This window comes from Momordica charantia (assembly GCF_013281855.1).
Source record: "Momordica charantia cultivar OHB3-1 chromosome 4 unlocalized genomic scaffold, Mcharantia_2.0 BLBB01000004.1, whole genome shotgun sequence".
Classification (NCBI taxonomy): Eukaryota; Viridiplantae; Streptophyta; class Magnoliopsida; order Cucurbitales; family Cucurbitaceae; genus Momordica; species Momordica charantia.
This window is the reverse complement of record NW_028275162.1, coordinates 11,545,659-11,617,747: the sequence shown is the minus strand read 5'-3', so window position 1 is coordinate 11,617,747 and position 72,089 is coordinate 11,545,659. Positions and strand designations below refer to the sequence as shown.

General features: G+C 37.5%; 1 non-coding gene and 2 pseudogenes across 1 annotated transcript; 2 read left to right on the top strand and 1 right to left on the bottom strand.

Annotated features, from left to right (window-relative positions):
- The first annotated feature begins 12,055 nt into the window (after positions 1-12,055).
- Positions 12,056-19,168, top strand: LOC111023705 (uncharacterized; annotated as a pseudogene).
- A 22,013-nt stretch (positions 19,169-41,181) lies between these two features.
- Positions 41,182-45,822, top strand: LOC111023706 (cation/H(+) antiporter 15-like; annotated as a pseudogene).
- Positions 45,823-62,137: 16,315 nt separating this feature from the next.
- LOC148211805 (small nucleolar RNA R71) lies at positions 62,138-62,244 on the bottom strand. Its single transcript, XR_015790644.1, has one exon. It is a non-coding gene; the product is annotated as a small nucleolar RNA R71 (small nucleolar RNA).
- Positions 62,245-72,089: the final 9,845 nt, after the last annotated feature.

The following is a 72,089-nucleotide window of genomic DNA, read 5'->3' as shown; positions in this document are numbered from 1 at the left end:
CTGTGAGACGATTTAGCAGAAAATGAAGGGCAATATCTAGAAGAAAATGGTAAGACACAAAACGTGATTCTAATCACAAATGTCAAACCTAACCAATTTGAAGGTACTTATTTATTTGTAAAGCAATTCAATGTTGTGAACACAAATATATAAACTAAACACTACAACTTAAAATTACAGGTGAGGTTAGCATATCATCTTCAAATATTAGTGTAGTTGCCATAAATCCATTGTTTAATGAAACTGAGACATTGAAGTGCAGGCAAGTATTTTAAAAATTATAATTTTGTTCTTTTTTAGTAGAGTTATAATTCTAATTATTTATGTGTATTAAAATCAATTATTATATTTATTTTAATATTTTAAAACAATAAACTTTAGGATGCATACTCTTACGGAAGACAAAAAATTGAGGGATCTTTTATATCCATCAAAGAAATTTATGGAAGAAAAAGAAGTAAGCATGGATGATGTTATCAAAGGAAAAATATGTGATCAATATTGTTCTTTTATTGGAAGAATAGTAAAGATCCATAATAAAGATTCTCTATGGTTTGAAAAATGCAATTCATGCAATGAGAGATTATATCCCGTAAACTACAACCCAACGGCTCATTGTATGCAATGTGAAAATGAGAATTCGACTTTTACAAGAAAATTCGTATTGCGAATGCTTGTATTTGATGGTGAAGAAGAGGGCTACATAACTATTTTGATGCTGCTGATTAGTTGGATGCACAACATAATATTTCAATGATTTGAAGGTATTTGTTTAAGCTGAAACTTATTATTTCTTTTAGTAAAAAGCCAATAACTAATTTTAATCTCTATTTTGCAGGATGCCAAAAAAGAAAAAAAAGTAAGTATTATCAAAATTTGGTAGTTGCGGAAGATAAAAAATACTACTTTTTGGTTAAGATGGACAAAGCTGGAGAGAAGTGATCGTGCACGCAAACAAATCATTGTTCAAGAAATTTGCACTGTTGGTTCAATGGCTTGCAAAAAACATGAACAAGATAAAGAGAAGAAAAAGACAAATGAAACCCAAGAGAAGAACAAGAGTGCAAAAGTAACGGAAAAAAATTAGATGTTGATTATTTGAGAAAACTATTTTACATATTACAATGTCGTTGTTGATTGACAAAAAATATTGTACATAAGGAAGTTTTGACTTTGTAAGAAAACTTAATAAACTTTCTTTCTTTTTTTTTAATTATTTTTATTTTGTCATTTTTAACTATACAATTATTTGATATAATTAAAGGACAATATTTTATACCATATATCACATCTTCATTAGTTTATCCTCTAATGAAAACTCAAGTTTCAAAAATTAATAATAGTTTGTTGAAAATATAAAATAAAAAACAAATATGCACTACGAAATAAATGAAATTAAAAAATAAATTTGTTATTAAAAAAGATACTTTATGTAAACACAGCTACAAATTACTAATATATAACTTTTTTTAGAAAAGAAAAATGTACAACATTTTTTAAAGATTAAATTGTAGTTGTTACAGTACTTTAACATTCCACCAAAAAAAAATTATTATTTTTAAATAAAAATAACGTGCAACGCACGTGGTAAGTACAAGTAAATAAAAAAGCATGATCCTAACAAGACGCCATGCAATTGAGAAAACGTGAAAGTAGCATAGGTTTGTTTTTTGAAGGTGGAAATAGTTTAGTGGATGATATATATTTGGAATAAGATTAAAATAAAACATTGTTAAAAAAAAAGTTTACTAATCTTCTCCGGATCACGGTTGTTTATTTAATTATATTGTTTTGGCTTTTGAGCATTCTTGATTTGGATATGTTTTCATTTGTAGCCTTAGTGTCATCCTCTATTCAATATAATTGACTTTCTCTTAAAAATAACAAAAGTATCGATGTGACAAGCTACTAGCTAGGTTAATATTCTAAAAAGAAAAAAAGAAATGATTAAAGTTTAAATTCTATTGTGTAACAAAAATAATATTTTAAAACAAAAATAACACTATATTTGAACCAAAAATAATATTGTATTCGATAAATTTAGTTTTTTCAAACTAACAATCTTTACATCGATATTTATACATATTAGTTTTTGACCTACAACATATTTCAATTTTTTTTATCATATTTTTTAATTTTTTTTCATATTGTGTATGTATCAAATATTATGATCATTTTTCAACAAAACAATAAAAACTTTGATATAATAAAAAATTATGTATGTAAAACCATAAATTTTGGTCCAATCATAATTCACGTTGAGTAATTCAAAAAACTATATTTTATTAAATTTGGAGTCAATTATAAATTATCCATAAATTAAAATTAAAAGAAAAAAAAGGTAAATAATTGTCTTTCATTGATCATTTATTTTGAATTTAATTGGTCAAATTGGATCATACAAAATTTGGTCCATAATCAATTTTGTTCACAAATCCATTAAATAATATTTTGGCCCAAAACCCAAATAATCATAGAGATAATATATTCGGAGGGCTGTTTTAGAAACTTATTTATCTAAATTTTTATAATTTTACACTTTTAGATTTCTGTCTTAGTTTAATTCCGAATTTACCTCTACTTATACATTTTCATTTATTATAGTTTTTTGCTTTTTTGAAATATAAAATAGTTATTTCCATAAATTAATATCACAATCTTTTAAATAACGTGGGTCTCATATTAATTGTCAATTCAAATCCCTTAATTCACTCCTCCAAATCCTTCAAAAAGATTGATTTTCTTTATTTACCAATATTATGAATTAAAAAATATCCAAATCTCATGATTCTCATTTCTTCCGATTTCTGCTACATAAAACTAGAGATATAAATGATACATAAAACAATAGAACCAGAGATATAATTGTTCACACGAAATTTCCGGAGAAATTATCTTTCGTGGAGTTGAACTTTTATATTGTTTGTATGGATTGTATAGTGGATTCAATCTCTAATCTTTATCCTCTGATTCGTTCTCTCAAACTTAATGTGAAGATTGAGATGCTTGTTCTTGAATTTGGATCGAAGTTATATGTTCTTCGAAAGTTTTCAAGTCTTCAAGCATTCAAAGTCTTCAAGTTGGTCTTCGAATCTTCAAGTCTTCAAGAGAGTCTTCAATTTGGTGTGAATTCTGAAATTCTGAACCTCCAAAATGAATGAGGTCTCATCTATTTATAGAGGTTTCATAGGTTTTGGTGGGCCATTGGACTTGGGTAATTTTGGGCCAAGCCCAATGGATTTATTTAAATTTAAATATTAATCCACTTTATTTCATGGTAAATTGGGTTTTGGGCCAAGATTGTGAACCAAATCGATTCCAAGCCCAATACTCATATGACCCAATTACATATTTTAATTGTCAAATTATCTTTAATTTTAATTTAGGGTTAATATATAATTAATCCCTAAATAAAATAGATAATGACGTGGCCATTTATGATTGGCCCAAATTTTTTGGTTCTACAATAATTTACGAGTATATAGTTCTGATTTCTCTGGTTCTATTTCCAAAGGATATATATTATATCTCCAGTTTTATGTATTGTTCTATTTCTTCTGATTTCTTCCAATTTCTCTACATTATTCTATTTCCGTATGATATATATTATATCTCTAGTTAAATGATATATAAAAGAATAGAACCAGAGGTATAATATACGAGTATATAGTTCTGATTTCCCTGGTTCTCTAGTTCTATTTCCCGTAGGATATATATTTTATCTCTAGTTTTAATAACCAGAGAGATAAGAACTATATACTCGTATATGCGAACTAATTTAAACAATAGAACTAGAGAGCAAGAGATGAACCTCGATTCTGTCCAAAATTGAAACCTAAATATAGCATAAACTACGGTATAATGGGAACCAACGGACTGAAATGCTCATGCGATAGAGACTGGAGATGAAATTAGATGTTACCGTATAATGGAGCTGCCGGAGACAAAGGGAGACAGCGACGATGTTACCGTATAATGGTAACCAACGGAATGAGATGCGACGGAGGCCGGCGGTGAACTGTTTTGCAAACAAAGAAATCGGAGCCGCCGGAGACAGCGACGATGTGGGAGAAATGATCGGATGCTTCAGAGATTGAATCTAGAGATTGAATCTACTCCACAAATATACCAACAACATAAAATTTCAACTCCACGAAATATAAATCTAGTCTGTACAATTATATTTGAATAAAATCAATACAGTACCAATCAAATTAACAAATTTAAACATGAGTAGACATTTGAAAAGAAGTAATATTACAAAATTAGATAGCAATAGCAAAACTACTATATGTTAAACTTACAAGCTTGAAGTCGAAAACATTATAAAAAAAGAAAAAAAAAAAGATAAGCTATGTTGTTTGATAAAATAAATCCTCTTTATAGCTAAAGGATGGAGGAGTTCAAAAAAACTTGTGATATTTCTGACCGTTTTTAAGTTTCATGAAGTATATATCTTTAATTTTTATAAATGAAAGTAAAACTATTCGCATCAAACATTTTTTAATTTTCTTTATTTATCACTAATTATAGGAGCAATTAATTTTCATTTCCCAATTAATTTTTCAACCATTCTACAAAAAGTTAAAAATAAAAAATAAAAGATTAATTTAATTTTGAGGTAGACATGTGAGTAGTGAAAATGTCTTAAAGACTTGAATTTAATTTGAATTTTTCACGTGTCAATTCTATAAATATTATTTAAAATTTAAGTAATTTAGGACGTATTTGATAATCATTTCGTTTTTTATTTTTTGTTTTTAGTTTTTTAAAAATAAGGGTGTTTGATAACCAATTCAATTTATGTTTTCAAAATCTAATTTTTTCTTCTAATACTCAACTCTCTTTTTCTTTCTCATATTTATTTTTAACAAAATTCTTTCTCACTCTAAAATTTTTTCATCATAAATTTCTCTCTACAAAATTTATTTTTCTCTCACTAAAATTTTTATATTTTAAATATTTATTATTATTTCTCGTTCTCCAAAATTTTCATCTTGATGTATTTTTTCTAACAGACCAACTCTCATTTATCTCTCTAAAAAGTTACTATTTTCTCCAATTTATCTCTCTAAAAAGTTACTATTTTCTCCAACTTTTTCTCTCTCTGCAATTTCTTTTTTTAAAACTTTCCTTTTTTTCTTAATCTATTTTTCCTCTGAAAATTATATCTTATTTTCTCGTTTAATTATGTTTCACTATAACTTTTATTTATCTTTTTATTTATTTATTTTCTCTAAAAAATATATTTCGAATATTTTTCTTTAAACTTTTTCTCACTATAATTTTTCTTTTTCTTTCTAATCTCGTTTTGTCTTTAAATTTTATTTCACTAATTTTCTTTTTCTCTCCAAAATTTATCTTTAACAGTTTATTTTCATCCGTCTAAACTTATATTTCGTGTCTCTATATTAGGGATGACAAAAATTCCACAGGGTCGGGTCCCTACTCGAAGAATAGGAAATTCATGTCCCAAACCCGTCTCAATTATATTTTTTAATAATTAATATATTTTTTTATTAACATATGTACTAAATTATGTATAAAATATTAAATATCTTTTAAAACTAATTATTTATAATAGTAAATAATAATTCTAGAAATAATTCATATATATTTATTACACTTTTTATAAAATTCTAAAAATAATTAAAATTAACTACGAAACTGGTAATTTTTGCGGTGCATATCTCCGTCCCAAAATAACGATTCTTTAACATGGTTCTGGATCCCCAACCCAAAAAATGAGGTGGAGATGGTGAACTAAAAATTTTGACGAGCACAAGAATGAGGGAACACATCTTCAATCCTGCCCCCACATTATTATCATCTCTATTTTAGATACAATATTCTCTCTAATATTTATTCCCGATGTTCTAACTTTTTAAAAACAGAAAACAAAAATTCATTATCAAACATATTTGGTTTTATGTTTTTTAAAAACAAAAAAACAAAAACAAAAACAAAAATCAGTTATCAAACATATATATTTTTTAAAAACCAAAAACAAGAAAACCAAAAACCAAAAACAGAAATGGTTATCAAACGGACCCTAACTACTCGAATTCAAAAACTTTCAAATACTACCTCGTAAAATTAAGTTAAGACTTTTCCAAATACTACCTTCTTTGTTGGATCTTATAAGCTTGAAGATATTATAAATAATTTTGATTGATTAACTTTAGAGACATTTTTACAATTATTCTAAAAGTTATATTACATTAAGGTTTATTTAGATTGAAGGTCTCAATTTTGATAAATTATTGTTGTAGTCTAACTGATGTTGTATAGGTGCTCTGGAGGGTAATTTCACAGACACGTCATCTTTAAATTTGAGCAAAAAAAAGAACGTGCAAAGAGCATACTTAAAGATAATACCAGTTCGGACCAAGACTGAACTGGGCGTCTATTGTGTAGAGTTCATCTCAATTTTCCATCCACGTGGTGTTTAAACCATTTCCCCCACTAAGTGTGCGGTTTCCCATTTTCACATAAGATAAACCGCATAATTAAAATGTGAGGTTCCCTTTCATTCCAACGGTTATTTTTTCATCTATTATACATATCAATTGAACGAAAGTAAATGCTATGTGAAAACTGATTGATTATTTACTTGTCAATTATCATCTAAAATAAAGACTAACAAGATCGTCAGAGTTGTCGCAACGTCATCCCGACGTGGAGCGCCCGACGTCATCCTCTGAAGGGTCTCTTTCGAGATAAGGATTTCGAGTCACCACCAATCATCTACAAGGTGTGATTGGTCACCTAAAAATAAAGACAAGGTCTACGAAAACAGATTGTCGGTTCGGGAGTTGACTGAGCGTAGGGAAGGTGTTAGCACGCTACGACTCCCGTTTGAAAACGGTACCACATATTATTATAAATTATCCTATTATTTTATTTGGTCAAAGGAAAAAAATATTTTTGTGTTTTAATTGAAATGTCTCATGTTATATTAATTCACACCTTGTTATAAGATTTGAATTAATAGGTATGAGTGGCACGAAAGACATTATAAAAATTTTAACACCTTGAGAATATTGGAGAATTCCAATCCTGAGACATGAGAGTTTGCACTCACACTTCTTACCACCATACCAACACTCAAAGTGTAAACAATACATTCTTTTAACAAACAAATCTTTTAAATTATTTTTTAAAAACTAAAAAAAAACTCACAAAATTTTTATTTGAAACAAAAAAATAAAAATAAAACATTTTTGAAATTCGTTTTTTAAAAAAAAAACCATAAACTGATTTAAAACTTATTTAACAAATCTTTTATTTTAAAAACAAACATTACTTATTTGTAATTTGAGATCCATTTTAACTTAATTTTTTTTTTAGAAATCCAGTTTAACTTAAAATAAAACTCATTTTTTTAAAAAAAATGTCTTTATTTTAAAACAAAATCTTATTTCCTTTTTTTTTAAAACATTACTTCTAAGATTTAAACCCAAAACAAAATTTTTATTGAGAAATAAACTTTAAAAAGTGAAGCTTTAAAAAAGCTTTTATTTTAAAATTCAACATTTTTAACACTTTGAAATTTAAAACAAGATTTATTTTCAAAATTCGTTTACTCTTTTTCCTTTAAAGAAATTTCTTTAGAAATCCTTTATTAAAGAAAATTTTTATTTTTATTTAAATCTCAAACAATATTTAAAACTTAAAATAAAACCTTTGTTTTTCAAACATCTTTTATTTACCTACATTTTAAAAACTTTCACTTATTTTAAACCAAGAAGATAAATTAAAATCTTTTCATTTCTTTAAAAGGAGGAGGGAAAAAAAAACTTTCATTTTCTTTCCTAACTCACCAAATCAGTAAAAGTAACTGGAGGCATGGGTTGCCGGAGGAATCTCCGATCACGTCGCCAGAGGTCGCCCGAGGAACCGTCATTAACGTCGTTGGAGGTCGTCGGTGTCTGCTGTAGACACCGTATTTGGTCCGGCTCGCTTTCGTTTTTTAAAAAATTTTATTACTGATTTATTTATTATATTTTTTTTATGTTTATTGATTTAGTTTAAAATAACATAATTTACTTTATTATAAAATTTAATGTAAAGTTTTAATTAAATCAAATTAAGCTTTAAAATTAGATTTTATTTGAAAATAATTGGTTTTTTTAAATTGATTTTAAGATTAAAAAAAACAGTTTTTTTTCTCCCCTTCGATTTTTTCGTTCATGTATCCCCTCCCCTTCTTCTCCTCCCTCTTTTCTCTCTTCTCTTACCCCTTTTTGTTTTTTTCTATCGTTATTTTTAGGTGTATTTAAGGAGAGCTGCAGTGGGGAGGAGGAGGCCGACACAACACTAAGAAAAATTCACTTCCTTCTTTCTCTCTACCATCACCTTCTCTTCTTCTTCACCCAGGCTGGCGACCCCGACGATACACAGACTGCACACGTCCCCTGGTGATCACAAGTTCAAACAACCTGCACCACAGTAGTGCGGTGCAAAGCTCTATAATCCCGACGGACAACAATAATATAACGAACAACTTCTACAATCGACGCACAGATCACCGACCACCTGTCTCCGACCTCGAGTGCTCCTTCACGGTTTCAGACCCGCGGGCACACCAAGAATTTACTCACCGCAATACGTGGTATAGAAAAAAGTTGTTTTAGAAATGATTTGTTTTTTTATTTGTTTTAAATAAGTTTGTTTTAAATTTGATATATATATATATATATATATATATATATGTATATATATATATTTTTAAATAAATTTGTTTAAATATGATTTGATTATTTTTAAAATAAATTTATTTTAAATATGATTTGATTATTTTTAAAATAAGTTTGTTTTAAATATGATTTGATTTTTTTTCTTTAAAAAACAAGTTTGTTTTAAATATGATTTTTTTTTCTTTAAAACAAGTTTGTTTTAAATGTTTTTTTTTTTAGTTTTAAGGAAGTTTGTTAGAGGAATTTCAAATCTAAAACAAAATAATTTTTTTTATTTTATCATTATTATTATTATTTTTTCTGTTTTAGTTTTATTTTATTATTTTTTTTAAAACAATTCTTTTTAAATAAAGATTTGTATGATAAGAATTAAAACTAAGTTGTATCATGTGGTGTTGGCATAGTGGTAGGTTACTTAGGAGTAATTCACATGTCTCAGGTTCATGTCTTTGCTTGCCTAAATTAATTGGATATTTCCAATATTCTCGAGGTGATAATTTGTTTTTCTAATGGTCTTTGCGCCACTCAAGGGATGACGTTGACCGCGATGACGTTGCAATAGCTTGGCGACTCCACTAGGGACCCTTAGAGAGTCAAGCTATTATTTTTGTCATTTACTATCTTATTATATACTTTTTTCCCTTTCTTGTTCGCTTTGTTTTTGTTTTTTTGTATTATTAATTTGGTTTGACATCATATGCATCTCGCACAAATACACAAGCCTCCTACCCGGGCTTTACCTTTAAGATTAGATCGGAGATTGAGTAGTGTGACCTTCGTGGAATTTCGGTTCCCGTGCAGGCGCTTGAAAACTCAAGTTGACCATACCGCGCAAGCGTATGGAAGATTTGGGGGCCGCTTCCTTCTAGGTTGTGTAGGCATTAACTTTACACTCATTTTAGCATCAGATTTATGGTATTTATTTATTTGTTTGTTTAGTTTGTTTCCGTTGGTGTTAATAAAGTGATTTGTTTAAAAGAGTCTCATGCATTTTCTCACTTAATAATCGTTAGTTTTTTTACAACAATAAAAAAAAGAGTTTCGCAACTTTCCCTTTAAATTTATTTTCTACCAATTTTACCAAAATTGACCCTAAGTCTTAAATCATTAACATTGACAGTAAATTAAAGCATGAGTTCCAGTAAGGCTCATACCCAAGAGTGGAGAGAGCAAGACCAAGAAATTGTCCGTCAATGGTCAGAGAACATGCAACATACTCATGGTAACACATTATCACATAATGTAATCATGCCATTTCAAAATGTAACGTTTCCAGAAAATCAGTTGGATATCTTGAAACGTTTATGGGAAGGCTTAAGACCAGATAGAAAGACCCAGTTCATAAAAAAATATGGCCACATAGCACAGCTTCTGTACGTGCGAGTAAACTTCTCAGTGTTGAGAGCATTAGTTCGACATTGGGATCCGACCTATAAATGCTTTACTTTTAGCTCAATGGATATAACCCCAACTATCGAGGAATACCACACCCTCTTACAAATACCACTGCAAGAGAAAATTGAGGTTTATTCCTATGATGGTGGGTTTACGTTGAAAAGGGCAGTATCGCTGCTTGTAAGGAAGATAATTGCTAGTGAGATTGAAAAACATGTGAAAAGGAAGGGAGAAAACACATGCTTGCTGATAGAATATATTTTGATCTTCAGCAAAGATTCGTTAACGAAGAAAGGGAGCTATCGCTATTAGCTCTGTGCTTATTCAACTTGGTTTTATTCCCTAAAGTTAGTGGGTACGTCTAAGAGTGGGTGGTCAAGCTATTTGTCAAGGTAGAAATGTGGGTTAATCTCGTAATACCCATCCTGGCAGAAACCTTTCGAGCACTAAATTTTTGCAGATCGAGAGGAGTAGGGAAATTTATAGGCGGTGCTCAGCTACTATACATTTGGATCCTCAGCCATATAAATTGTCCACCAGAGTTCAAGTGTCCTCAGGTCAAATTTTCAAGATCGTGGAGTAGATTACAAAATCCCATCCTTAAATTCAACCAAGGGGATTGGGGTCAAATCCACCCAGGAAAAGAAGAGTGAAGTATTTTCTTTGCAGGACTAAGGCCAGAAAACGTGAAATGGAGGGCCCGATGCATGTCAACCAAACCTATGATGTATAGGTGTGGTAAATTTCACAGTCTACCATTATTGGGTCCATGGGGATGTGTATCTTATGCCCCATTAATGGTACTGCGCCAGATATGGGTACGTCAGTTTATCCCAGCCACACATGACTTAAGAAACTCTAAATTTGCCTATGATGTTAGATTTTGCAAAAACAAAATTCAAAAGGTCGTAAAGGCGTGGAAGACGATTGTCAGAATCCAAAGTGGCAATTACCACGATAATATATTTGAAGGATACGAACAGTGGCATTCGAGTAGAGGAAAAACTGTGGTTCTCTTACCAACCGACAAGGGCAAAGGGAAGCTAGAGGTTCCCACTAGGAGAATTCTTTCTGAAATGAGCCCAAATCAATCCACTCAGCGGAAGGTTCGCAGGATAGAATACGAGCAGCGAGAAGGGAACCCCACATCAGCTAAAGAAAGACTACAACTAGGGTTTAATCAAAATCTACCTCGAAACATTGAGCTGGAATTACAGCTGGCAAGAAGGGAGGTCACAAGCAGCCTTGAGGGCGCGAGACAATTAAATATCACAACAAATGCCTTCTCTACAAACAAAAATTATGTCCGTTCGTGAAAAAGCCATCGTGCTGGAGGAGAAAGAAGTACAATTAGCTCAGTACGCTCAAGAAAATCAAAGATTAAAGGAAACTGTTCAGGCGCTTTCAAGCAGTCTCGACAAAACCCAAAATGCTGCTGATGGGTTAATGCATGATTATGCCCATATCAAGGAACAATACAACCAAGTGGAGTATGAATTAGACCATGTGAGGTGCGATAACACATTGTTGTGTCATAATTCAGAACATGTATTCACCCAAGTCAGACAGGCAGCCTGTATGGCAGATGGTTTAGCTGAAGAGGCACGAGCTCTCACGTCTGCCATTGCCCCTACACAGCCGAATGGCAAAAGCACACTCAAGTTCTTGGGCAAACTTCGACGAGATCTAGAGCATTGGGGACAGTTTTATTGACACTCTGCTTTAATGTACTTTCAATTCATGATTTAAGCATTGGGGTTCAAATTTGGCATAATTGTTGTTTTCTTGTAATCTTCATTTATTTATTTATCCAATTTAAGTCACAAATTTATTTATTTATGGTTTTCTTTCTCTTTCTTTTTGTCTTCTATTTTTCTAAAAAACAAAAGGGATTGTTCAAGATAGCTCGCTCACTGGCACCACATCGCACTTACCGTACTAGACACAGGGCAAGATTAATGATGGAAGATCAAAAAGCCGAGCAGGAGAAAACAAGGAAAGATATTGAGGAGTTGCGAGAAAAGTTAGATGCCATCCTCCTCGCATTGGAAAAAGGCAAAGCGGCTGCAGATCTTGCTACATCTAGCAACCCCATCCGTGAGCCGCAAGAAACCCCGCCTTATCCACCTGGGTATGGTCCATCTCATAGGCTAGTGGCAGAGGGTTTCATGCCACAATATACAACGTACAACCCTCTGTATGACGTCCCGGTTGGTCAGTATCCTCATCCCTTTGTTAAGGGAGCTCAGCAAATCCCAACCAACATCATTTTTTGAGAGCTCGAGCAAATGATGTCACCCCCTACAATCGTTAACCTAGGTGGTCTCCTAGCCAAGACAGACTTAATCGGACAAAATGCCCCTAGTAACGAGACGTTCGAAGTTTTGGAGGAAAGATTAAAAGCAATAGAGGGGACAGACGTTTTTGGCAACATCGATGCCTCACAATTGTGTTTGGTGTCTGGATTAGTCATCCCTCCAAAATTCAAGGTGCCAGAGTTTGAGAAGTACGATGGTACTTCTTGTCCTAAGAATCATCTTATAATGTACTGTAGGAAGATGGCAGCGTACGTCCAAAATGACAAATTGTTGATACACTGCTTTCAAGATAGTTTATCTGGTCCGACCTATCGTTGGTACATGTAGTTAGATAACTCTTATGTTGGCTCGTGGAAGAATCTGGCCGACTCCTTCCTAAAACAATATACGCATAACATAGACATGGCTCCAAATCGCTTAGATTTATAGAGGATGGAGAAGAAGACTACAAAAAGCTTTAAAGAGTATGCTCAAAGGTGGAGGGACACAGCAGCTCAAGTCCAACCTCCTTTAACAGATATAGAGCTATCTGCCATGTTCATCAATACCCTAAGACATCCTTTCTATGATCGGATGATAGGAAGCGCTTCCATAAATTTCTCCGATGAGCCATTAGCCGTAAAGAAGGCAAGTCATTCCAAGAAGAAGGAAGGTGAGCTGCAAATGGTGGGAGCAGAACGACACTCTTGGAAACAACAACCGTACGGTCGGACACCGCGAGACACTCCGTAATATTACCCAATGTCATACGGGTATAATCAACCATTTGTGAATAATGCAACTTCACATTACTCCCCTTATGCCTCTCAAAATTTTGGACCCCCAGCCAGTCAAAATTTCCAACCTAGGGGTCAGCAGCATAATACATTCTATACTCAAGGGCAACAGACTAGTAGAGGGGCACGTAAACAGACCCAGTTTGACCCAATCCCCATGACTTATACTGAGCTTTTGCCTCAGTTATTTCAAAATAATCAGCTGGCACCTGTACCTATAGATCTGATCCAGCCTCCATCCCAAGATGTTATGATGCAAATGCTCGTTATGACTATCACGCAAGAGCTATAGGACATTCAACAGAGAACTGCACTACATTGAAATATAGAGTTCAAGCTTTGATCAAGGCAGGTTGGTTGAACTTTAAAAAAGAAAATGGGCCTGATGTAAGTAAGAATCTGCTGCCGAATCATCAGAATGTCCAAATAAATGCAATCGAATGCCAAGGGATAGAGTCGAAGAGTAAGGTTGCCGATATTACAACCCCTATGGAGGAACTATTTGAAATTCTCTTGGGCAGTGGATATGTATCAGTGGAGTACCTATGCCCAAACCTCAAGTATAAATGGTATGATGAAAGTATGACGTGCCCGTTCCACGCTGGGGCAAAAGGTCACTCCCTAGAGCAATGCAATCGTTTTCAAAAGAAAGTTCAAGAGTTGTTAGACTCAAAAGTCCTTACTGTTACAAAATCTTACCTAAAGAAAGGGATAAATGTCGTGGAGGATACCTCGGTTGCTGAGGGCTCAAGTGATTCTCTTAAGCCAAAACCTCTCACCATCTTTTACCGTGAAAAGCCAGATGCACCCAGCTGCAATCGGAAACCAATCACTATCACGGTTCCAGCTCTTCGAGTATAAAAGTTCGAAAGCAGTGCCTTGGAGATATGAGTGCAAGGTAACTGTAGGGCAAGAGGTATCATCTCCTTCACTCCCAGTTGACAATATCACTGGAGTAGGAGGTTTGACACGAACTGGGAGATGTTATACACCGGATAGCTTGCTAAAGCGTGTGAATGAACCCGCTAGTGAAAATAATAAAGAGAAAGCAAGTGAGAAGAAGAAGGAGAAGGTAAAGGAAGATAAGAAAGGGAAGACCATTCTCAATGATGATATTTATGATGAACTGGTGGAGGCAATTGTTGTAAAGGATGCAAGTCCTAAACAACCCGTGTCCGAGGAAGAGACTCAAGAGTTTCTAAAGCTAGTGAAGCAAAGTGAATACAAAGTTATTGAACAATTAGGTCGGACACCCGCAAAGATCTCTATATTATCTTTACTGTTATCCTCTGAAGCGCATCGGAATACACTGTTGGAGGCCTTGAAGCAAGCTTTCGTTTCACAAGACATCACAGTGGATAATTTAAGACGTTGTGGGGAATATAACGACATCTAGCTCCATCACTTTTACAGATGAGGAGATACCACCAGAGGGTACAGGACATACCAAAGCTCTCCACATCTCAGTTAAGTGTAAAAATTTCCTAATAGCAAAAGTCCTTGTGGACAATGGAGCTTCTTTAAACATAATGCCAAGATCCACGCTAGAAAAGTTACCGGTTGATATGTCTCATATGAGACCTAGTACTGTGATAGTAAGAGCTTTCGATGGAGCTCGCAGCGCTGTTGTTGGGGATATTGAGATCCCGATCAAGATAGGTCCTTGCACCTTTGACATAACATTTCAGGTTATGGACATTACATCAGCTTATAGTTTTTTGTTGGGGCAACCCTGGATACATTCGGCAGGGGCAGTTCCGTCTACTCTACATCAGAAAATTAAATTTGCAGTTAACCATAAGTTGGTGATCATATCGGGACAAGAAGACATTCTAGTCTCAAGGCTTGCTTCGATGCCATACGTTGAAGCAGCAGAAGAAGCTTTTGAGTCTTCATTTCAATCATTCGAGATTGCAAATGCTACAACTTTACATGGGAAGTTTCGAAGACCTAACCACGACTTTTAGAGGCCGCCTTTAAAGGAGACAACATGAGTTTAGACAAGCTGCTGAGGATGGCTAAAAACACAAGGAGGTTCGGGCTAGGGTATAAGCTAGATAGAGGTGACATCACTAGAGTGCAGAATCGTGAAAAAGCAAAACGTCTAGCAAATTTGAGAATAGGGAGCATGATAACCTAAAGATGATTGTTCCACCTCTCAGCCACTCCTTTAGAAGTGCCGGAATAATCCATCAGGAGTACGATGAGAGTTCTACAGTGGCAGCAGTGACAGAAGAAAGAGAGCAAGTCGGACCTTTTATCTTCCCGTGCCCAGACGGTTTCGAGCTGACCAATTGGAGCGTGTTAGAGCTACCGTCTTTTATAAATAATAAGTCAACGTAATTGTTTTTTTCCCTCATTTTCTTAATTAATAAATTAATTTTCTATTCCCCTATGTATTCTATCCAAACATATCATTTGTCTATAATTCTTCCACATCAATAAAGATTAATTCACTTTGTTTCTTTTCTTTGTTATTTCTCTAGGCCATTTTATTCATTTGTTTCCTTTTCCTTTCTTTTCTCCCTTATTATATCTTAAGCAGTAATACTGAGATTGAATGTGATAATGATTCGAAATACAAGTTCGATACACCTATATACAACGTCGAGTCTGGTGGGGAAATGGATGATGAGCCCTCTGCTGAGTTATTAAGAATGTTAGAAGAAGAAGAAAAGATGATGGGACCCCATGAAGAATTAACTGAGACAATTAACTTGGGATCACAAGCCGAAGCAAAAGAGGTTAAAATAGGCACTAATATGTCTTCAGAGAGTCGCTAAAAGTTGATAGAGTTACTTCATGAATATGCTGATGTTTTTGCTTGGTCCTATCAAGATATGCCTGGTTTAGATACAGACATCGTAGTGCACAAATTGCCGATCAACCCAGAGTTCAAGCCGGTGAGACAGAAGTTACTGAAGATGAGGCCGGATATGTTGATCAAGATAAAAGATGAAGTAAGGAAACAAACTGATGTAGGATTCCTTACAGTATCTAATTACCCTAAGTGGGTGGCAAACATTGTCCCTGTACCAAAGAAAAATGGACAAGTAAGAATGTGTGTGGATTATAGAGACTTGAATCGTGCAAGTCCAAAAGACAATTTTCCGCTTCCTCAACCTTCTCCTTTATGAATGGGTTCTCAAGCTACAATCAGATCAAGATGGCACCTGAGGATCGTGAAAAAACCACATTCATTACGCTATGGGGAACTTTCTGCTACAAAGTTATGCCATTTGGGCTAAAAAATGCTGGGACAACCTACCAACGTGCAATGGTTACTCTATTCCATGACTTGATGCATAAAGAAATTGAAGTTTACGTGGATGATATGATTGCCAAGTCAAAAGAGGGCGAGGAGCACACAACTATTTTAAAGAAGCTGTTTGATCGATTGAGGAAGTTCAAATTGAAACTTAATCCCAACAAATGCATATTTGGGGTAACCACTGGAAAACTCCTGGGTTTTGTAGCCAAGAAGGCATTAAAGTTGACCCGGATAAAGTCAAAGCAATCTTAGAGATGCCACCTCCACGAACGCAGAAAGAAGTCAGAGGATTTTTAGGGCGACTCAACTACATCGCAAGGTTCATATCTCACTTAACAGCAACTTGCGAACCCATCTTTAAATTGCTCCGCAAGAACAACGATGGGGTATGGAGTGAAGATTGTCAAGCAGCATTTGATAAGATTAAGCAGTATTTGCAAGACCCTCCAGTTCTTGTGCCACCAACTCCAGGACGACCCCTTATTTTATATCTCACAGTAACTGAAGACTCAATGGGATGTGTACTGGGGCAGTATGATGATTCAGGCAGGAAAGAACGTGCAATCTATTATTTAAGTAAGAAGTTCACCGATTGCGAGACTAGATACTCTCAAGTAGAAAAAACTTGTTGTGATCTAGCTTGGGCTGCTCGACGTCTAAGACAATACATGTTGTATTATACCACATGGCGCATTTCAAAGATGGACCCCATAAAGTACATTTTTGAAAAGTCGTCTCTCTCGGGTTGAATTGCAAGGTGGCAGGTTCTCTTGTCCGAATATGATATTGTTTATGTTACTCAAAAGGCCATTAAGGGGAGTGCTTTGGCCGACTACCTAGCTCAACAACCCATAAATGACTACGTACCGGTGAAGTTTGATTTTCCAGATGAATATATCTCCACCATAACCACAAGTGAGGAAGGTTTAGACCTACAAACTTGGACCATGATGTTTGATGGTGCCTTTAACGAGTTACGTCAAGGGATAGGGGCTATTTTGATATCACCCAAAGGGGAACTATACCCTCTTACCGCTAGATTATGTTTTGACTTCACACATAATATGATCGAGTATGAAGCATGCTTGATGGGCGTCCAAGCTGCTATTGATATGAAGGTTAAGAAACTTAAAGTTTTTGGGGATTCTATGCTAGTAATTCATCAACTAAGAGGAGAATGGGAAACAAGAGACGTTAAGTTGTTGCCTTATAAACAACTCATAACAGAATTGTCACAAGAATTTGATGAAATCTCATTTGATTATTTGCCAAGCGAAAATAATCAAGTAGCAGATGCATTGGCCACATTAGCGGTGATGTTCAATTTAGAACTCAACGAGGATGTCCGTCCGATTAAAGTTGAGAGGAGAGATGTCCCAGCTTCTTGTATGAGCATTGAGGAAGAACCCGACGGTAACCCCTGGTTTCATGACATCAAACAATATATAAAGAGTAAAGAATATCCACCAAATGCTTCAGAAAATGATAAGCGCACCCTTCGCAAGTTGGTAATGAAGTTTTTCTTAAATGGAGAGATACTGTACAAGAGGAACCATGACATGGTTTTCCTAAGGTGCATCGAAGGAAGAGAGGCCAATAGGATTATGGAGGAAATTCATGAAGGAGTTTGTGGCACTCATGCAAATGGGCACATGATGGCTAGACAAATTTTAAGAGCTGGCTATTACTAGCTTAATATAGAGACAGATTGTATTAAATATGCAAGAAAATGTCACAAATGTCAAATTTACTCGGACAAGACTCGTGCTCCTGCTTCTCATTTGCATACTTTGACAGCTCCTTGGCCTTTCTCTATGTGGGGCATGGATGTGATAGGACCTATCGAACCTAAAGCATCAAATGGGCATCGATTCATTTTGGTAGCCATAGATTATTTTACTAAGTGGGTAGAAGTAGCTTCTTACAGAGATGTGACGAAAGGAGTTGTAGTCAAATTCATCAAGAAAGAAATTATTTGTCGTTACGGTCTTCCTGAAAGCATAATTTCCGATAATGCAAAGAATTTGAACAACAATTGATGAGTGAGCTCTGTGAGCAGTTTAAGATCAAGCATCTCAACTCAACCTCTTATCGACCTAAGATGAATGGTGCAGTGGAAGCCGCCAACAAAAAAATAAAAAGAATAATTGAAAAGATGATTGTAACTTATAGAGACTGGCATGAAATGCTTCAATTTGCCTTACATGGTTACCGCACCTCAGTCCGTACTTCAACTGGGGCAACGCCATTTTCTTTAGTTTATGGTATGGAAGCTGTTTGTTCTCCCTGTTGAAGTATAAATTCCATCATTGAGAGTTATCATGGAACTTAAGTTACAAGAGGCTGAGTGGGTCCAAAGGCGTTATGAGCAGCTAAACTTTGTAGAAGAAAAGACGTTGACGGCATTATGCAGAGGACAACTTTATCAAAGAAGAATGATGAAAGCTTATGACAAGAAGGTGCGCCCAAGAAGGTTTAGAGAGGGAGATTTAGTTCTAAAAAGAATTCTCCTATTACAAAAAGAGGCAAATGGACCCCGAATTATGAAGGACCATTTGTGGTGAAAAATGCTTTCTCCGGAGGAGCACTAGTTCTGGCCAACATGGATGGTAGTGAATTTTTAAATCCAGTCAACTCAGATCATGTTCAAAAATATTATGCATAGTTTCTGATGTATTTCGAAAAATTTCACTTTGATCTCAGTATTATGCTTGAAAGGCAGTTTTGTGTATCTATTCTCTATTATAGCCTACATATTTGAACCACATCTTTGAGACGTGTGTCCCTTGTCATTTATAAAGTCTGGTCTCCATTCGTCTCTTTCTATATACGAAGGACGATAGCTTTTATATTCACGTCTCCAAGGCTATCTGTTACTCGAAATCAAACATAAGGGCACATGAAGCCTTAGGGACATTTTGTTCTCTGGAACATTGGGGCAAATACGACATTACAAAGTTATCAGGGCAAAGTCGTCGTCCCATTTGTTATGGTTACTCTTGATCCAGTTAAAAGGATTTTTGAAGGAAAGCGAAATGCGGTGATCGGCTATCTGAACAATCCCAAGTTTTTATAAAAGCAAGTGATTTCACTCTATTTTTGCATCCCAGACAAATTTTCCTGTTATCATCATGCATCAAACGCACATTTCATGCACCGTTTCATGCGTCATTTCATGCATTTGCCTTTGAGAAGTCTCCAAAAAGCCCTATGGCAGAGAATTTTATGACGACTCATTTTTGCTCAAGCAAGCTTGTTTAGTTTTTGTTGGTTAAATCGAACCCGATCAAAGATCGTGGTCGAAGCCTGTGTCAAGCCAGGTCCGTCAACTTTTAGTTTTCTATTGGTTAAATCGAACCCGATAGATCGTGGTCGAAGCCTGTGTCAAGCCAGGTCCGTCACTTTTTAGTTTTCTGTTGGTTAAATCAAACCCGATAGATCGTGGTCGATGCCTGTGTTAAGCCAGGTCCGTTGCCTTTTAGTTTTCTGTTGGTTAAATCGAACCCGAAATATCGTGGTCGAAGCTTGTGTCAAGCCAGGTCCGTCACTTTTTAGTTTTCTGTTGGTTAAATCGAACCCGATAGATCGTGGTCGAAGCCTGTGTCAAGCCAGGTCCGTCACTTTTTAGTTTTCTGTTCGTTAAATCGAACCTGATAGATCGTGATCGTAGCCTATGTCAAGCCAGGTCCGTTGCCTTTTAGTTTTCTGTTGGTTAAATCGAACCCGATAGATCGTGGTCGAAGCCTGTGTCAAGCCAGGTCCGTCACTTTTTAGTTTTCTGTTGGTTAAATAGAACCCGATAGATCGTGGTCAAAATCTGTGTCAAGCCAGGTCCGTTGCCTTTTAGTTTTCTATTGATTAAATCGAACCCGATAGATCGTGGTCAAAGCCTGTGTCAAGCCAGGTCCGTCACTTTTTAGTTTTCTGTTGGTTAAATCGAACCCGATAGATCGTGGTCGAAGCCTGTGTCAAGCCAGGTCTGTTGCTTTTTTTTTTCTCGCATTCCCAATACTCTGTCTTTTGCCTTTGTCTACCCTTTTTCTGCAAGAATACACAAAAGGGGGCAAGCTTTCGTTTTTAAAAAATTTTTATTACTGATTTATTTATTATTTTTTTATGTTTATTGATTTAGTTTAAAATAACATAATTTACTTATTATAAAATTTAATGTAAAGTTTTAATTAAATTAAATTAAGTTTTAAAATTAGATTTTATTTGAAAATAATTGGGTTTTTTTAAAATTGATTTTAAGATTAAAAAAAAGTTTTTTTTTCTCCCCTTTGATTTCTTCATTCATACGTGTATCCTCTCCCTTCTTTTTCTCCCTCTTTTTCTCTCTTCTCTTGCCCCTTTTTCTTTTTTATCGTTATTTTAAGGTGTATTTAAGGAGAGCTGCAGTGGGAGGAGGAGGCAGACAGAACACCAAGAAAAATTCACTTCCTTATTTCTCTCTACCATCACCTTCTCTTCTTCTTCACCCAGGCCGGCGACCCCGACGATACACCGACTGCACACGTCCCCCGGTGATCACATGTTCAGACAACCTGCACCACAGTAGTCCGGCGTAAAGCTCTATAATCCCGAAGGACAACAATAATATAACGAACAACTTATACAACCGACGCACGGATCACCGACCACCTGACTTCGACCTCGAGTGCTCCTTCACGGTTTCAGACCCGCGGGCACACTAAGAATTTACTCACTGCAGTACGTGGTATAGAAAAAAGTTGTTTTAGAAATGATTTGATTTTTTTTATTTGTTTTAAATAAGTTTGTTTTAAATTTGATATATATATATGTGTATATATATTAAAATAAATTTGTTTAAATATGATTTGATTATTTTTAAAATAAGTTTGTTTTAAATATGATTTGACTTTTTTTTAAAAAAAAAACAAGTTTGTTTTAAATATGATATTTTTTTTCTCTTTAAAACAAGTTTGTTTTAAATGTTTTTTTTTAGTTTTAAGGAAGTTTGTTAGAGGAATTTCCAATCTAAAACAAAATTATTTTATTTTATTTTATTATTTTTTTTAAACAATTTTTTTTAAATAAAGATTTGTATGATAAGAATTAAAACTAAGTTGTATCATGTGGTGTTGGCATAGTGGTAAGTTACTTAAGAGTAATTCACATGTCTTAGGTTCGAGTCTTTGATGTTGGCACATTGGTAAGAAATTCCTATATAGACTCTCATGTAACAATTTCAATTCTTGATGGGCCCTACTCTAAAATTACTTTTTTATCTACTAATTCTTCTTTTCTACTAAATAATTATTTCGAAAATCCCAATGACAGAAATTGGATCTTTCCAATATTCTCGAGGTGATAATTTGTTTTTCTAATGGTCTTTGCACCACTCATGCTTCTTGGTTCATATTTTATCGTAAAATATGAACCAACAAATTTGGGACATTTAAAAATCAAGCACAAAAATATTTTTCTTTTTGGACCAAAGTATAATAGGATAATTTTTGACAAAATATGGTACCGTTTTCGAACGGGTGTCGTAGGGTGCTAACAGCTTCCCTACGCTCAGTCGACTCCCGAACCAAAAATCTGTTTTCGCAGACCAAATTTTTAAAATAGGTGACCAATCACACCTCATAGATGATTGGTGGCGACTCCAAACCCTAATCTCGAAAGAGACCCGTCAGGGGATGATGTCGGCCGCTCCGCGTCGCAATGACGTTGCGACATCTGCCATCGCAGACTGAACTCGTCGAAGTAGGTTGTGTCAGAATGTCACTGTAATGTTGCTGCCATGAACATGAACTGTCGCCAGTCGGAATCTACAATGTCGTCGCCGGAGTCTAGGCGTCGATCGGAGGTTGCTGCACTGGTGGGAGTTAGATCGCCGAAGGTTGTAGCTGTGGGTGCCATTCGTGGAGATTATTGGAAGTGTGGGGATAGTAGGTGAGTTTGGGAGAGGACTTTGAGAACGGGAAAAAGGGAAGAAGAAAAAAGGAGGAAGAAGATGAATGGTAGAGAGAGAAAAGAAATCTAACAGAAAATAAAAAGAAAAAGAGAAAGTGAGTGTTTGAAAAGAGAAAGATTGAGGAAGAAGAGATGGGGAAGAAGATGAACAGTAGAGAGAGAGAAAGGAAAGAAAAAGGAAAATAAAAAACAAGTGGGTTTTTGAAGAGAAAGAATGAGGGTTTCCTAAAATGAAAACTGTTATAGATAACAAAAACGACTCGAAACAAGACAAGGTGTTGAAGCCTGAGATCATCGATTGGGGGAGACTGACCCGCGACGTAATGGGCCGGCCCAAAGAACGACCTAGCGCCGAGCCAGAGAACGAGGAAAGCGACCGGTAGAGAACTAACCGGGCCGAGAGGGCTCGGTTTCGACCCCTACTCGGTCCCAACCCCTTCTCGGTCCCGACCCTTGCTCGACCCATGGTCCAACCCAAGAATCTCCCACCTGTGATCTACGATCCCTCGGGCCCTGCAACGCTGAATTAGGGTTTGGCTACGAAGGTTCTGGAATCATCTTCACGGCCATAAGTAGCAGTGAGGTCCAACCCTGAATGGGGCAGGTAACTAATCCTTAGCTAACTATTTTCTCAACTCTCCCTCGCTAAATTAAGCATCGGAGCCTGTGTGACTGAGGTCACACCGGTTTAGTTCGGTTTGATTTTGCAGGTATCGGTTCCCTTATCGTTGAGTTTGGTGTGTGCGAGAAGAAGAACCGGAGGGTCAAAATCCACGCATCAACAATTGGCGTCGTCTGTGGGGACGATACAGTAAAGCAAGCTTCATCGAAGCGAAATCCTGATCTGAGGCGAAATTCCGATCCAAGGCATGTAGAGTGCAGCGGCTGACCATTCGGGCGAGGTAGGATTGAGCCCTGATCGTCGACTTGGTTCGAAAGCGACATGAATCCTGATGAGAGCCATCAGTGCTTCGGAAAGAAGAGCCTAAAAGAAGCGGTCGATCAATCGGGTGAGGCAAGATCGAGCCCTAATCATCAACTTAATCCGACCACCCTTGACGGGGGAAAACCAGCGTCAGGCCTGAATAAAGCGACAGACCTCTCGGGAGAGGCAAGGTCGAGCCCTGGTCATCGACTTAATCCGACCACCTTTGACAGGGGAGAACCAGTGACGAGAGGTGAGGCAAGGTCGAGCCCTGGTCATCGACTTAATTCGACCACCCTTTACAGGGGAGAACCAGCTGAGGAGGTAGAATCTGTCCCTCTGACAGTCGAAGATTGACGGGTCAACATCAGAACCAAGTTGGGGAATGAGGAAAGAGAAAGCCTTATAAACTTCCTCAGATGTAACGCCGATGTGTTCGCATGGTCGCCGGAGGACATGCCAGGAATCGATCGAGGATTCATGGTACATCGACTCAACGTCGACGAGAGCTGTAAGCCAGTGAAATAGAAGCGTCGCGCGTTCAACCAAGAAAGGAACGAGATTGTAGCTGAATAGGTGGAGGAGCTACTGAAAGCAGGCTTCATTCGGGAAGTACATTATCCCCAGTGGATATCCAACGTAGTGCTGGTAAAGAAGCCAAACGACAAATGGAGAATGTGCATCGACTTCACGGACCTAAATAAGGCCCGTCCAAAGGATTCTTTTCCTTTGCCTCGAATAAATCAACTGGTTGATGCCACTGCAGGACATGAAAGATTGAGTTTCATGGATGCCTACTCTGGATATAATCAGATCAAGATGCATGTACCGGATCAGGAGAAAACCTCTTTTGTCACGAGTCGAGGCTTGTATTGCTACACCGTGTGCCGTTCGGATTGAAGAATGTAGGTGGAACCTACCAACGAATGGTGAATCGGATGTTTGCAGCCTTAATCGGTAAAAATATGGAAGTCTACGTAGACGATATGCTAGTAAAGAGTCGAAAGAACGAGCGACACGAGGAGGATTTGGCAGGAGCATTCGACGTTTTGTGAAAGTACAAGATGAAGCTCAATCCCACCAAATGCAAGTTTGGAGTGACCTCAAGCAAGTTCCTGGGATTTTTAGTACACCAAAGGGGAATCGAAGCCAATATAGATAAGATCAAAGCTGTTATGGAGATGGATCCACCTAAAACTCTAAAGCAGCTGTAGAGACTCAATGGAAGGATAACAGCACTCAACAGATTCGTTAGCTGTTCAACTGACAAGTGCTTGCCATTCTTCAAAATCTTAAGGAAGAAAGGGCAATTTGAATGGACAAAGAAGTGTGAGGCTACCTTTAAGGAGCTAAAATAGTACCTGAGGGCAGCTCCACTCCTCTCAAAGCCAATCGTGGGTGATGAACTCTACTTATACTTGGTTGTATCCAACACTACAGTGAGTTCCGGGTTGATAAAGGAAGCAGATGGACGACAGTCTCCAATCTACTACACAAGCAAAGTAATGGTAGATGCAAAGCTTAGATACCCACAAATGGAGAAGCTGGCATTAGCACTGGTCACTTCAGCTCGGAGACTACGCTCATATTTCCAAGCTCACAGAATAATTGTCCTCACCAACTTTCCCTTACGGCAGATCTTGCAAAAGCCAGACACTTCTGGGCGACTGGTAAAGTGGGCTATAGAGCTAGCGAATACGACATTCACTATAAGCTAAGAATTGCCATGAGAGGGCAGGCTGTGGCAGACTTCATAGCAGAATTAACACCAACAGAACCTTAACTATATAGTATCGACCCACAATTGGTTGAAGAAGAGCAACCCTGGACACTCTACGTAGATGGGTCCTCAAATTTCCAAGGATGCGGGGCAGGACTCCTACTCTCCAAATAAAGAAAGATTCGAATATGCGCTGCAATTTAGCTTTCATGCATCCAACAACAAAGACGAGTATGAAGCTCTACTAGCAGGACTAAAAGTGCCCAGGTACGTTGGGGTCAGGAACATATTGATACTCAGTGATTCACAACTGATTGTAGGTTAAGTGAAAAGAGGAGTTCCAGGCTAGAGAACTCCGAATGGCAAAATACCTTTCACAAGTAAGAAACCAGCTCGGCCAGTTCTCGAAATATGAGATTCGACAAATTCCACGTGCTCAAAATATCAACGGCGATGCGTTAGCTCGACTATCTACAGCTTATGAAACCGACCTAGGTAGAACTGTACCGGTCGAGATTCTACCTAACCCAAGCATAGAAGCACATGAAGCAATGGATATCGACGAACAAGGGCAACCAGAATAAAACTGGAAGAGCCCTTTGATCAAATATTTGAGAGACGGGATCCTGCCCACTGAAAATATAAAGGTCCAGCAGCTACAACGACGAGCAGCCAGATATGTGCTTAAAGATGACAATCTGTACAAAAGAGGCTACTCGTTGGCACTTTTAAAATGTCTAAGACCCGACAAAGTTGACTACGTCATGAGAGAGATACATGAGGGTGTTTGTGGGAGCCATTCAGGAGCACGATCCCTAAGTCACAAAATAGTTCGACAAGGGTACTACTGGCCGACCATGCTGAATGGCACGAAGCAATTCACCAAAAAATGTGACAAATGCCAACGGTTTGCAACAGTACCTAGACAACCGCCAGAGCCTCTAACAAGCATAATGAGTCATTGGCCCTTTGCTCAGTGGGGAATAGACCTTATAGGGCCTCTCACACTAGGAAAGGGCCAGACCAAATTTGCAGTAGTGGCAGTCGACTATTTTACTAAATGGGCCAAAGCCAAAGCTCTAGCTACAATTACTGAGAAAAAGGTCACCGACTTCATCTGGAAGAACATAATTTGCCGCTTCGAAATACCCTACACCATTATCAGTGATAATGGGAAGCAGTTCGACAATGCCGCCTTTCGAGAATTTTGCAGGGAGTTGGGCATTAAGTACATCTGTTCCTCGCCAGCACATCCGCAGGTTAACGGGCATGTTGAAGCCGTCAATAAAACCATCAAAAGAACTCTGAAGACCAGATTAGAAAACCTCAAAGGGTTGTGGGTAGAGGAACTTCCCAACGCATTATGGGCCTACAGAACAACACCTTGTACTTCGACAGGAGAAACGCCATTTTCACTATCATTTGGCTCTAAAGCGGTAGTGCCAGTTGAAATTGGACTCCCCTCCTCAAGGGTAGAGCAGTTCAGTCTACCTGACAACAACGAATCCTTACAGCTCAAGCTCGACCTATTAGAAGCACATCGAGAAACAGCACGGCTACGAACGGCTGAATACAAAAATCGAATAGCTCGATACTACGACTCGAAGGTTAAGAAACGTGACTTTAAAGAAGGTGATCTGGTTTTAAGAAAGATTATGCCCAATACTAAAGATTCAACTAGCGGTGCGTTTGGGCCAAGATGGGAGGGCCCTTACAAAGTTACTAAAGCGGTGTGAATAGGCAGTTATGCTTTAGAAGACCAACGGGGAAGGCTTTACTACACCCATGGCACGCTCGACACCTCAAAAGATACTACCACTAGTTCGACATATTTCTGGACATTTTTATGTTTTTCCATTATTTGGACCAACTAAGGTTATTGTAACTAAATCTTCGACAGGACGATCTTCCTACTAATAAAGTATTTGACATTCGATGTGATACTTGAGTTTTTATGTTCATTCTGAAATAAATTTCTCAAGCAGGGGGCATCATATGAATATCTACATATCTACGACCAATCAAGAAACTCAAAATTGGGACGGACCTAGAAGCAGGCTGATAAGCTAAAAGCCAATCAGTGAAACCAGGGAAAAGAATCCCGAGGTGCTGAAAAAGGCATGCGTACAGGCCCAACAAGGTTAAAACAAAAAACAGGCAAGCCTAACCGATCAATGAAACCCACGGGTAGAAAATCATATGGAAAAAGCCAAAATAGGTTAAAAACCCGAGGGTGTTGATTTAACTTGGGGTAAAAAACCGGCAGAAGCCAAATGTGTTAGAAACCTAAAGTTGCCGACTAAACTTAGGATATAAAAGTCATTGGCAAAAGCCAAGTGGGTTAGAAACCCAAGAGTAAACCTTGAGGTATAAAATATGGGCAAAAGCCAAATAGGTTAGAAACCCAAAGGTATCGACATTAGTTCTGTTAAAGTTAGATCCCAAGGCCAAAAGTAAATGGTTTAAACTCAGACGAGAATAAAATCAGGCTTAGGAGACTTGATTGTGGTCAACGAAAATTGGAAAAAACTTCCAATTCATGAATAGCATCGACAAGCTCAAGGCACAAAAACAGTGGCAGGAACCAAGCACTAAAATCCAAAATTGGATCAAAAGCTTTTGGTAGAAGCTCTGTGCGTTAGAAACCTTCACATTATTAGCCACTGATATACAATGATCTCGTGGTAACGACAAACGACAAGTACTCTCAAAACAAAGATCTTGACACAATTATTCGTCTTCTGTTTTGAGAGTGTGGGCCATTGTTATAGAGAACAAAAACGATCCGAAACGGGATAAGGAGTTGAAGCCTGAGATCATCGATTGGGAGAGACCAACCCGCGACGTAACGGGCCGGCCCAAAGAACGACCTAGCGCCAAGGCAGAGAACGAGGAAAGCGACCGGCGGAGAACTAACCAGGCCGAGAGGGCTCGGTTCCGACCCCTGCTCGATCCCGACCCCTTCTCGATCCCAACCCCTGCTCGGCCCACGACCCAACCCGAGAATCTCCCGCCTGCGATCTACGATCCCTCGGGCCCTGCAACGCTCAATTAGGGTTTGGCTACGAAGGTTCTGGAATCATCTTCATGGTTATAAGTAGCAGTGAGGTTCAACCCTGAAGGGGGCAGGTAACTAATCCTAAGCTAACTATTTTCTCAACTCTCCCTCGTTAACTTAAGCATCGGAGCCCGTGTGACTGAGGTCACACCAGTTTTGATCGGTTTGATTTTGTAGGTATCGGTTCCCTTATCATCGAGTTTGGTGTGTGCGAGAAGAAGAGTCGGAGGGTCAAAATCCACGCATCAACAAAAACAAAGAGAAATCTTTCTTACTCCTCATGATCTCCATCTTGCTTTATCTCTTTGTGTCTTCGTCTGCTCCGTGCACATCCCTCTTAAATACCCAAAATTGATAAAGGTAATGTGGCGTGAGTCAAGTAAAACCGGAGAGGAAAAAAAGGAAAGAGAAAGGAAGGGAATGACATATGTGAAACATATGACGAAGAAAAAAGAAAAAAGAAAAATCTGTTAAATAAATTCGAATTCTCTCTTTTAACAAAATCCTTTTAATAAAATCAAATTTTATTTAAACAAAAGATTTTTAAAATTCCAATAAAATCTAACCCTCTTTTTTAATTTAAGTTAATTGAAACTTTATCTTAAAACTAATAATAAAGTAAAATGATGTTTTTTTAACCAAAATCATTAAAATCAAACTTAATTAAAATAAATAAATTAAGCCGGACCAAATACGGTGTCTACATGAGTGCTAACTTGTTGTTGCAGGTTTTCTTATCTTGGAGTGTTCTCGAAGATTTATTGTTACTATCGATATTTTTTCGGTACGAACAAAGACGATGAATTTAAATTTTTTATTTTTATTTTTTTAGTACAACATATGAGGTGAAGATTCAGACTCGGTCAAATATAGGTATCTTAACCAAGCTAATATTGCAAAGATTTAGATATTTTCTAAATCAACAAATAATAAATTTGTTTTGTTTTGTTTTTTCATTTAACCTTTATAAATAGTTTGGAAAGAAAATATTAGAATATGTTATGCATTTAAATTTTTTATTTTTAGAAAAATAAAATAATTAAATTGTTATGCATAATTTAATTATATACGTAAAAAAATTATATGAATAAAAGTAAAACTGCAACCTCAATCTTTAATTTTTAACCATGGATTTGGTTTTCATAAAATTAAACTTTAAATTTGAATAGATTATTAAAAGAAAAAAATGAGTTGTGATTTCACAATACCATTACATCATCTGGTATTTCTTTTTTTTTTTTAACCCCTTCTTTTTATTTTTTTAAAGGTAGGAGAGATCCTCTCATTTTTCAAGAGTCATGGTCAATCACTAATCCCTATTTACTCCTCTCCACTCTGCACAAAATAACTTTTTTTTTCAGCTATTTCCCATATTTAGCATCTCCTTTATGCATCATATTTATTATATATATTTTTCTAATCAAGAAAATGCACCAACATGGAATGCACTCATAAATTAGCATTAAAAGATTTCTATTATTTATAAAATTTATATTAAAAATTTGTAAATAAGGATCAAATTGCTCACCTTTTTAAAGTAAATTAATCAAAATAATATTTTTAAAGTATACGAAAACTTGTATGAATTTTGATGTTTCAAAAAATTTACAAATCATAATAATTAATAAGGATATCACTTTTTTTAGTAATATTTATTGTGTATATCGCATTAGTCACAAGAAGAGTGAGCTAAAATTTGTTCATAATCCTAGTTCTTTGAATGTGCAAATTGTTTTATTGGCAAGTGTGCCATTTTTTATCATTTCTATATCCTTTGGGACAATTATTTTCTTTCGTGGGCTGTGATAGTGATACGTGGTCACCACTCTTCTAATGTATCTCTTAGTGGTCTTATTTCTATTTAATACAATGTTTCTTTATTTCCAAAAGAAAAAGAAAAAGTTACTTGATGGGTATGCATACTCATACAATACGTAATAATAAGGGTGGATGAGACATAAAAGCTTTATTTTCCTACTTTAAAATAAGTCCTTTTTGTTTCAAATTAATTTTATCACTCATGTGACAACCTCCGTTTTGTAGCATGAATTCTTCCCACCAAAACCAGCTCTAGCTGTAACTACCATTATAAAACTTCAAAATAGGTGGATAATTAAAAAAATATATCATAATCAAACTTTAATATATTTCTTTTGAAGGTATGTAATAAAAAAAGTAGAATATATATGGTACATGCCAAATAAGGGATTGTGCAAAGGAAATAGGAGTAAATAGGAGTTGGTGGGGGAAGAGGAGTGAATAAGGGTTGGTGGTTGAGACTACTATTAAAGCAATGAAGACTCTAGTTGTACTGTGCCATCAAGTTAATGGATGCAAGGTAGCACAATTATCCATTCAATTAATAATTATGCTAAATATGAAAATTATCTACAATGATGGAAATAATTTTCAATACAAAGTTTGTGTATTAAAACTCATAAAACAAAATTTGAAATTCTTCCAACTATAAATTAATTGGCATGACACCTTACAAATACATCCCATTAAATAGTTTTAACTATGAAAGACTAAATATAAATATAACTTAAAAGTTCAATAATATAATTCAAACACTTTAATATTCAATGACCAAATAGAAATAAACAAAACACTCAAAACTCAAGAGCATAAATCTATAATTTTATAAAAAGAAAAAAAAATCCAGACGTACATTTCTCCCATTTATAAGTATTGAAATATATTACTAAAAAATTATTAAAAAAAATAAATATAAACAACTATGAACTTGAAATCTCAATGGTAGTTTATTTTGAGGAGATGCTGTCGAGAGGAACACGACATGTCAAGGAAGCTCTCATCCAATATCATATCCTTTATGTACTATATTTATTATATATTTTTTTTAATCAAGAAAATACACAACGTGGAATGTAGTCATAAATTAGTATTAAAAGGTTTGTATTATTTATAAAATTTGTATTAGAATTTTGCAAATAATGACCAAATTGCTCACTTTTTAGAAGTAAAAAAACAAAAACATTTATTTTTAAAGCGTAAGGAACTTATGAATTCGGATGTGTGAAATTTTTTTTAATAATATTTCCTCATTTTCTACACGAATCATAATAATTAATAAGGATACCACCTTCTTTTTATTAATAATAACTATTTATTAATTACCTTCATAATTATATGCTGACATTTCCCCGTTATTTTTTTCTTTTCCTAGCATATGACAAAGGCTTTGAAGAAGTTGAAAAATGGTCTCATTTGTCCAAGGAAGAAAAACTTTTCAAGAGTTGTGGTCAACCACCAACTCTTCCCTTATTTATTTTTTCCTTAGCCATTTTCCTTATTTGGCATGCACCGTATTTATTCTACTTTTCTTAGGTATACTGTAAGTATAATGCGTCATGAAATTATTATTATTATGTTTTTATATACAGAACTTAAGTAGTAGTGTAAAAATATAATATCATTTATTTGTCAATATTATTTATATATATATGTGTGTGGAAATGGGAGATATTACTAATTATAAGAAGGTTAAAAAACACCTTTGATCATTGAACTTTCACTAAAATAATGGTTTAGTCCCTAAACCTTACTTTATAACGATTTAATCCTTGTACGTTTACTAAAATAGCGATTTACTACCTGAACTTTAGTTTGTAACGATTTAGTCCCTATTGTAAATTTTTTTATTAAGTGTCAAGTTTTATCCTATAACAATTTAATCTTTTATTTTTTATTTTTAACTTTTTGTAGAATGGTTGAAAAATTATTTGGAAAATGAAAATTAATTGCTTATATAATTACTGATAAATAAAGAAAATTAAAAAATGTTTGATGCGAATAGTTTTACTTTCATTTAAAAATTTAAAGATATATACCTCATGAAATTTAAAAATGCTAGAAATATCAAAAGTTTCTTGAACTCCTCCCTCCTTTGGCTATAAAGAGGATTTATTTTATCAAACAACATAGCTTGTAAGTTTTATGGAATTTTTTTTATTTTTCAACATAGCTTGTAAGAGGATTTATTTTTCATTTTTTTATAATGTTTTCATCTTCAAAGCTTGTAAGTCTCACATAGCAGTTTTGTTATTGCTATTTTATTTTGTAATATGATTGTTTTCAAACCTGTACTCATATTTAAATTTGTTAATTTTGTTTGTAGTATATTAATTTTATTCAAATATAATTGTACAGACTAGATTTTGGAGAAATTATAGATTTTGGAGAAATTATATTTCGTGGAGGTGGAATTTTATGTTTGTATATTTATGTAGTGGATTCCATCTCTAGTATTCATCCTTTGATTCTTCCTCTCGAACTTGATGTGAAGATTAAGATAATTTTTCTTGTATCAAAGTTCTATACGTTAAAAGAGTCTCTTAAGTCTTTAATGTTAGTCTTTGAATCTTCAATTTGATGTTTGAATTCTCTCCATTATGAAATTTTAAACATTTTAAAATGACCAAGACTCCTTTATTCATAGAGTTTTCCATAGGTTTTAGCGGACTTTGGGTTTGGGTGATTTTGGACCCAATCCATAGATTTGGACTCTATTTGGTCATGAGTCCAATTTAATTTTGAAAGATATGGACTTTGGTGATTTTGGATCTAGCCCAATTCTTTAAGTAGATTTAGACGCAATGAAATAAATTTATCAATCCACCAAAATGGTTTTATGGTAATTTGGGTTTTGGGCCAAAATACGATTTAATGGATTTGTGAACTAAATTGATTATGGACCCAATTTTGTAGGATCCAATTTGACGAATTAATTTCAATCTAAATGATTAATGAAAGACACTTGGTATTATTTGGAAATTGCTTTTTTTTTTCCTTTAATTTTAATTTATGGATAATTTATAATTGACTCCAAATTTAATAAAATATAGTTTTTTCAATTATCAAAGTTCTTATTGTTTTGTTGAAAAAATATCATAATATTTGATACATACTGAATATAAAACAAATAATTTTTTTAATAAATATGATAAAAAAATTTGAAATATGTTGCATGTCAAAAACTAATATGTAGGAGTGTTCAAAAAACCCGACAACCCGATGAATCCGACGAACCCAACCCAAACTGTAAGGATTGGGTTGGGTTGAAAATTTCCCAAGCCGATCGGGTTGGGTTGGATCTCGGGTTCAACCCTTAAAAATTCGGGTCAACCCAACCCGAATTTATGCATAAATATATTTTTTTAATTATAAATAATATAACAATATCTTTATAAAAATATAAATAATTTTTTTTATCTTTAATCTCAACCCTCCATTAGTTTTAATCCTAACTAGCCATTCATTTAGGTTAGGGTTTTTTCATCTTTTCAATCTCACTTTCCCTCCCCCTTTCTCTCAAGCATCTCTCCTCCATTTTCTTCTCTCTCTCAAGATTCTTTCCTCCATTTTCTTTCCTCTCAAGATTCTTTCCTCCATTTTCTTTCCTCTCTCAAGCCTCTCTCCTCCATTTTCTTCCCTCACTCAAGTTTTCCATCGCCGTAGTCCTTCGCAGCTCCCGTCGTCGCCCGCCTTCGGAGCTCACGTCGCCTTCGTCGTCGTCGTCGCCAGCCTTCTTCCATCACATCGTCATCGTCGTCACCGTCTCAGCCCGTCATCGTTGCCACCAACTTTCTTCTCTCATTTATGAGATTTTGATTCTTCTACGTGAGCCGTTTTGTAACTTTGAGGTTAGAAAAATATATGGAAAAAAAGTAAATAAGAACCCGACAACCCAACCAGACCCAATCCGAAAATTTTGGGTTGGGTTGGGTTGGGTTAGCTATCGATTTTAGACTCGTCAGTTCCTACATATGGCCAACCCAAAAATTCGGGTTCGTCCCAAAAATATCCCTAATCCGACCCAATCCAACCCAACCCGTGAACACCTCTACTAATATGTATAAATAAATACCTATGTACAGAATGTTAGTTTAAAAAAACTAAATTTATCCAATACAATATTATTTTTGGTTAAAATATATTGTTATTTTTGTTTTAAAACATTATTTTTGTTACACAATAGAATTTAAACTTTATCATTTCTTTTTTCCGTTTTAGAATATTTAACCTACCTAGTAGCTTGTCACATTGATAATTTTTTTATCTTTAAAAGAAAGTTATTATATTAAATAGAGGATGCCACTAAGACTGCAAACATATCCAAATCAAGAAAGCTCAAAATAAAAAAAAAGATAATTAAAGAAACAAGTGGATGTGGAAGAAGATTGAAGTCATTCATTTGCAAATGTGTCAAGAATTGTGGTCACATTAGTAGTGTCAAGAATTGTGGTCACATTAGTAGTTTTTTTTAACAATGTTTTATTTTAATCTTATTCCAAATATATATAATCCACTAAACTATTTCCACCTTCAAAGACGATCTATGCCACTTTCACGTTTTCTCAATTGCATGGCGTCTTGCTAAGGTCAAATTTTTTTTTTTTTAAGTTTTGGTATGTTGTCTCTTATCACTTTAGTACTGTGGTTATATATCTCCTTATTAATCTAGAGGTCTTGGGTGGGTTCAAGTCTCCATTATATTACTTTGTTTTTTTCCTTTTTATTGAATAAAATATCACATTGGAGTTGTTTTCTCTTTTTAATAAATTGAAATAAATGTTACCTATTAAAATTTATCTTCACTTCTAAAATAAAATAGTAACTAATTTAAAAAAAAATAAAATAATTGTTATTACAAAAAATGTAATTAGACGTTTTTATTGGAAATATTTGACTTTTGGAAGTTTTAGGTTTAATTCAAGAGAGAGGAGCAACAATCAATCTCCTAAACAACCAAACTTAGCTATTAATTGGATGACAGCTTTTTTGACCTATCATGTTCCTCGACAATATTTGACACGACCCGTCCCAAAACACTTACTAGCCCTAGAATGAGTCGCGCCGACCACAGACCCCGACAAACCCCGACAGACCCCGACTCTGAATGGATGCATAATAAAATAATAATCTTAATAGAACAACCATTCTTATATCCATTCTACACATTCTTTTCCTATCAACAGTGTGTAGATAGAATTTCTTTCAAACCAACTAAATTAGATACAAAGTGATATGCAACTCTTGAACTATCCTGGGTGGCAGAAGCTGAACTAAATTCTTCTTGAAACTCAAAAACTCAGATACTCAGGTACAGTCTGGGGGGAAAACAAAACATAAACAGTGAGCTGAGAAGCTCAGTGAGTGGTAAGTTAATAAAAAAATAATTTCATCAACTTTCTTTCATAAACAATTGAAAATTCAGTTCTGAAAGCAAACTTCATAAAACTGAAGTAAAAGCATTCTCATTAAAATTCCATAAAACTTGAGTAAAACCAGAGCAACGTTATACATTTCATAAAACTCAGTAAAGTTCTCAAAATCAAACTTGTAACAACAATTTCTTTCTAGGCAAACCGAAAAGATAACGCTCCCAAGTCCAGGATTCGGACCAGGATTCAGAATCCGGATTTGGCCCTTATCGCCCCAGCATTCCCCTACATCCCCTGCGACCTAGTTACGTCAACTTCTCAACATGCTCTAAAAGACATTCTAAAACATATAAAACATTCTTCTTTAAACAAAAAACAGATAGATAAAACTTAACACCACACATGTATCCACATTCTATTCTGGTCTACTGGCGTGAGTAATCTCAATACACACAGCAGAATAATTCTGGTCTACTAGCATAGAGTAATCTCAATATGCATAGCAGAATAATTCTCTCAACACGTGGAGTAAAATGGTCCCAAAGACCTTCTATTTCTTGGTATACTATAGAAACACATTCACGTAGCATACAGGTAATCACCTGGATACAATAACATGGTAGTTTGAAAACTTCTTTCTCAATCTCATAAACTGTTCTAAAATTCTTTCCTTCTTCTTTCTAAGAATATTTCTTTCTTTCTCAAATCATTTCTAAAATCTTTCTTTCGAAGAACATTTCATGAAATTTTAGAATCATTTTCTGAAATCCCTTTCTAAATAACACTTCATAAACTCTAAACATTTCTTTAAACTCAAAGCATTTCTAAATTCTCATAAACATTTCTAAATTCTCAAACAAACACATTTTCTTTCCTTCTTAGCAGAAATGCTAAATCATACATAATATATAATTTCTCATAAATTCTGTAATACTTGATAATATAAAACGTTTAATAAAGTAACCATTCATAAATTCCAATAATAATATCCAAAACGTTTAATAAATTAACCACTCACAAATCCTTCAAACTCGGTCGTCCTCTGTTCCAATTTCTGCCCGACCATTCAATACTAAATTAACTTACTTAATTCCAATTTCAACGTAACATAATTCAAACTTTAATGACAATAACTTCAAAATAACCCAATTACCCAATTACCCAAATTCCACATTCTCTTTCTTCATTAAAAACTAACTACTTTTCCTTCTTACAAGTGGGTCCCACCAAACCTATTCAATTTCTCTTTCTCCCACTCCATCTCACGCAAATACACCATTTCATTCATTTTTTTATCTTTATTTATCAATTACTTTTATCCTTGATTTCTTTCTCTCTCTTGAACACCAACCCACCATTTCTTTCTCCTCCTTTCTTCTACAAATTCCAAACCCACCATTAATCTTCATTTCTTCCTCCTTTCTTCTGCCTTCCTCTCTCCCATGAAACTTTTCTTTATCAAAACTCATTACATTTCCACCATAAAATCCGACCAAAACATACATCCTCTATAAAATCGAATCCCACAAATTTATCATTCATTCTCAGTTAAGAACAACAGGAGTTTCTCGTTCAATGAATACCCATAGAACTCAACTCCTCAATTTCATTATTTTTCATAAAACCCATAAATACAAACCTTAAAAGACTTCATATTTCCATGGATTCTTTTTATTTGATCTCTACAAACTTACCAAATTCCGAATTTCCGATCCAAATCAGAAAGCTACTCCTTCAATTTCTTCTCCTTTCCCTCTATTTTCTTCTTTTTTCCTTGCTCCCTGTTCTTTCTCTTCTTCTCCTTCGTCTCACTCTCTTCTTTTATTTTCTGTTTTCTCTTTGTTTGGGGATGAAAATACCCTGGACACGTGGAGGACCCCTATTGGTGCTCCAAGATGACTCATGAGTCATGCCCAGCTCGGACGGTCGAAACCACCACTACTAGCATTGATAGATGCTAAGTATGGGGGCCGAGGTGGACCTGGCCGAGGTCCGACCTACCGGGAAGTTCGGTGGGGGCCGATGCGAATTACTGACAGCGGCGTGATTATCGGGCATAATCGTCGGTCCCGAGATTACCGGGCCTAACCGACGATCCCGAGATTGCCGAGTGTAACCGTTGCGAGATTAGCGGGACTACCACCCATAAGTAGAGGACTTCACTCCACGATCAGGTACGATGATTTCTGGCTTCGAACTAAACTTGGAATCCGACCTATACTGACTTGATCGTCGGAGTGCTCACCTTTTTGTGCAGGTCCGCCCAAGTGTTCAGGTCGGTCCGGAGGCCGAGTTCGAGCTACAATCAGGAACACACTGCTGTGCACATCTTTGCATAAACACTCTTTTTCATTATTTCTTCTTTTCTTTCCACTTCTTTCTTTTCTTTTCTTTCACTACTAAACACATGTCACACGTGTCAGCTCTAAATTTCTTTTTTTTTTCCTTTTTAGTTTTTTTTCCAATGAAAGCCAAATGACCAAACAATCCTTACAATATTTCTTAACAATGCACTGCCCTTGAGATTTCAAGTTTTCAACCATTTATATTTATTTATTTTTAATAATTTTTTAGTAATATTTATTTAATATTTATAAAGGAGAGAAATGCATGCAAGTTGGATATTGGTTAATCTTTTTGTACTCAGTTTTTTACATAATAATTAAACAATCTTTATTTTTTTTTATAAAATTATAGATTTATGCTCTCAACTTTTGAGTATTTTGTTTATGCTATTTAGTCGTGGAATGTTTAAGATGTTTGAATTATATTATTGAACTTTAAATTATACTTATATTTTAAAACATCTAACAATTGTTATAGTATTTTGTTTATACTATAATATTTCATAGATACTCAACATTTTTCAAAGTAAAATTAACATTAATATATGATAAAATTGATGGATGTGAAGCCCGGAGCAGAAGCGGATAATCGTTCATGATTTTTGTGAAAACAAAAACAAACCTTCTAGAATGAAAAACAAGGAAAACTTACATTTGAAGAACTTTTCTTCAACGATTTCCTCTCGAACACCACCACCGAATCTTCCTCGCTATCCTCTTAGGTCTCGAGATCGTGCTTGTGGGAGCACCGTTTGAAAATCTTAGGGAGAATTGAGAGAGAGTGATTATTGAGAGAGATTTGGGAGTTAGACTTCTTTGTTATCATGTGTTCTATTTTTGCAGAAGTGCGACACTGACGTGGGGAGTTATCCCACGTCACTTAACTGCCCACACCCGATATATATATATATACTAATATTATTAATTAATAATAATAATTAATATATATATAATTAATTAATTAATAAATATTAATTAATTATTAATCTAATTAATAATTAATATATATATATATATATATCAAATAAATAATTAACACTTAATTATTTATTACATAAATAGAATCATATCTATAGCATTTCTTTCGTATAACCTATAGTTCTAATGTACATCTTATACACATTATTTTTAACCTATATTTTTAATATGAATTTTATTCATATTAATTTTATTTGAATTTCATTCAAATAATTTCTCTTACAATATACAGTTTTAATTTATAATTGACTATATATTATAATGTATCAATATACATATAATCCCTTCAGTAATTTGAACAGTTTAAATTGTTCCAAAAACTTGATCCTCGTTTTACTCGTTATGAGCTAGCAAGGGGACCTAATGGACCTACAGATCAGAAGTTTGAACGATGCGAGATTAATTGGTCAAACTCATTGATCGAGGTAATCAACATTCGTTAACTACGGGTCACTCCACTAAAGACCCGCAGTTGCACTCTTCTCACTGCAGAATGTTTTCATTTTCGTGTCCATGGATATACGACCATTAATGACAAGTCAATCCTTCACGATTGCTCGTAACTCAAGTTGGATCAAATTACTGTTTTACCCCTATGTTACATCTTACTCCTTAAATATCACTGCTCCTCTAATGAACAACCCGGTTATGGTCCGACCAATAACCGGAAGTCCCTCCCGGGCCAATGAGAGGGTGGGGCCCCTTGTTCAAGTCCCGGAGTCAGCATTTAAGAGAACACTCATCTACTCCCCTAAAGTCGGGGATGAGTGAATTTCATCTTGTGAAGTTATGTTCCCAGCTCCCCACTCGATCTCGTCCCCAAAATGGTAGGAATATTGAGTCGGCAACTCAGGCCAGTCTTACCCATACAGATCAAAGGACGAGCCCTGAAGGGCAGGAGTCCATAAGTCACTCAGGATTGAGAATGAGTTGTTTTGTCATCCTATGAAATAGCAATCTGTTAGTCAACGACGTTACATCTAAAGATTGTCTATTTCGCAATCTGGTCTTATACAAACTCATTATATAGGATACCCCCACTCGCATGTCTCCACATGAATGACCTGGATCGAGTCGTCTGTAACATTTACAAAGTGGGCCGTATCCATAGTGTTGCCAGGATAAGGTACCCAGCCTTATCCATATACTATAGACCCTTTAGTTTATTCACGGGACATCATCCACTCGTATGTCAGGGGTATATCAGATATATACCTCGTATATTAGAGGTATATCAAATATATATCTAGTATATCAAATATATACCCAGTATATATACTATCCCGGTTACATGATAATAACCTTGGATGTTTAGTTTATTGAATTTTTGATAATGCAATGTTATGAATTCAACAATAAACTTATTGAATAAAACTTTATTGAATATACATTTGTTTTTACATAAATACAAACTACGAGTTTAGGGCAACACACCCAACAAAAATAAAATTGAGATACAACGTGCAAGGCAACTAGTCTATATTTGTATCTATATCTATATCTATATTTATAATATATATAAAACTACGGATATGGAAGAAACAGTTTTTGGACAATATTATTCTTCATTTTTTTAACTTAATATTATCCATGCCCTTCATTTATATATAAGTTTTGATTTGCCTTTCTTTTTCCCTTCCTTTTGAATTCCTATTCCATTTCGTGAGGTTTCTCTTCCTTTTGACTTCCTATTCCATTGCGTGAGGTTTTCATTTTTTATTTTTTTCCTTCAATTTCCATTTCAGTTTTTTATTTAATATCATATATACTCTTTATTTAATATCATTTTTCAGTTTTTTTTTTCTTTTTACCTTTTGAAATTCTATTTTAATTTATTAATCTATATATGAAGTTATTAAATTATTATTATTTTATTAAAAAAAAGTTTTCTAGCCCACGGTTCTTCTCTCCTTTATTTAAGGGTTTTTATTTTTATTTTTATTTTTTATTTTATCTTTTTAATACATTCATCTAAATTAAAATGAATCAGGAAAATAAGGTAAAGAATTTGAAAATTTTGAATAAAATTGTTTTCAATTTATTCCTAAAAATTAATTATAAAATTAATGATTTTATATTTACTTATATAATTAATAATGGAATTTCAAAAGTTATAGTGTTTTAATGGTTAAATAATGTTAAAAAAAATAATAAAGTATAAAAATATATTGAAATGAATAATTAGATAGCATTCATAAATTGAAAGACAAAAATATGAAAGTTCGAATTTAAAAGAAAAAAGAAAAACTTAATTGCTAAAATGTAATATGAAAAGCTTATTCTTAATCTAAAATAATTTAATAATAACCCCTATAATATTTAAGTTTTGAATACCAAAAGTTTTAGAAATTCAACAGTTTTGTAACTCTATCATTTTCTACGACTCTAAAATGACTTTTTTTTCACTAATTTCTTTTAAAGATTTTAGCTTTTTATTTTTATTTTTTTCTCTTCTTTCTCACTAGACTTTCTAGATTTTTTAGTGTTAAATCGTTCTTACACTCAAAATATTATCACCAATAACCAAGGAAATTTTCTAATTTTTCTCTCTCATTCCTAATGTTGGATGATGGATTTTCATTTTCGCACGAAAGCCACATGGCTTAAGGGCGGTGCAATCTGCGAGATCCGGATTGAGGAGCTTTACGCCCAGCTTGGGCCATGGCAAGAACAAGTTCGGCTGAGTAGAAGCAAGCGCGGGCGTGAGCTCGACAAGGTAAACTAGTTCGAAATAGACGGGGAGTCAACCATCGCATGCCTCACTCCCGATATCTAGGGAGAGAAATTCGGGATACGGCAGTTGCAAGGATTCCAAGGGAAGATTGTTAGTGAGGACTGCCTCTATAAGAACATAGGAGAAAAAGGGTAGTGGGGGAGAAAAAATCACTTTCTCTGGCTATTACTGACAAAATCTTCGGAGTGCTAACTCCTTTTCTTGCAGGTTCACGATAGTTGAACGTGACAGGAGATTACTGAGAACGTCCAATTTTTACATTCAGCTCAAATGTTGCCATCAAGACTTTCACAATTATGAACTACTATTACAATTCGCCTAAACTGTGGTTCTATCAGTCGTTCCCATCAAATATTAAATTTCATTCTTATCTTCCCAAAGTGTCTTTTTTTTATATTTTTTTATTGGAAAGTGTTGTTATCTAGCAATTATATGATATTGTATTTTAATAAATAATTATTAGTTTGATCTTAAACAATAATAAGAAACAAGGATGTGCTTCAAGAAAGTAGTCTAAAATATATATTCACTTATATTTGAATTAAGTTACAACGTGCAACGAACGTGTTAAGTTACTAGTATGTATGTATATTATATATATATAAAAGTACTGACCTAGAAGAAATATTTTATGGACGATATTGACTTTGACTATTTTAATAATACCCAAAGTATCCTCCTCCATGAGTATATGTTTCTCTCTCCTATCACATCCCTTCAATTCACTTTTCATCCATGTTAGTTCTCATTTATTTAGATTTATTTTATTATTTTATTTTCTACTAATACAACATTTATTTAGTTTATGTATTAATACATTGGGTTAGTGGTAGGTTATAATTCAATAAATTTCTCCATATTCCTCCTCCGATAGAGTAACTTATAAATTGGAATATGAAAATTTTTGTTCTCTAATAATTTTAATGATTTTTACTAATAATAATTAATAATAGAATTTCAAAAATCTTCTAATTTAAAAATATTTGTAACTTTTTCTTCATCTACTCATAAAAATGCATTTTATTCCAACATTTCTCACCAAAATGTTGAGATCTATTTTTTTTCTTTAGTTTTAGTTCTTACTTTTTTTTTTTAAAAAAAAACTAAGTATGATTTATCAATAAATAGAAAAAAGATTTTCATTTTCTAGATATGAAATAGAAATGTAATTTTGTATTTATTTCTTCTTATTTCCTTAAAAATATTGCTTTAAAGAAAAAAAATTCATGTTTTTCAATTTTATTTAGTCCAACAACTTCAATTTTATTTTCTCATTGACATTATCTAATCAACCAATAAGATAATATAAAATTTTGAAACATATCTTCTATATACTAAAATAAAAACTAAAAGCCAAAGTGAGCATAATTCGACATATATTTCAAATCAGGAGGTTGTTAGTTCGATCCCTTATCCCACATGTTCTACTAAAAAAATATAAAAACTAAAAATACCACGTTTTTTCAATGTCTCCCACTCAAAATATTACAATATAATAATATTAATTAAGTCAAAATAATGCTCTAAAATTTCTATCCAATTATTGTTGGTTGTATTTTCGTTGTCAAATGCTAAAATTTTCTTAAAAAATAAATACTACATAAATTATTAACAAATAATTCTTAACACAACATTTTAAAATAAAGCTGGAGCATCTAATATTAAAATTTGGGGCGTTTGGTTGTAGGCCAAATCACAATACAATAGAAGCTGAGTTTCTTCCAAATTTAAACTGATTTCCAAGTTAAGCATAATCACTCAATTTAGTCATTTTACAAAAAGGTTTAAAAGAAAAGAATCCCCAATTTCCATTTTCATTCTATTCCCAATCTTTCCTTTTGATTTCTTCTATGTCCGAAGGATCTTTTCAGCTTGGAAAACTAAGTTTTGTTGTAATGGAACCAGACGAAATTGTTGCCTACATCGGCGGTTAATTTAGACATTCACCCGAGAACTTGACCAACAACTGCATATATGGTGACCGAATTCACTCCCATGGGGTTTTCACCGAATCCAACCCTTTTGAGTACTCTTTACCTTCTTTTCTAATTCAGTTGGTTATTTCTGGAGGGGCCATTCTGTTGTTTTATAAGCTCCTCAAACCCCTCGGCCAACCCCTCATCGTCTCTCAAATCTTGGTAACTCTCTATCTTCTCTTGATTACTTGCAATTATCTTGTTATCTTTTCTTATTTAATTTGCTTTTTTCAGGGAGGCTTAGTTCTAGGTTCTTCGGTTCTGGGCCAGTTCGAGGGAGTCAGAGAAACCCTTTTCCCCATGAGGGGATTCATATTCCTTGACATAGTAGCTTCAATGGGATATATTTTTTACTTCTTTCTCATTGGGTGCAAATAGATCCTTCCATAGTAAAGAAGATTGACAAGAGGGCACTTGTTATTGGCTCATGTACTATGGCTTTACCTTTGCTTCTTAACACCATTTGCACTATAAACTCTCAAATCCCAAAACCCATTTCCACTGTTGCTACAATAGAGTCCTTCATCGACTTTCCCACCATTGCTTGCTTTCTTTCTGAACTTCATAGAATGAACTCTGAGTTGGGCAGAATTGCTCTGTCATCTTCCATGGCTTCTGCGTTCTACAGCTATTGCATTATGTTTCTAGGACATCTCTTGAATGCACCAAATGTTAAAAGATATGAGATGTTCTCAATAATTTTGTCTTCCATCATTCTCATATCCATCATCATTTATGTGTTTCGGCCTGCCATTGTTGGGATGATGAAGCAGAATCCGACCGGACAGCCGTTGACGGAGGGTTATGTGATTACCTTGCTTTTAGGGGTACTGGTGACTAGCCTCTTTTGCCAGGCCACTGGTTTGCATCTACATTTTGGTTCCCTTGTACTTGGGATTGCAATCCCTTCGGGGCCTCCCATTGGATCAACATTGGTAGAGAGGCTTAATTTCATCAACTCGTGGGTTTTCATGCCAATCTTCTTTGTCAAAATAGGCTGGTTTATCAATATCTTTACCATTAAACTCAAAAAGTTCTTACTCCTGTCCTGCACTATTGTTGTTGTTACATTGGGAAAGTTTTTAGGCACCTTTATGATTTCACTCTCCTTCAAACTACGAGTGAGAGATGCCGTATTGCTCGGCCTCATCGTGAATAGTCAAGGAGCTATGGAGCTTGGTTTGTTTTATTCGAGGAAGAAAGAAAAGGTAGGAACAAGCCTAAGCCTTCGTTGTTGATCATCATTATCATCTAATTGCATTCGATCATTTCTTACAATATACTCACTATTTCTTACAATATACTCACTGAATTTTTTTTCTCTAATTCTGTGCAGATATTTGATAACGAAACATTTTCAGTTATGTGCATATGCATGGTGATTTTGGTTGCAGTTATCACTCCCATACTGAGATATCTCAATGATCATTCAAATACATATGTAGTTTACAACAAACGAACGATGATGCACTCGAGATCAAATTCTGATCTCCGTTTATTAGTTTGCATTCATGACCAAGACGATGTTCCTAATGCCATTAAACTTCTCGAGGTCTTGAATCCAACGAGACAAAGCCATCTTGTTGTTCACATGCTTCATCTTGTTGAGCTTCTTGGCCGTGCTAACCCACAATTCATTGCCCACAAACTTAAGAACGTAGGTACTTCAAGGTCTTGCCCTTCTGAGCATATCGTTAATGCCTTCAAATACTTTGGACAGAGCATCTGTGACATAGTTGAAATTTATCCTTTCATCATTATACCACGTCTTGCGACTATGCACCATGATGTTTGTACGCTCGCATTCGACAAAGAGACTTCTTTGGTTCTTGTTCCTTTCCACAAGAGATTTCATTCCAATGGTATGTTGTCATTGTGCAAAAGTAAAATGAGAACAGTTAACAATCACATCCTTGACAAGGCACCCTGCTCTATCGCCCTTGTTGTTGACCGCGGACTCTTGAAAGTCTCAAGCTCTATCACAACGAACTTGCATTCTTTTCACATAACCGTGGTCTTCACAGGTGGACCAGACGACCGAGAGGCAATATTCATTGGGGCAAGAATGGCTAGGCACCCCAATATCAACTTGACAATGATTCGTCTAGTGGAGAATGAAAATTTCCCGTGCTATAACTTAGAAGAGATGAGACTTGACGATGAGGCAGTGAGCAAGTTTCGACAAACCATGGTAAAGAGTAATTTACAAAGAAAAGGTGGTTACAGATGGCACTGGAACGGTCTCTATACTCCGTTCGATGGGGAACAATTTCGACCTTGTAATGGTAGGAAGACGCCATTGCCTGAGTTCGCCTCTTGTTTAAGGGTTGATACTTTGGAATGAAGATACACAACTTGGGGCAATTGGGGAGGTGTTGGCCTCTTCAAATTTCATGGGAATGCCTTAATCTTGGTTGTGCAACAACACACAAAAGAGATTGATGAAAACCAAGAGAATCACTTGGAACCTATGTTTCCCATTGACAAGTATTTAGTATAGGATGATCGAGAAGAAATTTACTTCGATCATTCAAAGTTTTGATTGTTCTTCTTCAGTTTACTTACTCCAATGATTCAAAGTTGGAGAAGTTATTTTTGCTCTCTCACACTCTTTTTTTTTTTCCTTTGAGCTTCACTAATGTACATTTCCACTCAAAACATATCTACGTGTAAAACAAACAACACCATTTAGAGCTAGTCAATTTCTCTTCAAATTTTACTCAATGTTGTGTTTGGTTAATATATTGATATTTATTTTTATTTATGTTTGTTCATAATAATGATTTAAGTTTAATTTGAATTGTCTTCTAGTTTAGAATGAAAAGTTGATATCCTTTGGAAAAAAACTAGAAAATTTGTTGTTAGTATTTTGTTAACTACTATATAGAAAAGTAGAGATGTAGAATAAACATTTCGTACACGATATTAACCTTGATTTTTGTTAATAATATCCAAATTATTTTTATTTGAATTTATGGTTCTCTCCTACCCATCTCTCTTTTACGTGTATCTTGTTTTCTCTCACTCATATATTAACACGTAAAAGATATCTCTCATAATAGACATATTAGGGAATGTCTTAGGACTTTGAACTTGGTTAGACATAAGTCAAGTGAAAAGCGTAGTTGTTGGTTCCTAAAGTAAAATGCATGTCGTCCTTAGCGTATCCTTGATTCTTTGTTGGCTAACTTGAAGTAATTCGGGCTAGGTTTTACCATTATAAGACCAAATCCCAAATCCAAAACCATTATTTGTAACCACTTCCCATTTTACAACAATCACTAATTTCAACGTTCACTATTCATTAAAACTTTAGAGTTTGGAAATTATTTAGAAGTCCTTGAGGATCGATACTTGGATACTCCATCCATTTTATATTACTCTGACAGGTGTGCGCTTGCATCTATAGAATTGTTACCACGCTTAGTGCGTGCGTTCAGCATAACCCCAGTCACTCCAAGTCTAACTTTTCGAGGCGTAACGGCTATTGACATTTATTTCCAAGATACCGACCTCCCTCTACAACGCTTGGTGTTTGACCTTGCCATTTATCCCCAAGGTCTTGAACTGTTACTCATAAGCACCACTCCACGTTAATCCTCCGAGTCTAACTCTTCGAGTCGTATTGGCCCTTGACATTTATTCCCAAGGCCCCAATACTTCTCTACAGAAGCTTGATGTTCGACCTTGCCATTTATCCCCAAGGCCTTGAACTGTGCATCAGTCCTTGACATTTATCCACAAGGTACCGATGACTACCCGGCGTATTGGTTCTTGACATTTATTCCAAAGACCCCCAATACTTCTCCATAGAAACCTGATGTTCGGCCTTGCCATTTATTCCCAAGGCATCCACTCAAAGCTTTGAATAACCAAGCGACTAGTATGCATTTTCAATTCAGACAACCCACAGGTTAACGAACCACTAACCCGACCCATCACTCTTGACAATTCCCACTAATCCTCCAAAGACAACCTATAAGTAAGTCTTCCACATGTCAATTCACAGCACAAATTTTACTAGCATGCTTTTCTTCGTACCAAAGAATACACTAACCCAGCAGTTCCAACAAAACAATGTGAAACTATATAACAGGCTATCAACACATGCATTTTGTCTCCGACATAAACATCATGGGTTAACTACTTCCAACCACAATAATCAGAACTGACCAATCACAACCAACAATAAGAAATCATGCATTCTCATAATGTCTAACAATGAAAACAGTAACACGTAACAGAACGATAATCACTAAGATTTCACAAAACCAAGACTAACAATTTTCTAATGCACGAAATAAATTATTCTAACTAAAAATCAGCACCAAAACCATTCCGTTAACACTAAATAACGCATGCACTCGCCTTCTGGTGCTACTTACCCACTGCTATGCTCCTATATCTTGCGTCAACTCACCACCTAATCAACAATAGACAAACGAAATAATTAATACAAAATTTCCAGCAGTCTAAATTCATTCTAAGAGATCTTGCAATGTCCATTACCGCAAAAATCGACTTCGTCTAGGTGCGGGTAACTCAGGCCTAACTCGAATAAATGTGGGTTGCGTAAATGGAGCCTCTAATGGTTATGGGTAGGTGCCGAGATCGAAAACTGCTGCTGTCCGGACTATTTCAGCAGTAAAAACTCACCAAAACGATGCCCACGACGCTGTGTGCAGCAAGGACCCGCGCCACGACCCGTTGCTACCGGAATCCGCGCACCACCGCTGCAGCCCGACGCCCGCGCACCACCGCTGCTGCCCGACACCCGCGCACCGCTGCTGCCCGACGTCTGCGAACTGCTGCTACCCGACACCGGCGCACGCCTGCTGCTGCCGGAAAATCGTGCACTCGTTGCTGCCCGACGCCGCGCACCGCAGCTGCCCGGAGTCGCCCGCCGCCGTTGCCTACCGCGCCGCCTGCCGCCCCGTCGCCTGCTGCTGCTGCGGTCAAAACTGCCGGTGGTCGCCGTCCGTCGAGTGCTTCGGGGAGGGTCGAGGCTCGAGTAGAAGAAAGAAAAACGAAAACTAAAACCGGGGGGGTGGGGGAAGTAGAGGCTCACGAATGGGAGGGGTTTTGAGGGCTAGGGTTTTCTCCTTACCTTTCTTTTGTTTTTTACAAGAAGGGACCCACTTGGGCTAGGTTCTTTTCTTTTTCCCTCTTGTTTTAAAACAAGGAAGACCCACTTACCTAGATACTTAATTTGGGCCCAACGGACTAGAACAATTGAAGAGAAAACAATTTCCTCGTTACACAATAATTAGATACGTAAGTACACTTCAACACTCATAACAATTACCACAGCAGTTCGAAATAAAATGAAATGAAACAATGAAATTAAATAAAAAGAAATTTCTAAGAAAAGAGGCTCGGAGACTCGAGGATAAACTAACCTGAGTAACGCGGGGCGTTACAGACTTCCCCCCTTAGAAACTTTCGTCCTCGAAACTTCGTCGTTCGAATAATTCAGGGTATCGGGCTCTAATCTCGTCTTCCCTTTCCCAGGTTACTTTCTCCACTTGGTGATTCCTCCACAAGACCTTCACCAAGTCAATTGCCCGATTCCGCAGCACCTTGGTCTCTCTTGCTACGATCTCAATGGGTACCTCCTTATAACAGAAGGTTTCATCTACCTGCAGTGGTTCATAATCCAAGACGTGTGAAGGGTCATGGACATACTTCCTCAGCATGGACACGTGGAACACGTTATGCACTGCACTGAACGACGGTGGTAAGGCCAACTAGTAAGCGACTGGGTCAATGCGCTCCAAGATCTCAAAAGGACCAATAAATCTTGGACTGAGTTTTCCCTTCTTACCAAAACGTAGGACTCCTTTCACCGGTGCCACACGAAGAAAAACGTGGTCGCCGACGTCAAACTCCAATGCCCTTCGCCTAACATCAGCGTAACTCTTCTGTCTGCTCTGAGCCGTCTGCATTCTTGCCCTAATCCTTTGGATGGCGCCATTAGTCTCTTGTACCAACTCTGGTCCCAACAGGGCCCTCTCACCGACCTCGTCCCAATGCACCGGCGACCTACACTTCCTCCCATACAAAGCTTCATATGGGGCCATGGAAACGGTCGACTGATAACTGTTGTTGTAGGCAAACTCCGTTAAGAACAGGTATTTATCCCAAGAACCACCGAAGTCCAGTACGCAAGCCCTCAACATATCCTCCAAAATCTTATTCAGACGCTCAGTCTGGCCATCGGTCTGGGGATGGAACGTCGTACTAAAATTGAGCTGCATCCCAAGTGCTTTATGCAGACTTCGCCAAAAAGTTGACGTGAAGTGGGGGTCTCGATCTGACACGATGGACGCTGGTATGCCATGGAGTCTAACTATCTCTTACATATACAACTCCGCCCACCTTTCTACTGAAAAAGTGGCCTTGTCTGGTATGAAATGCGCAGACTTTGTTAAGCGATCCACAATCACCCAGATCACTGTGAAACCTTTAGCCGTCATCGGCAACCCTGTAATGAAGTCCATGGCTACGTCATCCCATTTCCACACAGGTACACTCAGAGGTTGCAGCAACCCGGCAGGTCTCTGTCTTGTGGCTTTCACCTGTTGACACGTCAGACATTTACTAACAAACTGGGCAATTTCGCGCTTCATGTTGTGCCACCAGTAGTGCTTCTTAAGATCCCTGTACATTTTTGTGCTCCCAGGATGCACCGAGAACGGGGTACTATGAGCCTCGGTTAATAAGTCCTTCCTTAAAGAGAAGTCTCTTGGTACACACAGTCTCCTCTGATAAAGTAGGGTCGTATCTCCAGAGAGAGAAAAATCCCCTTGGCCCACCATACCGAAACCCTTGCTCAGGCTGGGATCTCCCTTCTGTGCAGCGATGACCCGCTGTCTTAAAGTGGGTTCAACCGAGAGTCGAGCTAACACTGCCGAGATATCTTCCACCGCTAACTCCACCTCAGAACGATCCAACTCGTCTAGTACTGGTCTACAAGGCACTGTCGAAGGTGCCATGCTCGTTGCCCTCCTACTGAGTGCATCGGCCACCACGTTAGCCTTGCCCGGATGGTAGTTGATCTCACAGTCATAGTCCTTTACCAATTCTAACCACCTCCTCTGCCTCAGGTTAAGTTCTTTCTGTGTGAAGAAATATTTCAAACTTTGGTGGTCGGTGAAAATTTGAATCTTTTCCCCCATAAAGGTAGTGTCTCCATGGCTTCAGGGCACACACCACCGCAGCAAACTCCAAATCATGGGTGGGGTAATCAAGCTCGTGTACCTTTAACTGCCGCGAGGCATAGGCTATGACTTTCCCATGTTGAATCAGAACGCAACCCAAACCTCTCCGCGAAGCGTCACTGTACACCACTAGACCTCCCGTCCCATCCGGTATCGTTAGTACTGGGGCCGTGACCAAACGCTTCTTTAGTTCCTGAAAACTCTTCTCGCACCCCTCGCTCCAAGCAAATGTGGCATTCTTACGGGTCAACTGAGTCAAGGGTGCCGCCAACCGGGAGAAATCTTGGACGAACCTCCTGTAATAGCCAGCTAGCCCGAGAAAACTACGGATTTCAGTCACTGTGCGAGGCCTTGGCCAACCACTGACCGCCTCTACTTTGGCCGGGTCCACGACAATACCTTCCCTGGTGACTATGTGGCCAAGGAAGGCCACCTTATCCAACCAAAACTCGCATTTTGAGAACTTCGCATACAAGCTATTCCCCCTCAAGGTGGTAAAGACTCGTCGCAGATGTCCTTCGTGCTGTTCTTCTGTCTTGGAGTAAATTAAAATGTCGTCGATAAATACGATCACAAACAGGTCCAAAAATTCCTTAAAATCTCGATTCATGAGATCCATGAATGCCGCAGGGGCATTAGTGAGTCCGAAAGACATCACAGTAAACTCAAAATGCCCATACCTGGTCCTGAAGGCTGTTCTTGGTATGTCGGCGTCCTTAATTCTCAACTGGTGGTACCCCGATCGTAGGTCTATCTTCGAGAACACCCTCGCTCCTTTTAGTTGGTCAAAGAGGTCGTCGATGCGAGGAAGAGGGTATCTATTCTTCGTTGTCACCTTGTTCAACTCTCGGTAATCGACGCAAAGTCGCATAGATCCGTCCTTCTTTTTCACAAAAAGCACTGGAGCACCCCAAGAAGACACGCTCGGGCAAATGAAGCCTTTGTCTAAGAGCTCTTCTAGTTGAGCCTTGAGCTCCTTAAGTTCCGCTGGAGCCATGCGGTACGGTGCCTTCGAGATAGGGGCTGTCCCGGGTAATAAATCGATGCAAAAATCCAGTTCATGGACAGGAGGTAGCCCTAGGAGGTCTTCAGGGAACACATCTGGAAACTCTTTGACCACGTGGACGGAGTCGATGCTGGGTGGAGTCACACTAATGTCGACGACACTGGCCAAATATCCCCAGGCACCATTTTGTAAAAGGCGTCTTGCCTTCAACGCTGAGACTGCCCTTAGAACTCCACCCGTAACTCCTTTAAACGTAAAGCTCCGACCCGAAGGTAGTTGGAAAGAGACTTCCCTCCTCGAGCAATTAATGTTGGCTTGGTTGGTAGCTAGCCAATCCATGCCCAAAATGACGTCAAAATCCCGCATGTCCAGTTGGATCAATCTTGCCTCTAGGGTCTGATTGTCAAAAGATAACTCACCTGCTCTCACCATTTGACTAGCAATCAAAACCGACCCTGAAGGTGTAGAAACTGACAGCAGAAACCCTAACGGCTCTAGTTTGAGGGTTGCCTGACGAACAAACGCAGTAGAGATGAAGGTGTGACTCGATCCCGAGTCAAACAATACATAAGCAGGCACATTATGGACTAAGACCGTACCTGGGAGATAATGCAAAGGCAAAGACATAAACCCCGCACGCAACACCCTAAATAAAACAAAAAGAAAACCCCAAGCGAGAAAGAAGTACCTGTGACAAAGATTTCGGCATCCGTCGCTTCCTTGCGAGTAAGTGCGAAGACACGAGCCCTCTGATTACCTCCCTGCGTCGAAACTGTTGGGGGAGCCCTCTGGCCTAGCCTCTGGGTATTCGCGGCCGTCATAGAACATTCCCTTGCAAAATGCCCCTCCCTTCCGCACCTGAAGCAACCCCTAGTTCCCGTTCAACACTGCCCCGCATGTCTTCTCTGGCAGGAGGGGCACACTGGTGGCAGGCCCTGCTGCTGAGCCGGGCGCTGGGGTGCTCTAAATGGCTGGTCGGCGTAAGCCGGAGAGACCTTCCTTTTCACACCTGAAGATGATCCGACTTCCACCAGAGGTTGGACCCTATTGGAGATATCCTTATCCATAATTAAGGCGCCCCTAACTGCTTCAGCTTAGGTGACGGGTCGCTGAACGTCCACTGGTCCCCTTATTCCCTTGCGCAAGCCCTTAACAAACCTCTTGATCTTCATTGCTCCAGTGGGAATTAATTCCCGAGCAAAACGAGAGAACTCCGTAAACTTTCTTTCATACTGTGCTACCGTTAAGGTTCCTTGGCTAAGATGGAGAAATTCTGCATCTTTCATATCTTTCACGGTCTCCGGGTAATAGTAGTCGTACAACAAGTCCTTGAACCTTGCCCACGTAACTGGTACGTTAGCTTGATCTTCTGCCGCTGCTACTGAGTCCCACCAATTCAGAGCCTCGCCCCTCGACATAAAAACCGCACCCTTAACCTTGAATTGGTCCTCACAACCTAGGTACACATAAAGGGCTTCCAACTCCCTGACCCACTCTTCTACTACTGTCGCTTTCTTGCTTCCCCCATCAAAGGTAGGGGGTCCGTAACGTTTGAAATCCTCGATGAATTGAGCCTCGCTTTGGGGAGCATGAAAGTGTCGAGGTGGCTGAGTTTGTGCACCGCCAACCCCCGCTGTGTTATTGACCAGTGCCTGCAATGCCTCCACAAGCAACGCCAACTGTGAGTTTCCCTGGGGAACTGCCGGGGGAACTGAGGGATTTACCCGCACCTGAGCTGCTGCTGGAGGAATTGGAGGAACTACCCCTACCTGATCACCAGCAGGAGGGGGTGGTGGGTCCGCCACATTCTCACCTCCGGGAGTTGGGTCGACGTCTGCACGCAGCCTCATACTACGACGGGGTGGCATTGTTTGGATGAAAGAGCACAACAATCAAGCACGACGTTAGCACATTACTCTACGAAAAGACCAACAGTAGAATGGCAGTCGAAACTCCCACATAAGAGCAAGGTCAGCTACATTCTAGCTAGTATACTCAGTGACCGTCCTAGGCTTAATGAAATTGAGCTGCAACTTTAACTGATGAAAAAAGAATTAAACGCAAAGGCAATTCATGAGGAAAGTATAAGTTCACAAGAGCAAGCATGAGGCGTACCTGGTGATGACAAGAAGGCCGATCGGGATCACTACTCCTAAGTACCCTAGTTACTAGGTCAGTCTACAGGAACGTTTCGGCTCTGATACCAACTGTAAAGACCCGAATTTCTGATACGTTTAACGAAGTAACGGCCCTATAACGCTTACTGAACCCTCCTATTTAAGGTAACGAAAATGTAATGTTCTCTTAATACAACATACAAAATGGAGGTGCACAACAATGGAATATCCAGAAAATAATACTCGCCTCAGTGGTCAGGAATCCAATCAAAAGAAAATAATCGTTTTGTCTCGTAATCCAAAATACATCAGTAATTCGAATAGTAAAATACCCATAAATCAATAAGAGAAAGTGTCCTTTGAGTTAACCCAATGTCTAATTCCCCTTTTATTTCCTAGCAATAAGATTTTAACGATGTCTGCAATGCACGACATTATTCCCTAGCCTAACCAATACAGCTAGTGATCCCTCCTCAGTCAGACCTCCTCCACGTCATCACCACGGTCGGCCCTGTTCACACCTGAAACAAATAAGGTAGAGGGGGGGTTGAGTACAGAAAATAATTCGTAAGTAGCCCACCCTAACTAACACCACAACACGCTCGTAATCACAACCACATCAAATGAAAACAATAGCAAAACAAACAGATAGGCAGCATGGTATAATAATAATAGATTAACATTTCCATACAAGTAACCCAACGCCTAGACTTCCGGGACTCCAACCACACGACCCACTAGCCTTTGTCCCTACTTGAACTAACACTCACTCCCACCGTATGTTGGTACTCCAAGTCTAACTTTTCGAGGCGTAACGGCTCTTGACATTTATTCCCAAGATACTGACCTCCCTCTACAACGCTTGGTGTTTGACCTTGCCATTTATCCCCAAGGTTTTGAACTGTTACTCATAAGCACCACTCCACGTTAATCCTCCGAGTCTAACTCTTCGAGTCGTATTGGCCCGTGACATTTATTCCCAAGGCCCCAATACTTCTCTACAGAAGCTTGATGTTCAACCTTGCCATTTATCGCCAAGGCCTTGAATTGTGCATCAGTCCTTGACATTTATCCCCAAGGTACCGATGACTACCCGGCGTATTAGTTCTTGACATTTATTCCAAAGACCCCCAATACTTCTCCATAGAAACCTGATGTTCGGCCTTGCCATTTATTCCCAAGGCATCCACTCAAAGCTTTGAATAACCAAGCGACTAGTATGCATTTTCAATTCAGACAACCCACAGGTTAACGAACCACTAACCCGACCCATCACTCTTGACAATTCCCACTAATCCTCCAAAGACAACTTATAAGTAAGTCTTCCACATTTCAATTCACAGCACAAATTTTACCAGCATGCTTTTCTTCGTACCAAACAATACACTAACCCAGCGGTTCCAACAAAACAATGTAAAACTATATAACAGGCTATCAACACATGCATGTCGTCTCCGACATATTTACAAACGTCATGGGTTAACTACTTCCAACCACAATAATCAGAACTGACCAATCACAACCAACAATAAGAAATCATGCATTCTCATAATGTCGAACAATGAAAACAGTAACACGTAACACAACGACAATCACTAAGTGTTCACAAAACCAAGACTAACAATTTTCTAATGCACGAAATAAATTATTCTAACTAAAAATCAGCACCAAAACCATTCCGTTAACACTAAATAACGCACGCACTCGCCCCCTGGTGCTACTTACCCACTGCTATGCTCCTATATCTTGCGTCAACTCACCACCTAATCAACAATAGACAAACGAAATAATTAATACAAAATTTCCAGCCGTCTAAATTCATTCTAAGAGATCTTGCAATGTCCATTACCGCAAAAATTGACTTCGTCTAGGTGCGGGTAACTCAGGCCTAACTCTAATAAATGTGGGTTGCGTAAATGGAGCCTCTAATGGTTATGGGTAGGTGCCGAGATCGAAAACTGCTGGTGTCCGGACTATTTCAGCAGTAGAAACTCACCAAAACGATGCCCACGACGCCGTGTGCAGCAAGGACCTGCGCCACGACCCGTTGCTACCGGAATCCGCGCACCACCACTGCAGCCTGACGCCCGCGCACCATCGCTGTTGCCCAACACCAGCGCACCGCTGCTGCCTGACATCCGCGAACTGCTGCTGCCCGACACCCGCGTACGCCTGCTGCTTCCGGAAAATCGTGCACTCGTTGCTGCCCGACGCCGCGCACCGCCGCTACCCGGAGTCGCCCGCCGCCGTTGCCTGCTGTGCCGCCTGCCGCGCCGTCGCCTGCTGCTGCTGCTTTCAATACCGCCGGTGGTCGCCGTCCGTCGAGTGCTTCGGGGAGGGATGAGGCGCCGGTAGAAGAAAGAAAAACAAAAAACAAAAACGGGGGGGGGGGGGGGGGGTAGGGGGGAAGAAGAGGCTCACAAATGGGAGGGGTTTTGGGGGCTAGGGTTTTCTCCTTACCTTTCTTTTGTTTTATACAAGAAGGGACCCACTTGGGCTAGGTTGTTTTCTTTTTCCCTCTTGTTTTAAAAGAAGGAAGGCCCACTTACCTAGATACTTAATTTGGGCCCAACGGACTAGAACAATTGCAGAGAAAACAATTTCCTCGTTACACAATAATTAGATACGTAAGTACATTTCAACACTCATAACAATTACCACAGCAGCTCGAATAAAATGAAATGAAACAATGAAATTAAATAAAAAGAAATTTCTAAGAAAAGAGGCCCGGAGACTCGATGGTAAACTAACCTAAGTAACGCGGAGCGTTACATGTGACGTGTCGTTTCGATTTCTGTCTGGAGTTGCCTTGGACTCTTCTACATACTCTTTGAGGTAACCTCTTCGTATGAGGTCCTCTATTTCTTCTTTGAGGTCAAAACAATCTTGTGTCGTGTGGCCATGATCTCTATGGATCAAACAATACTTTCCTTTGCTCCTTTTACTAGATGGTGCTTTCATCTTGTCAGGCCATCTAAGTACTCTCTAGTCTTTTATTTCCATCAAGACCTGTTCGAGTGGGACCGTTGTTGGAGTGTATTTTTCAAATTTCCACTGAGGATCTGTAACGACCCAGAATTTCCCACACACGTCTAGGTCACATTAACAACCCAACTAATTAAATTCACCCCGACTACATCCTGCCAACTTCCTATGCAAACAAACATATAAAAATCAAGTTCCAATTCTCATCAATTTAGCGATAAATCAATCCCATAGAATAACATTCAACAACATCTGTGAACCACCTCACGAGGCAAGTTTATTATTCAATCTAGATGAATCTCAAATAATTAAATAAAACTCAAATAGGCACCTATCCCGCAGTGAAACTAACAACAAGGGAAAATCTCTCAAATATTCAAATACGAATAAACCGTTTATTGGTCATAACATAAGGCCTTAATCAATGACTTAAACTAAATAGGAGAAACTAAGCAGCCTATGGTCCTCGCTCGTCATGTCTCCTCCGTCCCATCACCATGGTCGCCCACGAGTCCTTCACCTGAAACAATCATTATACAGGGGGGGTGAGTATATAAAATATACTCAGTAAGTAGCCCTCACTAACACACACACACCTCATGTTCAACTATACCAAGAAACATTCGTAATCATGATTTGCAATACATTATACATTCAAACATATATACATTCCATAAAATTTTAGTGAGAACCACAACCAGGAAACACGTTAACAACCAATCTCTAGTCTCCCTAACATTACCAGTACCTCTATGCTCATCACAGTTATCCTACCCTTCCACAGCTATCTCCTTCGAGTAGGATCGGCCCCTGACAATTTATACCCAGAGCCCCGACCCTGCTGCATCGGCCCTCGACCATTTATACCCGAGGCCCCGATGACTTCACAATCTATTGGCCCTTGACCATTTATACCCAAGGCCCCAATAGTCTTCCCTCCAGAAGACTCCCCGTATCGACCCTCGACCATTTATACCCGAGGCCTCGATACTCCATTAGTGACGTATCAGGCCCCGACCATTTATACCCGAGGCCCTGACACCCACTCCTTCATTCCTTCCAAAAATCCAGCTTTCACCAGAGTCTTACTATATACTTTCTTTCACTACTAACCCTGCATCTTTCAACTCACAAATATAGTTCAGCATGCTTTCGCAACCCTAACAACTTTCTAATAACGCAAGGATGACCCAATCATGCTCAATATCCAACACCATCATTTAACAAGTATTACTAAGGATAATAGCTCACTAAACACGCCAGACAAAACATGCATATCCAGGCAACAAACATTACCACGGCAATACTCACAGTTTAGCAAGCAAAAAACTCACCATTTTTATCGACAAGTATTCACACCATTCAAAGTATATCGATTAACACAACGAAAATTATTTAGCACAATGACATCACAAAATTAGCATTAAAGGCCACAAAATCAGCACGTTAGAGACCATCGAGCATACATTAACATACGCACACACCCCTTGTCTACTTACCCACAACCTCGCCCTTACGTTTTGCGTCGACCTCACCCTAAGCACACCAAAACAGAAAATACAGCACGTTACGTACGCTATTTATCCTTCGAAATTAACTCTAAAAGGGTTCGAATGACGCATTACCACCAAGACCGACTTCGTATAGATGTGGGTCACCTAGATCTAACTCGCCAAGGTGTGGGTAGCCTAAATCGAGCTTTGAACGGAAGTGGGTCACCGCCAAACGTCCCAAACACCGCTGTAACGTACAAATCCTGTCGCTGGAGTCGTTGTTCGTCGGGTCGTAGCAGCAAGTCGCCACTATTCCACTGCTGTACCGCCCTCCGCCGTGCGCCGCCGCGAGGGGGAGGCCGCGCTGGTTCGTTTGCAGATCGCCGGGGAAACGCGCCGCCGTCGCTGGGTACCCGAATCTGCTGCAGAACCCGGAGAAGCGCCGCCGTGGGACTTGCCGTTCACGGAGGAGCGCCGCGGCCTTGCACGCAGAAACGGGTCGCCCGGCCTGCTGGAACGAAGACGACGCTGTCGGTATGCCGGGTCGCCGTCGGGTCGCTCACGTCGATGTCGCGCCGCCGTTCGGAGTTGCCAGAAAACGAAAAGGGGGGCGGCTAGGTAGAAGAAAGAAGAAGAAAGGAGAAAAGGGCTTGGGCTAGGGTTTTTATTTTTTATTTTTCTTTTGTTTTGTTTTAATACCAATTTACCTCAATGGAGGCCCAACCATCCAAGCCCAAGAGAAAGGAGTCCATTCCCCTTAAAACAAGACCCAACATACAGAGTTTGGTAATTATTAATTTAATTGGATATTTAGAGCCCGATAAATATAGATAAATTTAATTAACAATCAATTTAATATTAAATGAAAAATCTCTTGATTCGAGACTAACTAACTTGAGGGACTCGGGGCATTACAGGATCCTACTGGAGTGGTCGACCCTGTCCACTATCTGATCTTTCCCACCTCAATCTTTGTCGCTTTTCTCCATGCCTCTCTCTTTTTACGTTATAATCTACACATTTTTCTTCAGGGTCATACCTTGAGTGAATCAATTCTCCAGCACTCATGTACCTTTGGGCTCGACTTAAAGCTTCCGAGAAAGTGCTTTGAGTTCTCTTCCCAAAAGAGAATACCAAGTGTTCGTCTTTCACACCAGATACAAAGGCTAGCAGTTTACTACATCTGTCAAACCCTCCACTTGTAGCTTTTCTCCATTTAACCAAGCCACATAATCTTTGAGGCTTTCTATTGTCTTTTGCTTAATAGTCAGTAGGTACGCTACAGGCTTGCTTCTATTTCGTCCTCCGACGAATTGGATGATAAATGCTCTTGCCAATTCCCTGAAGCTTGAGATCGATATTTTTTTAACTGTCGGAACCAGACGCGTGCCGAGCTAATCAAGTTGAGAGAGAACACTCTGCATCTAATGGCTTCCGTTATGCCATAAATATCAGCCCATTCCCTGTATGCGTCGAGGTGATCGATAAGATCTGTCGAGCTGTCGTATTGTGCGATGGTAGGCAGCTTGAACTTCGAAGGAACTTCTCCTTTCATTATTATCCATAAAGGGCAACTCTGCTTGCTCTACCAGTTCCTCGAGATCAAACATTTTCAGTTTGCTCTATGTGATTACGCTTGTTTACATGCGTAAAAAGAAGGTTTTAGATGCTGTTTTTACAATGTTTCAGCTTTGTTTCGGATTTTTCTCGATCATTTGAGTTCCAATTCATGCAAAATTCATATATTATGGTTTGTGGTTGGCTTATATTGTATTTATGACATTTTAGGACCATTTGGGAGTGCAAATTAATCAAAAGAAGCAAAAAGACGGAAAAACCTACATGGGAGGCGCCAGGCGCTTGGGAAGCCTGCAGAAAAACAGGTTTTCTTCCAACTTTGCCCTTAATGAAACGCATCTTCCAATGCGTTTTGGTGGTTCCAACCGATGCATACGTGTAGAAGAAGTGTTCCACTATCAGTTTGAGCACGATTTGGTCAGTCAAAAGAGTTGGAAATGGGTGATTCACCATCGTTTTAGGACCTACCTAACCAATTCTGCACAGCTATAAATTCCAGCAACTTCTCCACAAAAATCATTAAGCCTTGCTTCCTTCTCTTGATCATTTTTAGTGTTTCTTTGTTGCTTTCTACGTACTTTTGAGTTGCTTTCATTAGTTGCTTTTCGTTTTTAAATCCCGAGCACTTTACATTCATTTATTGAGCTTGTTTTGTTTCCATTTGTACTTAGTCATTTTCTACTTATTCAAATATATAAAAATCTAGCACTTTGCTTATTCTCTCTTTGCCTTTACTTTATTTTTAGTTAAGAGAGTTGTGTTTTTGGAGGAAAGAGCACGTGACACTCCCCCTTGCTTGAAAGAGAAGGGCGAAGCTCTCAATCCCGATAAAAACTCTCCGTTAGTTAACTTTTGTTTTTCACACATGCATTCCACATTCAACCATTTTACTTGCTGTATTTTCTTCAATATGTCTTTCTAAATTCCCGTCTCTAGCCTGGTTATGGATAGTTAGCCTTTTATGTCTAAAAAGGGTTGCTAAGAAGAAGTGTTTTTGCTTTCCATTCATTGCTCAACATGTTTTCCCAAAAAGTTAGGATTTAGAGAAGGCCACTGTAAGTCTTAACAAGTCAATACTGAAAAGGTTGCTTATTTGCATTGTTGAGTGGTTAAACCGAGGAGAGGAGCGCCTTAGACATAAGGGTTCCGCTTAAGTAGCCTAGACATAGGACCTTAACCCGAGGTTGCGACTATTTCCATCCTAAAACTAAGATATATCTCATAATAGACATATTAGGGAATGTCTTAGGACTTTGAACTTGCTTAGACATAAGTAAAGTGAGAAGCGTAGTCGTTAGTTTCTAAAGTAAAATGCATATTATCCTTAGCATGTCCTTGATTCTTTGTTGGCTAACTTGAAGAAAATCGGGCTAGGTTTTATTATTATAAGTCCAAATCCCAAATCCAAAACCATTATTTGTGACCACTTCCCATTTTACAAGAATCACTCATTTCAACATTCACTATTCTTTAAAACTTCAGAGTTTGGAAATTATTTAGAAGTCCTTGAGGATCGATACTTGGATACTCCATCCATTTTATATTACTCTGACAGGTATGCGCTTGCATCTATATAATTGTTACCACGCTTAGTGCGTGCGTTCAGCATAAACGCCCAGTCAAGTTTTTGGCGCCGTTGCCGGGGACTTTAATTTTAAAATTTATTTTCAAATTCTTTTAGTTTTTATTTTTGTGAATTGTTGTTGGGTGTAATTTCCATCCACCGTTTTTGTTCTATATTTTTGGTCGTTTATCTCACAAGGGTAAGTTAAAGTGCATGAGCACAAGATCTTTTCTTCTACCCCTTGACCCTGCGATTGAGCGGACCCTTCGAAAAACTCGAAAGGAGCAAAGACTTCGAAAACAACTAGAAAAGCAAAAAGAGAGAGAAGGTGAAATCAGTCCTGAAAGTGAGGTAGAGAGTACAAGCACATCAATGGCAGATATTCCACCTCGTGATCCGGTTGATCCACCTGCTGTTAACGGTAATATGAGGGATCATGCAAGAAATGATGAATTCAACCATATCCAGATGGCGGACAACAGAGACGTGGCAATGCGAGAATATGCCGCCACGGCTTTTCAGAACTTTGATTCAGGGATAGTCAACCCTATTCCAGCCCACGCAAACTTTGAGCTTAAACCAATGATGTTCCAAATGTTGCAGACAATTGGACATTTTGGAGGGCAGGAACATGAGGATCCACATGATCATCTGAAATCATTCATTCAAATTGCAAATGCATTTCGATTACCTGGTATAACAGACGATGCTCTGAGACTAACACTTTTTCCATTTTCTTTGAAGGACCAAGCTAGAGCATGGCTCAATGCATTTCCACCGGGATCCATCACCACATGGGGGTCGTTAGTGGAGAAGTTCTTAACAAAATTCTTCCCACCTACTCGCCACGCTGATATCAGAGAGGAGATCATCTCCTTTAGACAGTATGATCGTGAACCTGTTCACGAGGCGTGGGAGAGATTTAAAGAACTAATCAGGAAATGTCCGAACCATGGCTTGCCGGCATGCATCCAGATAGAACATTTCTTTAGAGGCTTAGATCATCCTACTAAGATGATGCTAAACAATGCTGCCAACGGAGCCTTTACAAAGAAGACATTCAACGAGATAGTTGACATCCTAAATGACTTAGCTTCACATAACGAACTATGGTGTTCGCAAAGATCTAGGGCAGCACCAAAGAAGCAAGATCCAGCTGGACTTTTGGCTCTGGACATTGCGACCTCGATGCAAAAAGAGATGGTTACAATGAACCAGAGGCTGAAAAGAGATGGCATTGGGAATAAAAAATCCATTAGCCACGCCGATACAACCTGTGCAGTCGGATTATTGCACTCCTGCCCCTGTTTGCCAAGTCAACGATCTCATTTGTTCATTTTGCAGTGAAAACCATATTTATGATAATTGTCCACATAACCCTGCTTCTGTTTTTTATGTAGGACATGGGAACAATAGGAACTTTAACCCATATTCGAACACCTACAACCCAGGTTGGAGGCACCACCCTAATTTCTCATGGGGAGGACAAGGAGGTTCGAGCGGTTTTAATCAAGGGCAGAGCCAACAGAACAAGCAGCCCTATGTTCCACCTACACAGCAATACATCCCACCACCGCAACAGCAGTACAATTAGAGAACACAGACTCCACCAGTTCAAAATAACAACTCAAATCTTGAGAATATGATGAAGGAGTACATGGCCCGAACCGACGCGGTGATACAATCCCAAGCGGCATCAATGAGGAATTTCGAGACCCAATTGGGACAGCTCGCCAATGAATTGAAGAATAGACCACAAGGTTCTTTTCCCGGCCATACTGAATTACCAAAACGAGAAGGGAAAGAACAGTGCAAAGCTGTCACCCTCAGGAGTGGACTGGCATATGATGGACCAACAATGCCAACAACAGATGTACAGATTCCGTCCACTTAACCAATTGTAAAGACACCAGAAAATCCAACAACACCAGAAAAAGAAAATATTAGAAAAGGTAATGAGGACACCCCGAGTGTTTCTCCACAGGTACAGCCTTCTTTTACCCCTACTCCCCCGTTTCCACAAAGATTAGTTAAGAAAAATAATGATTCCCAGTTTAGAAAATTTTTAGATATTTTAAAACAACTGCATATAAATATACCATTAGTAGATGCTCTAGAACAGATGTCAAATTATGCTAAGTTTTTGAAAGATATAGTTTCTAGGAAGAAAAAAATAGGAGAGCATGAACTGGTAGCCATGACAAAATGCAGTAGTGAAGCTGTAGGCAGCCCGCTACCCATGAAATGTAATGATCCTGGCAGTTTTACCATTCCATGTTCCATAGGAGGAAAAAACTTAGGTAGGGCATTATGTGATCTAGGCGCTAGCATTAATCTTATGCCATTATCAGTTTTCAAATCTTTAGGCATAGGAGAAGCTAGACCTACTACGGTTACCCTCCAACTAGCAGATAGATCTATCATAAGACCTGAGGGAAAGATAGAAGATGTTTTAGTCCAGGTGGACAAATTCATTTTCCCTGCGGACTTTATCATTCTAGATTGCGAGGCAGACTTAGACGTTCCCATTATTTCGGGAAGACCATTTCTAGCCACTGGGGATACAGTTTTTAATGTGAGGAAGGGAGAAATTACAATGAGGGTAAATAATGAAGAAGTTAAATTTAACGTTCTAGACGCCATGAAATTACCAGGAGACTTTGAAGAGTGCTCTGCTATAAATAGCTTGAATCCTATTATGTTTGATGAGTTTTATGACTTATTAGTTACAGAGATTGAAGAAGAGCTTGATAAGATAGCAGAAGGACCAGAAGATATGGCTAATCCTATTGAAAAAATACAAAAAGAATGCAAGTCGTTACTTCCGTCCATAGTGGAACCACCCACGTTGGAGCAGAAGCCATTGCCGTCGCATTTGAAATATGCGTATCTAGGGGATAACGACACTTTACCAGTTATTATAGCTTCCAATTTATCACCTACTAATGAATATTCTTTATTGCAGATTTTGGAGAAGCACAAAAAGGCCATTGGATGGACGATAGCAGATATCCGAGGGATAAGCCCAGCCTTTTGCATGCACAAAATTCTATTGGAAGAAGATGCTAAGAACTCTATTGAGAGTCAAAGGCGGTTGAACCCGAAGATGAAAGAGGTTGTAAGGAAAGAAATTCTTAAATGGCTTGACGCCGGTGTTATATACCCAATATCCGACAGCAGCTGGGTAAGCTCAGTACAGTGTGTACCAAAGAAAGGGGGTATAACCGTGGTGGCCAACGAGGAGAATGAGCTCATCTCAACCCGAACTGTGAGCGGGTGGAGAGTTTGCATTGATTATCACAAACTCAACAAGGTAACAAAGAAAGACCATTTTCCTCTCCCGTTTATTGACCAGATGCTCGACCGTCTGGCAGGTAAGGATTTCTATTGTTTTTTAGATGGATATTCGGGTTATAATCAAATTACTATTGCTCCAGAAGACCAAGAGAAGACAACATTTACGTGTCCGTATGGTACGTTCGCTTTTAGGCGAATGCCCTTTGGACTATGCAATGCACCCGCGACTTTTCAGAGGTGTATGATGGCCATCTTCTCTGACATGGTAGAAAATATTCTAGAAGTTTTTATGGATGACTTTTCTGTTTTTGGAAATTCTTTTGACGCATGTTTAGTTAATTTGGAGAGAGTATTGGAGAGATGTGAACAAACAAACCTAGTCATAAATTGAGAGAAGTGTCATTTCATGGTATAAGAGGGTATTGTTTTGGGTCACAAAATGTCCAAGCAAGGAATAGAGGTAGATCACGCTAAGATAGACATCATTTCAAAGCTACCTCCTCCTACAAATGTCAAAGGGATTAGAAGTTTTTTAGGGCATGGGGGATTTTACCGCCGCTTTATAAAAGACTTTGCTAAAATTTCTAAACCCTTGTGTCAATTGTTAGAACATGATAGACCATTTGTTTTTTATGATGACTGTTTAAAATTATTTGAAATGTTGAAAGTTGCTCTAAGTTCAGCCCCTATAATTATCGAACCTAATTGGGATTTACCTTTTGAGCTCATGTGTGATGCCAGTGATTATGCAATAGGAGCTATGTTAGGACAACGTAAAAACAAGATCTTGCATCCTGTGTATTATGCTAGTAAGACTCTGACCGGTGCACAACTCAATTACACTACTACTGAAAAGGAACTGTTAGCAGTTGTGTTCGCCTTTGATAAGTTTAGGTCTTACTTGATAGGCACAAAAGTCATTGTTTTTACTGACCATTCTGCTTTAAAATATTTATTTGCTAAAAAAGATGCTAAACCACGTTTGATACGGTGGATTTTGTTACTTCAAGAGTTTGATATTGAAGTTAGGGACAGGAAGGGTACTGAAAACCAAGTTGCTGATCACCTGTCTAGATTGGAATCCCCGCTCTGTGATGATGGAACTGTTATACGTGAACAGTTTATTGACGAGCAACTCTTGCGATTTGATTCAGTTCCGTGGTATAGCAAATTATTTGGTAAGTCGAATAGTTCCTTATGAGTTCAACAAGCAACAGGTAAAGAAATTTCTAAATGAAGTTCGATGTTATCATTGGGATGAGCCTTTTTTATATAAGCTAGGACCTGACAATATCTTACGCAGGTGTGTCGCAGAAGAAGAGCACGAGGTGATATTAGACGCTTGTCATATGTCTCCATATGGAGGACATTTTGCAGGACACAAAACCGCAGCCAAAGTTTTGCAAAGTGAGTTCTTTTAGCCCACTCTGTTCAAAGATGCACATAAGTTTGCCCAGGTTTGTGACAAATGCCAACGGACAGGTAATATATCTAAACGCCACGAAATGCCTCAAACCCCGATCCTGGAGATTGAAATATTTGATGTGTGGGGTATAGATTTGATGGGTCCATTTCCATCTTCTAATGGTAAGCTTTATATATTGTTAGCAGTAGATTATGTTTCGAAATGGATAGAAGCCATTGCAACTGCTACCAATGATTCCAAAGTTGTCATTCGTTTTCTGCAAAAGCACATTTTTACGCGTTATGGAACTCCGCGTTGTCTGATAAGCGATGGGGGGGCTCATTTTGTGAATAGGTCTATGCAAAAGTTGCTGACTAAATACAATGTGCGTCATAGGGTTGCAACAGCATATCATCCTCAGTCGAATGGGTTAGCCGAAATATCTAATAGGGAGATAAAAAACATTTTAGAAAAAACTGTAAATCTTAACCGTAGGGATTGGTCTTTTAAGCTTGATGATTCACTTTGGGCATATAGGACAGCATTTAAGACTCCCCTCGGCATGTCCCCCTATAGGCTAGTTTTTGGAAAAGCATGTCATTTGCCTCTTGAGCTAGAATATAAAGCATTTTGGGCTACTAAGAAATTAAATTTTGATTTGTTGGCTGCAGGTGAAGCGAGGAAGTTACAATTGTTGGAATTAGAAGAACACAGGCACTTTTCTTATGAGAATGCTAAGTTGTTTAAGGAAAAAACTAAACAGTGGCATGATAGGCGTCTTCGGCCGAACAATCTTCAAGAAGGTGATCTGGTTCTGTTATTCAACTCTAGGTTGAAACTTTTCCCTGGAAAACTTAAGTCTAGATGGTCTGGTCCCTTTCAAATTTTTAAAGTCTACCCATATGGGGCAGTGGATCTAGTTGACTCTAAGGGAAATGTTTTTAAAGTAAATGGGCAGAGACTTAAGCCGTATTTTGGTGAACCAGTGGATAGAGGAAAAACCTCTATTCAACTTTCAGGTCAATAAATTTTTGCAAAAAATGTTTTTTCCTTCTTATCCGTTTTTGAAAGAACAAAAGTAAAGGAAGGAAGTCTTTGTATCTTGTATTTTCTCTTTGTTTCATTATAAAGTTTTTCTTATTAAGAGAATGTTTTTGAAAACGTTGAAAAAAAAGAAAGAAAAAAAAATGTTGAAAAAAAAAAAAAAGAATTACGCAAGCGCCTGACGCCTGCCCTTTGCGAAAATAAATCACGCAGGCGCCTGGCGCCTGCCCTGTTTTTCCAGCATTTCGAAAACTCTCAGGTTCGAGAAGTCGTGCAACATATCTACAACTTACGGACTTCATTGGATTTTGCGGTTTTACCTTCATGGCCTCCAGCGCTAGCTGCTATCCTTGGTCATCCATCTCCCAGTATTGACACTGATCCTAGTCCACAACCTCCGACTTCATGAAAGGGAGGTTTCTTCTTTGCTATTTTTTGTGTTTTATTCTTTTGGTTAATGACGTAGTTGCATATTCTAGCATTACTACGCATGTTTTTTTTTTTTTTGTATTGATTATGTTTCGAGCTCAGTTGAAGCATGAATAAATTAGTATCGTTTATCTTCTGATCACTTAAAGTATGCCTTCACTTAACCTTAGTTTAGCTTTTCACATGCCTATTTTGAAGCATCTGTGCTGTGCATGTGATTTCATGTCGATGATGATTATAAGAGATTGTTGAGTTTTCGGTTCTATGCCTGACTAAGCTTTGAGCTATTTCCTTTGTTTATGTGATAAACTCATTTTCTTTTATGTCTTTTTGATCTTTACAGACTTTAAGCTTTTTCTTTGCCCCTATATAGGAAGTCCTTGTCCTTTTTACTGTTAAGCCTTTTTCATCCGATGCAAAAGTCTTTTCCCAGTGAGGACACTGTCTCTATTAAGTTTGGGGGGGACAGTCGTTGTGTCAGTCGTTGTTTCAGAAAGATAAGGTGTTATTTATATTTAAAAAATCATGCTATTTTCTGTTGAAAAAGAGTCAGTTGGAAAGAAAGAAAATGTTGAAAAAGCACTTAGCTAAAAAAAAAAAAAAAAAAAAAACGAAAGAAAGAAAGGAAAAAAAAAAAAGTTGCAAAAGAGTAAAAAGAGTCTTGTTGAGAGAAAATAAGAGTGGGGAAAAGACTTGTGTTAGAAAGAAAAGAGCGGTAAAGACAATGAGAGTTAAAGAAAATGTATTTATGATTCCCGAGTCCTACTGTAGACACCCATTTAGTTTTAGGTTGGGTGTTGACTTTGAAAATAGCAGTAAAGATGGTGATAAGTGACTTCGTGTTTCTCATTGTCGTCGTTTTATGACCTAGCTGTTAGTTCAAAGTCTTTCTACGAGTAGCTGTGGTTGAAACGGATGTTAGTGTGTGGAAACCTCAGGGGCTAGTAGCCGGTCTGTCAGATGTAAAAGTCTTAGTGTAAGGAGGGAGTGTGCAGATTCCTTAGGGGTATTTGAAAACGTTTTTTGTTTTTGAAAGGAAAAAGGATTTTGAAAGAGAAAGTTTTTATCATTTCAAACTTGGTTTATAGTGACTAAGTTTACAAAGGCAATAGAATGGTAGGCTCTGACATCTTTTCCTTGAGACAATTTATGATTCAACATCTCGGTTGCTTTTGCTTTTCCTTGTCCATGTGTTAGAAAGCTGATTAAAGTTGCTAAGTTTTGCTTGAGGACAAGCAAAAAGTTAAGTTTGGGGGTGTGATTACGCTTGTTTACATGCGTAAAAAGAAGGTTTTAGATGCTGTTTTTACAATGTTTCAGCTTTGTTTCGGATTTTTCTCGATCATTTGAGTTCCAATTCATGCAAAATTCATATATTATCGTTTGTGGTTCGCTTATATTGTATTTATGACATTTTAGGACCATTTGGGAGTGCAAATTAATCAAAAGAAGCAAAAAGACGGAAAAACCTACATGGGAGGCGCCAGGCGCCTGGGAAGCCTGCAGAAAAACAGGTTTTCTTCCAACTTTGCCCTTAATGAAACGCGTCTTCCAATGCGTTTTGGTGGTTCCAACCGATGCATACGTGTAGAAGAAGTGTTCCACTATCAGTTTGAGCACGATTTGGTCAGTCAAAAGAGTTGGAAATGGGTGATTCACCATCGTTTTAGGACCTACCTAACCAATTCTGCACAGCTATAAATTCCAGCAACTTCTCCACCAAAATCATCAAGCCTTGCTTCCTTCTCTTGATCATTTTTAGTGTTTCTTTGTTGCTTTCTACGTACTTTTGAGTTGCTTTCATTAGTTGCTTTTCGTTTTTAAATCCCGAGAACTTTACATTCCTTTATTGAGCTTGTTTTGTTTCCATTTGTACTTAGTCATTTTCTACTTATTCAAATATATAAAAATCTAGCACTTTGCTTATTCTCTCTTTGCCTTTACTTTATTTTTAGTTAAGAGAGTTGTGTTTTTGGAGGAAAGAGCACGTGACACTCCCCCTTGCTTGAAAGAGAAGGGCGAAGCTCTCAATCCCGATAAAAACTCTCCGTTAGTTAACTTTTGTTTTTCACACATGCATTCCACATTCAACCATTTTACTTGCTGTATTTTCTTCAATATGTCTTTCTAAATTCCCGTCTCTAGCCTGGTTATGGATAGTTAGCCTTTTATGTCTAAAAAGGGTTGCTAAGAAGAAGTGTTTTTGCTTTCCATTCATTGCTCAACATGTTTTCCCAAAAAGTTAGGATTTAGAGAAGGCCACTGTAAGTCTTAACAAGTCAATACTGAAAAGGTTGCTTATTTGCATTGTTGAGTGGTTAAACCGAGGAGAGGAGCGCCTTAGACATAAGGGTTCCGCTTAAGTAGCCTAGACATAGGACCTTAACCCGAGGTTGCGACTATTTCCATCCTAAAACTAAGATATATCTCATAATAGACATATTAGGGAATGTTTTAGGACTTTGAACTTGCTTAGACATAAGTAAAGTGAGAAGCGTAGTCGTTAGTTTCTAAAGTAAAATGCATATTATCCTTAGCATGTCCTTGATTCTTTGTTGGCTAACTTGAAGTAAATCGGGCTAGGTTTTATTATTATAAGTCCAAATCCCAAATCCAAAACCATTATTTGTGACCACTTCCCATTTTACAAGAATCACTCATTTCAACATTCACTATTCTTTAAAACTTCAGAGTTTGGAAATTATTTAGAAGTCCTTGAGGATCGATACTTGGATACTCCATCCATTTTATATTACTCTGACAGGTGTGCGCTTGCATCTATATAATTGTTACCACGCTTAGTGCGTGCGTTCAGCATAAACGCCCAGTCACTATGCCTGGTTGGTTGTCTCCCCAACGCCTTCAATCATCGGGGCTTTATTCTTCCGTGGATCGCAAACAAGCGCTGGTTGTCCTACTTCATGTTGTTCAAGTTTCTATAGAAGTAGGGGATATGTTTCGGTGCATTCCCTTGACCTTCTCTTCTAAGGCGGCCAATTTGTCAACTTGTTGAACCAGAATTCCGATCAGTTTATCTCTCTGTCCGAACTGGTAGGCCGGTATCCCTAAAAACTTGTCGGGCGACATTCCCCTATCCAAGAATTGGTTGGTCAGTTTCTCCTTGTTGAACCAGAATTCCGACCGGTTTATCTCTTTGTCCGAGAACTGGTCGGCCGGTATTCCTAAGACCTGGTCGGGCGGCATTCCCCTATCCAAGAACTGGTTGGTCAGTTTCTCCTTCGACTGTCTCGGGTGGAGGTACACACCTATTAACTTTCCTCCTAGGGTGGCGTTCTTCATCTGAATATTGTGAACTTCTTCTCGAACTCATGTCGATACGTCTGAAATCTCTAGTCGTTCCCACAGACGGCGCCAATTTTTTATGCAGAGATTTGGCTTCCCTAGATCTCTTCAAATGTGAACCAATCCTATAAATACAAAAAGGGATCGACGGATCAACGTGACCTGCAAAACATATTGAAACTAGGACCGGTGTGGCTTTTACCACACGAGCTTCGATGCTTAAGTTAGTATCAGAAGTCGAGTGCAGTGAATAGGATGTTTAGGCGTACCTCTTGGGGTTTGGTTCATCTGTTACTTATAGTCGTCCAATCCTAATCCTCTCCAGATTTGCCCTAGTCGAATCTTAAATCTCCAGGCCCGTTAGTTTGTTGTCGGTTTAGGTCGAATTGAGAATCAAGGCGAGTTAATACGGGTGTAACTGTGAAAGGGTCAGATGGACCGTTATAGTTCTCAGCCGAGGGGCCGAGAACTGCTCGGCGCCAAGAAGGTCTCAATGCCGAGGCCTGGTCGGCCGGGGGTCGGCTCAGGTCGCTAGGTGCCGGCCCCCTTTCCTGGCTCGTGCTTTCTTCCCTGATTCTTTTCGGCCTCGCGTCGCTTGGTCTCTTCTCTTTTTATCTTCCCATAACAAACAATATAATTATTTTTATGTATTTTTAGGAAAATTATTTTTCTATATATTATATTATATTTAAATGTTATATAGAATATTTATGTCTCTTGATTCAACTCTAACTTTACCAAACATGTAATTAACAATTAATTATTTTTTAATAAATAAAGTATCATCTTTATTTAATTAATTGCTAATAAATTACTAAGCAATTAATATATATAATTAATAATGGAAGTACAAAAGTTTTAGAATTTTAATAGTTCAATAATTTCTAAAAATAATAGTATAAAAATAGATTACTCATCTAAATACATTCATAAATCATAAAATTGAAGAATGGTTAGTGAATTAGATAAAACATGAAAAGTTGAATATAAAGAGGTGTCAATTTATTTTTAAAATTATGGAATTTTGAACGTTTTAGAATTTTGAATTCTTAAATAAGTTTTTTGAAAAATAAAAAAGTACATCAAAGTTAATATGTTAGATATATTTATAGAATTGACACAATATAATGTAAAAATTTACAATGTGAGAAGATTGTCAATATTTAAAGGTTTAGAATTCGAATGGTTAAATAACTTAAATTTTAGATAATATTTATAGAATTGACACTGTTCACACGAGATTTCCAGAGAAATTAGGTTTTGTAGAGTTGAACTTTTATATTGTTTGTATGTGTTGTATAGTGGATTCAATCTCTAATCTTTATC